Source organism: Cryptomeria japonica, chromosome 11 (genome assembly GCF_030272615.1).
Source record: "Cryptomeria japonica chromosome 11, Sugi_1.0, whole genome shotgun sequence".
In the NCBI taxonomy this organism is placed as follows: domain Eukaryota; kingdom Viridiplantae; phylum Streptophyta; class Pinopsida; order Cupressales; family Cupressaceae; genus Cryptomeria; species Cryptomeria japonica.
The window spans coordinates 200,438,503-200,510,591 of NC_081415.1; the positions used below are offsets into that span (position 1 = coordinate 200,438,503).

The following is a 72,089-nucleotide window of genomic DNA, read 5'->3' on the forward strand; positions in this document are numbered from 1 at the left end:
AGTGGAAATCGCCACACTATCTAGAGGAGGCATAACAATACCACACTCCAAAAGAGGGGAAGAAGCCAAAATAAGTGCATCAAGCACAATACATGGAGGAGGGGCCACCTCCCCACCAACAATAAAAGACTCAAGAGCCTTTGCATCAATAACTAATACATAAATTGCGAAGTGTTCATAAACATCATTCCTCCACCAAGAGGAAGATCTTGAGACTTTAAGGCGAGGATAGCAAGAAGTCAAATGAATTGTAGAAAAACAATGTCTATAATGAAAGGGAATGCCCTCATAATCCAAAGATTGTCTCTAGGTACAATCTAACACTTGGGTAGGTGTAATAAGTTAGTTCCCTTAAAAGTGCAAACACTGGAAGAGTTTTTCTTGATTTTCAAATTGCCACAACTCGTCTAAAAATTTGAAGCACTCAACCATTGAACTTAAAAAATGTATAGTAAAATAAAATGTAGTACATCGAGTCTAGTTTTGAAAATAACAATTTATTCTAATACCCAACTAATACAAATTGATTTCTTATAGATATGTATAAGAACCACTTTCTAATAGTCACTTTTTGAGGACCATCCCACACATTCTACAACGTGTGCACAACCATTTTGACCTAAATAAAGAGTATTTTTTTGTCAAGCACCCTAAAGACAACACACTTATAGCAAGGGAGAACCTAGAAAAATGACACAGTCGAACAATATACAACATACCAACAATAGAAGAAACAATCACTAACGACACCCCCCCCCTCCAAAAAAAATAAGATATCAACAAAGTAAGGAGAAAAAACACCAAAAGAACCATGCATCTCTACAACAAATAATGTTTGCTAGACATATTAAACGAAAACACAATTAAGTCAATGTTAATGCAATCATGTTAGTTATGAATTGTATTTTCAACATTTTTTGTGATCATTATAGGGATCATTATTTGTTAATAGTCTTTTACTATCCACTACAATTTTAACTATATTGTGATGACTATATTGCACTTGTCATCGTTGATATTTTCAGCAATTTTTTATTTTTTATTTTAAATCTATTTTACTTGGTTATTATCGACAAAGTTAAACATATAAATTTTTAATGACAAATGACTAAAATAATATTTATTTAGAAGACTAGTAGATCAAAATGTTAAATTCTTATTTCAACTTACACTTAGATATTAATAATGACTTTTTATAATACAATACAAAAATGACTTTTTTAATCGCTGTCATCATGATGTTGTTTCATCTTTCTTTATTATGATTACATCACTATTTAAATATTATATTGTAATATATTTTTTAAAAATTAATTATTAAAAAAATACTTTGTAATGTTATATAACCATTCTTCATTAATCATATATATGATAACAAAAATGTTATTAACTATATATGGTCTTACATATTCCATAATTTATTTTTAAAAATATTTAATTCATATATTATATAATTAAAAAAAATTGATTTAAATAATTCTCATAATAATTATCTTTTTCTAATATAAAATTAAAAAAAAAGATATTTTTCAGTACAATAAAATGTTTCAATGACACTTATTTAAATCGGAGGATAAAAATGCTAGATTTTTGCAAAGGTAACATCGGGAGTACAAAGTCCGACGCGGGAAGTCCATGTGACCAGCTTAGAAGCTGAACCTGGCCAATTTTCATTTGTGCACGTTTGGCGCCCCCCTCCAACTAAATTTCCGTATCACACCCCAGAAACTTCATTGTTTTCTCTTCTCTTCTTTCTCTGCTCTTCTGGGGTTTCGTTCATTTTTCTAGGGTGTTTCGCTCTGCCCTTTAAAGCTCCCACGATAATTTTGCAAGCTTGTATCCGTATTAAATCAGGTTAACGGAAGAATCGCGGCAGCTTCCTCTGCGGAGGGTGGCCGGAGCTTAATTTTAGCCTCATTTATTCCATATTTCCATGACTTTTACGGTATGTTTGTTCCTTACGCTTCACTATTTTTTTGGATTGGGAATGTCGTAGATCAACACCGTTAACCTGATCAAATTGCTTGAAATATAGTGAAAAATTTGTTTGTAAAACTGCGAATTAGTCGAAATTTGCGAAATTTTTTGGTCAAAATTGATTGTCGTCGAAAAGTTTTACGGTGATCGTTAAAGGAGGATTATGCCACGAGTTTCACGATGTTTTTTCGTCTTGTTCCGTTCTTTGTTGAGCTCACGAAAGAGAAAAGCCTTGTCTTGCCGAAAATAGTTGATATTCAGTGGAAGTTTTGTGCTCCGAACGTTATATTTGTCAAATCAGTGTAAAGGACAGTAGACAACTTGTTTTCTGATAATCGTGGAAATACTGTGGAAAATTCGATCGCCGTTCAAAGATATCATACGTTTGTTATAGGAGAAACCGTGGAAGCATTTTAAGGTATCTTCATTTTATTCTGTGTTTCATTGGAAATTGGAAAGCGGAAAAAAAACGAAATGCACTTTAAATACTCGAAATGATGTGGAAAACTAGTCAAAATGCTTGAAATATCGTGCAAATTGGTTACAATACTCTTAAAATTTGATCGCCATTCACCCTAACCGTTAAAGGAGAATTCGCGGATTGTTTTTAAGGTATTTTCTGTTCGTTCCCTATTTTGCCGGCAGTGTTAAAGGAAAAAATACTACACCTCTCAAAGGGTAAAAACTTAAGGAAATTGTTGAAGATTTTCAAGTTACCTTTCGTTCTGATCCCTAATTAATGGGCAATTCTGAAGAAAAAGCTTTAAAATGTTTTAGTGGAATGTGTGTCTTCCAAACTTAAAATTTTCAATTTAATGCCCAATTTTCGATAGCAGTTCCAAAAGCTTAAAACAATCATTACAATACAATTTGTCCAAGTTTTTTTGAGGTATATCTAATCTGTTGGGATGGCAGAACCAAAGATGAAACCTTACATCGACGAAATATTTGATATGAAGAGGAACTATTTTTATGCCAAACGTTGAAACAGTCAAAACTTTTTGAAATACAGTAAAAATACTATTTAATGAATTTCAGAATAGTCGAAATCTTTGAAATTGAGTAAAGGAAAGTTTGCGAAATATAAAATAGTAAACGCTTGACATACTGCGTAAACTTTGATTCGTTTCAAACACATTTACAGTCATCATTAGTAGAGATGACATCAAATATTATCACTGTATTTTCAATATGTTCTTTAGTTCATCAGGAATGCAGAAGAAAACGCTTTAAGATGCTCTGGATACTTAAAATAATGAGTAGAATTTGATTTCTGTTCTAATAGTAGAATTTGATTTCTGTTCTAATAGTAGAATTTGTGAGAGATTAAAAATTTAAAAGATATTTTTACTTTGTTCTCTACTTCATTTTGAACAAGAGAGAAGTACTAGAAGTGCCGTGGAGATATCGTTTTGAATGTTAAAATGGTCAAAATACTAGAAATACCATGTAAGAATTGATTGTAGTTTAAAAAAATTGCAACTATATTATTATAGAAGAGTTTCTGAATTTGTGAAAGATTTTTAAATATTGTTTACTTTTTTTTGCCTATATTTTACTGAAGATGCAAAACTAAAAAAGCTTTAGGGTGTTCTAGATACTTGATAAACTTCTAAATGGTCAAAATCTGTGTAAAATTTGGATGCCACTTTAAAACTTCTAAATCAAGGTGTTGAAGGTTTTTCAATCTTGATCCCAATTTCCTTATATCGCAAAGACAACAAAGCTAAAAAATGCTCTAAATACTTGAAATACAGCTGAGAATTTATCTACATAATTTCAAAATAGCAGAATGCATGAATAACATATCTAATTACTGTTTGAAGAGTTCACAATGACCATTAAAGGAGAGTTCACTATTTTTTTTGAAGGTTTTTTCACTTCATTCCCTAATTCATTAGCAAAAGGAAAAAAAGTTTTAAGGTACTCCATATAAGTTACAGCACCTTATATGACTAGTATGACCTTTTGATGATACAGCGCCTTATATGACTGATGTAACCTTCCAAAATGATGGAACAGCATCTTATATGACTGCTAGAACTTCTCATAACTGGAACAAGCGCATTATATGACTGATGTAACATTGAGGATTATTGTTGGTGGCTTTGAATGATGTAAACCAGCACTTGTGTAATTAAACCGAGTACTGGGATTTGCTGATTTCACTCCTCCAAAGATAGTGCTCAGCTAGGGTTGATTGGAAATGTAATAAACAATTCAGGTTTAGCACTTTCTGATACACCAACTCTTCAAAGTCTTGAAAGCCAATGTAGAAATCCTTGAATATAATGGATAACATTGTAGCAACACTATAGCAGCAACATATAAACCCTCCAAAGGATGAAATCTTCACCAAAGCATTGTAGTAACATTGTAGCACCAATTTGCAAACTCAAAAAATGTCTTCAAATCCTCATGAATCAGTACATTTGTGATCCTTGGATGGATTCACCCAATGTGGGAAACATGGGTTTTCATCCTTGATACCAAATGTGGAGTTCAAGAGGGTTTTTTGCCTTTTAAACTTGAAACAAACCAAGGGTTTTAATTTTTGGATGCCAAAACTCAAATGAGGCTCGGTGATCCCTTTTTATATTTTTCCAATTTGGGCCCTTGATTAAGTTTCCATCCAATTAGCTTAATTTTTTTTTTCTTTATTTTATTTTTGGTGTTTACTTATTTTATTTTAATGTGTTTGAAAACAATTTTATTTTTATTTTAATAATATTATTTAAGTTGTCCCTTAAATAAATAATTGTTGGGCCCAACTTAAAATAATATTAAAATTTATTTCCCTTGCTTTGCCCTTTAGACTTTGAGAAATGGAAATAGATTGGCACTATGTAGTATAAGTTGTCATGACACTCTAGCTCCTCTTTTGACTTTTGGGAATGCCAAAGAAGAGAATTGTGTGATTTTTAAATTTCTTGACATACAGTTTAAGTTTTGATCACCATTTCAAGCGTTACTAGTAATTTCAAGGAAAATTAGCCCCAGTTTATTCTTTAACAAGAGAGTTAAGTGCTGGATAATTTAAAGGATTTCAGGTTGTAAACGTATATTTTTGCATTATGAAAGGAAGAGTTCACATCTGAGTTTCCTTTGGAAAGATTTTGACATATTTTCCTGCATAAATTCTGGGAAATATATCACAAAGGCATAATGGAATTGTTGGGTTTTAGTTTGCACGAGTGTAAAGTTTAAACAGTTGGGTCTTTAGACATCAAAGTTCAAAAATTATGTATTTGAAGGAATTCCTAATTTTATTTGCACTAGTATTGAAAGTGTGTTTTCAAGTAACATTGATAGATCATTTTTGTTGGAATGAAGTCCTATTAATGGAGTTTGTTGCACTGTAAATCAGTAAATGCCAGATTAGCAGACCACAGATTTCTTGCAGTTACTCTCAATTTTTAAAATTTTTAATTCCTTACATTTTAAGCTTTTCTATGATTTTATCAGCTTTTGTTTGAATCTATAAACACTTGCATAACCATAGTTCGAGAGATTTTCAAATAATTCGAACAACAATGTCAAAATTGATATATGCCCAAAAAGTTTCATGGTGATTTATAAATGGGAATGTGTTAAGAATTTCAAGGTAAATATCACTTGGTTACCTCCTTTGTTGGGAATGATAAGGATGGTAATTGATAGCTGTATAAGTGTTGGTTGAAAATTTTGTACACCCTGGAGGATGTGCAAAATTGTGGTTCCAACCACAGCGTGTGAGTATAAAACTCTTCTAATTTAGGGAAGGCTCCCCCTCTACTACTACTAATACTAATCTAATTTGGGTGGGATAACATCTTATTCTCTTTCTTCAGAATAGACGATATTCTTTCTCTTATTTCAGAAAAGAAGTTATGGCAACAATGGTGAATACAAAAATGAAACTTTTTGTAGGATATTTAGAACATAAAGCAAAGTTTCCATGAAAGCACAAAGACTTCCGTCACTTCCTCGGGACAGGAATATAGAAATGAAAGCACAAAGTCTTTAGCACTTTTATTGTCTTATCAACCTTCTCAAAATGATAACACTGTACAACACACAACAGCTCAAAGTTTGTCCATATGATGCATTTCACCTTACATGCATAAGTCTTTAAAAAAATAAAAGCAGCACAAAGTCTACAAGTTATCTCCTTACTTAAGCTTTCCACACTAGCTTCAAACGTGATAAGCAGCTCAAAGTCTGCAAGATCAAGTCTGTAAACCAAACCTATAACTCTAAATACAATCAGCAGCTCAAAGTCTTCAAGATTGAATTTAAATCCCTCTTGAACAATAGAACAAAAGTCACAATCAATTCCATAAAATGTCGTCACATAACAACTTGAATTGGCACAAAGTCTCAACACAACTCGCCTCTTTTATTGAAAGCAATTTGATTTACATCTAAGCTCAAAGTCTTAGAGTGCACATACAAACTGACAGAATTTTGTTGCATTGCCAAAAGATGATCATTACAAAGAGCATCTTCGTCTATATATAGGAGAGGGGCCGAGAGCAAAGTGTGGGAGAAGTCTAACCAACTGAGACATATTCCACAACTCACTAACTATGACTTATTCGGCATTGCAAGTCCTATTGCATTTCGACTTGCAATGTGATTACATGTAATTACAAGTTACAACTTTGCAAGTGATATGATCTCTTGCAATTACAATTTCTGACATTACATGTAATTTGTCAAAATGAAATTACAAATGCATAATTGAAACTAAGTGTCTAGAGACACGACTCTATTTACATCATCCTCTATTTGATCTTCATGCTATTATAAGACACTTTGTGATTGAAGTACTTGGGTTTGGGAATGGCATCTTGAACTGGAACAAGAACTTGCACCCTTGATAGTCTTTGTGTCCTTGGCCAGCGAACTTCAACCTTATCACATGCTTGGGGTAGTACCATTTCTTCAGGAGGGAAATCCTTCTCTTCATTGTGTTCTTTTTCCATGCTTGATTCACTTTGTCACTGTATGTCTTCTATTTACAGATGACTTCATGAGGATTATTGACCCTTGGGCGGCCCCATGAATTACTGTTGTATCTATTCTTCCTTTGTTCATTGATGAAGAACCTATAACACCTTATTCAAGATGAAATTGTATTAAAACAATGCCCATGCCTTTATTTGTTGGTTTAATAGATTGTGTGTGCAAACAAGACTAACAAGGGAAGGGATAAATTGATGCAAAATGGGCTCACAAGTGAATTTTGGGTTTTGAGGACTGCATTACATATGGAATGGGTAGTACTTGCACACTTGCAGTCGGGTTTCAAGAACCCGATTGCAAGTAAAATATACATTGCCAATGGTGAAACATGAAGGGCTCACAAAATAGACATGAGCTTGCAAATGAATCAGGAATTTACCTTTGACAATCTGAGTTGGAAAGAAAACAAGTTTCATATACTCGGACACTACTTGCAATCGGGTTTATGAAACTTCTTTTGTAAACACCATGGGAAAGACTTTAGGGAACTTGGGAATATTACAATAAAATGGCATTTGAAACTTTGCAAAACAATTGCAATCGGATCTTAGGTACCCGACTGCAAGCAAACATCATAGTAAAGAACAAGTGTTTATAACCATATGCTTATAAATGACTTGTAATCATACTTAATAAATCCGATCATAACTTGAAGGCAAATTGGGGGGAAAGATAACTATAAGCACTTGTAATCGGGTCTCTAGGATCCGATTGCAAGTGCTGAATAAGATTGCTAAGGAAAGAACAAGGTTGCAATCGGGCCTTAGAAACCCGATTGCAAGTAAAGATAACTTGCATGAAAATGTATACCTTCACACTTGCAATGCTAGACATAAAACCCGACTTTGCAAGTAAAGATAACTTGTAATGTGAGCAAAAAGTTTCCTACTTGCAGCGAGTTTACTTGCAATGACATCCAAAAGTTCCTATTTGCAGTGACTGATCTGAAATCCGAAATTGCATAGAAAGCTAGGAAAATGAAGACAAAAATCAACCAAAACTTGGACAATGATAGCAAAATCACCCACACATGATTAGACACCAACCAATACAAGTTTTTACCTTGTAAAACGTGCCTTAGAGAAACAAGAGTATGGATTTCAAGGAAAAATTCATAGGGGTTGCATAATTTTTGAAAGTTAAAAAATGAGGACAACAATAAGTTAAGATACTTGAAATTAGTCAAAATTTTGATTTCTGTTCTAAAGATTAACAGAAAGTTGAAACTGCCAAGATAACGTGCCTTAGTTTAAGCTTAAAGCAGAGTTTCTATTTTTTTTGATTGGTTAAATAGGCATCAGGGAGCCATACCCTATAATATTAACTGGTAATAACAGAATACTCAGAGTTCAAAATGGCAGCTCCATAGGAGGGCCAAATTTTTTTTCCATTACATTTTGTTTTTATATAAACTGTCTTTTGAAATATTCTATATGCTAACCATATACATAACTTTTTGTTTTACGATTTACCACCATCTTTAACTGCTAGGTCTCCTTTATCATCCAAGTCTGCATCCTCTGTTTCTACTGCAAACGATCAGTCCACAGTCGTAGCATCCAACACCCCTGCTATCGCTTTCAAAAAAACCAACTCCCATTTCACTCTTTGCTTACATTCTTCCTCCTTTTCAACCATCACTCTGATTATGAATGGCACCCATGGCCCATTATAATGGGGGAAGATAGAGGGCCAAGTGCCTTGTTCAAGAAGGAACCCCAATCCCAACATTGCAATATCTTCAATCTTCTTCAAATCACCTTGCCACTTCAGTTTAATCAGCGTCTCTGCAACCTCTCAAATACAGTCTTTTGGCTCCCCTAAATCCAACATCGCTGTAACAAATATTGATGCTATGTCTGTCTTTACTCGGTGCCTATGGGCAATCACCATGAATGTGTTGCCTAAAACCATTCTTATTGCATGCAGAACCACAGTAGATTTTGTTTTCAACACCTTCTTTAGGTGGAGCTTTGAAATCTCTCCCCTGAAAGCTATTTATCTCATTTTTGTTGAGAGACATACCGTAGAGTCCATTTCTCTGATTCTTGTGACAAATACAACCATTCCAAATAAATTTCTTTTCACACCACATGGAATTTAGTCTCATCTTTATGCCAATTCAATTGTGTACTTCTGCAGGCTCCTCCCATGAGCAAAAGGATTGGGCTATAATCCTTATAACACTTCATTTAGATGCTTCATTATACCATGGGAGGTTGTATCACTTGGATATCTTTCCACACATTTTGCCTTTGCCAATTTGTACCTTAGCATTTGCGTCAACAGCCAAGCTGGCAAGTTTGTCTGCATCCTTATTTGTTTTCCTATACATGTGTTCGACTTGGAAAGCTTCAAAATTTTTCATTGTCTCTTAACAACATTGTAAAATATTGTTCAATTTCCAATTTGGGCACTTGCAACTATGTATAGCATTTATGTTACTAATGAATCACCCTCAATAATTAGTCTCTTCAACTTTGATTCCTAATTGTAGACCCAATAACACCACTTGAAATTTTGCTTCATTGTTAGTGCTTACAGGTAGCTTTTTTGTTGTGGCTTCAATCACCATACCAACATGATTTTTCAATATGCATCTGACACCCAACAATCTAGGATTTCCCCTCCATTCCAATTTCTGTAATATCTTTTTCAAACAATATTTGGCATACTTGCAACCAAGAAGAAGGTGATCCACCATTTCTTCTGCTTCTTTGTACAAAACACATTGTTGTGGCCCAAGGAAGCCAAGCTTTTTCAATCTGTCCCCTGTAAGAATTCTTTTTTGTAACGCTGCCCATGCAAATGTCCCTGCCTTTGGTAAGCACTGTTTATGCCAACATAAGTGAATTGGCCAATCTGGTTTTCTGATTGCATTTTTCCTTTGTTGAAATCCAATATTCACATTGTAGTGTCCAGATTTACAACCTCACCACTTGATCATATCTGCTTCTTCAAAGATGAAACTATTCCTTGTAGCGAGTATCTCTTCTAGCTTTAATCTTTGTTCTTCTCGGATACATATATCCTTCATACTTCCAAATCACAATACTATACTGTTTGTTTGAATATAATCGCTAATAAATGGACCCCAGCTGGTTTTTAAAATTTCCTTTACTGGGAACCCATTCCAAGAATCTTCTCAAAACAATGCTCTTTTTCAATTTTTTATTTTCCATGTGATGTGCTTCAGAATCAGATCCCTGCATTCTTAACATAAAGTTCCATATTGCAGAGCCACCTGGGGGGTTAGCAACTATTATACATGACTGTTTTTGATTGAGTTTTTCTAAAGCTTGGCGAGTTTTTGATTTCTAACAAATTTTGTATAGACCCGGCAAGTTCAAATGTATACTTGGTTAGGTTCTTTAAAACAAATTCCACTGATCTAATTCTGGCTAAATATTGGTCAATGCAGATCTCTATTTTAGTATTTTGTAGTTGGTTTTTATGGGTCTAACAGAAGACCAGCCTAATATTGCACCCAAATTTTTCTATAACCATTTTCTTTTCCAACGGTGTCTACACATTATTTGCCCTACAAATTATTCTGTCTCCCAGCTATCTTGGTGATGCTAAAAAACAATTCATCCTGATCATATCTGTATGATTTGATTACAGTGTTCTTTATTTATTTTATTAGGAAATTCAAGAAGCAAATACGTTAAATGAGAATCTTTCATTTGCCTTTGGTGCATTCTGTCTCTCAGTTAAGTTGTGAGATATATGAAATTTTGTCTTGATGATGCCTGATATGATTTCAATCTACAACTAGCTATATCAAGTGTTAACGATGTTTGATTGTACTTTATTATGTGGCAAAGCAGCAAATGAACTTAATGCTGTTGGTTCCTCATAAGACAGTACTTATCGTTTCTGTGTTTTACTTTTGTTAGCTCATTTTATGCAAATGTGAATAAAATGCTGGCATCCTTTATACCAATTTGTAGTTCAATTCTTTAGATACATCATCAATTCAGTTGCTAGGCATGCATAAGCTCCCGGTATTTTATGAGTATTTTGAACTGCAGATTTTGTTTTTTGGTGGAGTAATATAGTGTTTTTGGATGTGTCTTATCTATTTTTTCATTCCATGCTGCCTTAGGGCATTTCTACTTTCCTATTTTGTATTTTTATTATTTGGCTGATGAGTTTGATTAAAATGTGATGAACCTTTTTTTACTTCTGGTAGCATTATTTGGTGACATTTTTGGAAGCTTTGTTCTTATTATTATTGAAGTTTGTTCCCTATTGAACACACATTTTACAAGACTCTTTGTTTTCCCCATAAGCGCTCTGTCTTATGTTGGGCAAAATTAAGCCATTAGCTAACTCTACAAACTGTTATACCTAAAGTACAAAAAAATCACATTATTAATTGAACCTTTTTCTTTTTTGGTTTAGATAAACTGTAAGTATCAAATATCTTTGAACATGATGTTAATGCTATCAGGAACTGTCTTTTGCTGCATTGCAGGTCTCAGACTCCTAAGGGTTTTAACTGGTAGCATCACAAAATTTGTAAAGTTCAAAGAATTCTTCTGTTCGCTTTTATTGTCCTTTGGTTAAAGTTTTCTGCATTGGCAGTGTTGCCATTTTAAGAATATTTTGTCAATCACTTTTCCATCCAGAAGAGTTAAAGGTTCTTTGCAAGACACTTTCTTGCTCACTGTTGAATGTTTTGGTGCTTAGCTTGATGTAGAGTAAGTTCCGGAGATTTTTGTAAGGAAACTATCTACACTCAACCACTTGGTTTAACAGGCTGGGGAGGAAAGGAGTTAGATATCAAAATGAAGCGTGATTTTTGTGATATTTCTGATGATGAGTGGGGCGATACAACAGTAAAACTGTCCAGAGTAATGAAGAGACCTGCACGCGAGAACAATATCAGCAATGGTAATTCTCAGAAAAAGGATAACAAAGCCCTTCCTCCACTTGAATCTTTTGCATTTAAACAGAAAAACAATGAAGCAGCTGTTGGACATCAAGTATCTGATCATCAATTAGAGGATGACGATTTTCAGTTGGGAAAAAGTAGATCTAATGGCAGCAGAGGAAGGCGATTTGTCGTTGCTGATGAAAGTGATGAAGAATTTGATCAAGCAGCTGGAAATGATAATAATGTTATCTGCCTTCCTGTTAGTGAGGATGGATCTGATGGAGTTGAAGGTCAGTGTGTAGAAATTCTCGATGAGGAAGATGTTGCAGAGGAAAACATTGAAGTTGCAGAAGATGATGTTGTAGGGAACGCCCTGCAAAAGTGTGATCAGATTGCAGTCACATTGCGCGAGGAGCTTTCTGGCAGTGGATCAGCAAATATCAACATGTGCTATGATAGATATGCAGAGGTGGATGCCACTGTGACAAAAATTGTAACACAGGTTTGTATGCAAACTTATGCAATCTGGAAATCTTGAATTTTGTCAATATATTGAGGATCTGTAATTGTTAAGCTGAGTCAGTGGCTGATTAAAGGAAGGGCTTTACCTAATAGCATTAGTAGCAAAATTCTCACTTATAAATTGCAGACACGGTATAGCTTTTATTTCTAGTGAATGTGCGTAACAAATTGCTAGGATTTTCACTATTGATTATTGTGGAAAATAGTTTGATTTTCCTAGAGACATGGCATGCTTTTGTGTTTAATATTATTCGATTTAGTTATATGGAAGTTATCTTTTTGCAAGGTAGTTTAATTTTGTCATTTTTCTCTCTCTGTTGGTATGCACTGAGTTGTTTATTTGTTGTATAACTCAGGGGGACATTGATGCTGCCTGCAATAACAGGGACTCTTCATTTCAACCAAGTTTGAAGCCTTATCAGCTTGTTGGGGTTAATTTTCTACTCTTGCTGCATAGAAAGAAGATTGGAGGAGGTATTGATAGGACATAATCCATTAATAACATAGTGTACGATGCTGAAATTGGAAAATCTAACAATGAACCCTACAAAATGTCCAACCATAAACAAAAAAGATTCATAACTATTCCAACACCATATCAAGAGAACACTTCCTCAAGAATACATAAACCTGAAATAAACAAACAAAAGCACAAAATGTATTCAAGAGACGCTTGATTCTCTTGTTTTCCTATCTACTGAGATCTCTGCATGAGAATAGATTGCTCTCAGACTTGCACAATGCACACGAGGCTATGGAAGAACGGAATTAGTTGTTAGATGAAAGTGATTAGAAAAGTGAGGATTGCTATGGCTCTCAAAAGACTAAGTATGCAAAAGCTTTCAAAACAGCATTATGACGTTCAATTTTCCAGGATGTGAGAGAGGCTCAAAAGTGAGGAGGAGCATGGTTTTATAGGCGTCCTCACGGGTGGATTCAAGCTTTGGGAAAAATGTGGGATAAAAGAGTGGTATGGAGGTAAAGTATTGTTTATCCCACATTTGTGGAGTTGATGTGATTGGCAGAGGATGGAGGGGATAAATAGAGGATGAGTTTGTGATATGGTGGAGATTAGGGATTCATTTATGATGGATTTATGTAGAAGTATTTTAATGAATTAGGTAATTTACTGAATTAAAAGAGGAAATATTAATGAATTTATTAAAAAGATAATAATATCTATTTAATTAAATAGGAGAATTATGATAATATATGAGGATAATTTAATTATGATAATAGAAGAATTAGGATAATTATGAGGACATTTTTATGTGTCTACACATAGAACTGAATAAATTCAATGATCTGGAAAATAGATTATGAATTTGAAGATGTCTACTAGTAAATATATTTCATATTTTCTAGAATTAGGAGTCTTGAATGCTTTGCTAAATTAGATGTTAATTCCTTGCCTTCCAAATTTATCTGTCTTGGATTTGGCTGTTTTTGTTGCAGCACAGAATTTTTAATTATATTTTAATCCTAGTTTTTTACCTGGAGACATTTTTTTATAAAAAGTTGCTTGTTTTGATAAAGCCCATTCTTTTAAAATGTCATTTCTCGTCTAATTTTTTTACTCCAAAATACTGGCCTGAAGCATAATTTGGGTAGAGCATGCAGTATTTTTAACAGAAACACAAAACTATTATTAAAAGAACAGAAGCAAATTACAAAACATGTCTGCCAGTCTTAAGAAGACTCGTAGCACACTCAATTCCAATGACCAGGATAACCAAATGGGAAGAGCCACAATCACCTTCAAAATATTGTTGTCCAGATACCTTTGCCATAGGGGGAATATGTAATGTCCCCGGTTTTGGATTCTCTAGTAGTGCAGTTGTCACTGACATTTTGGGTTTGTGTCAGCATGATCCAAGGGGTGTTTTGGTATTTCCAATGAGCTCGGATGGTTTAGAGGAGTTAAATGGCGCTTTCAGATGTTATTTTTGGCTTCCAGTTTGGGCTCCAAGATCTTGGAGAGAGCATCTATTTTTAGTAAGTCACCCAGTCAGGCTTGTTTATCATCTTTTATCATCGGGATCACTCCTGTGCTATCAGATTTTGATTTTGATGCTTTTCGGCTATTTTTGCAAGTCGGGTGTACTCTTGGCTATAATTTAATTAATTTTACCAAGGTTGCTATTTTAATTAAAATTGTTTAATGAGTACCTTAGTGTTATAGCTTGTTGGAACCGGGATGAGAAGTTTTAAGTCTTGGGCGCATAAAACAGGGACCTTGTGTGTCAAATTATCATTATATTAATGAAAAGGTCATTGTTGGAGCAACATGGGAGTTTAAATTAATAAAGTGACTTTATTATAATGCAACTTTAAATTATAACATAAATTTGCTTTTGAAGGGAAGATATTCATAATTAATTATTTAGTGGGGGCCACTTTATTAAGAGGGACGATTATCCATTTGGGTGATTTATTTATCAAGCCTAAGTTAAAGTTATATTACTTGGGCGACTTATGTTATTTGGGCGGCTTGACATAAGCTAAAATATTATTAATTTAAAGTGCCAACGATGGAGGAAAATGAATATAAGAAAGAAAAAATTGTGGAGCTGGACCCATTCATAACTTTTCATTTCTTTTCCTTTGAGCATCGTTTCCTTATTTCCTCATCAACTGGGACGAAACCCCTGGTATGGTTGATGATTCAGACGGAACCCTGGATCATCCACAGTGCCACAGTGCCACAGCATGAATCAACCATCGAAAGAGCTAAAACCCTTGTGTTGCAGCGTCCCTTGGAGTGTTCAGTGCTGAGAGTATTCGCCTAGGGCCGAGTCAACTCCTTCAGGCAATTCACATGCACAATTCCATAACACAGATCAGGCACGAATTTCAGAAAGTGTTGGACCTAATTTCATATTGCAGCAACCCTACAGTCCGCCATACACTACAGAGACAGTGATTATAATAAGTGAGCTGCCTGCTTAATATACTAAAGTGATCAAGGGGTCTATTCTTGCTGGATAAAGAGGGCAGTTAGAGTTATATAGTACTCTTTGTACAGCGATACTCCTTCCAGGCATCATCCAGATTCTGTCTAGAGATGTTCTGTAGAAGCTGATTGTGGTATGCTACTTGGAAATCTTATGTAAATCTGTTTATCTACAACAATAAAATATTCAGTCCTTTCATCATAGATTAGTCAAATTTCTTGCTTGTTTGAAGAATTTTGTATTCATTTCTTAGAAATTAAAGATTAATCATTGCATGCATAAGTACCTCTATGTTCTGAAAACAACCGTAAGCATACATCAAAACAAAACCTTAAACTTCATCATAAATCAGAGAATAGGATATTACAGAATACATGACTAAGAGGATCACCTAAACCTGATGGCTTACTGAAACTCCATAGTTCAGCTGAGAGAGAGACGAGGAAGTCAACATAGTTGAATTCAAATGAACATTGGTAACTGGTAACCATAGGAAAAAAAGAGTAGCGAACCAGAGACAGCCTCAAGCACATCCAAAAAACACCACCAAACCCAAACAAACAGCAGAGATCAAGAGCAGGAGGCCATAGATTCAGCATCCACAAGGCCACCAAATTCATTATTCGAATCTCAGGCTGGACATATTTGTTTTTCTTCAGTAACCAACATAATGTCATTCCAATTAGAGGCAGAATTAGGCAAAGAAATCAGCAACTTATTTCCTCCCCTTCTTGTATGTCTCCAATTTACCACAATGAAGTCATTAATGAGGAGGTTGATGTCTTTGTCATTCCCCATCAAACTAAGGATAAAAGGACCTTATAACTTTTTATTAAAAATTGTATTTTTCTTGAAACAGCATTTGGGATCCCAATCTTGTATTTCCTTGCAGCAAACAATGCTTCAGCCTGTCAGAAATTGTTCACCAGTTATATATTTTATGAGAACCAATTTTATTTCTCCCTAAGGTAATGCAATTATAAACTTATGTCTTCAGCAGACAACCCAAAGAGGATGTCACAAATGTGTCAGGTTTGCTTCCCTAAAACTTGTATCAAACAAAACAATGCTACGTCAGATTTAGGAAGACTTAGAGGCTTCATTGACTAATATACCTTCATAGCATTAGTTAATGAGCAGACATTATATTAAAAAGAACAGCAAATGCATAAAAGACTAAGCCTTCCATATTAATGAAGGCATGCTAAAAATGGTAGCGATTATCAAATAAAAGGTTGTTAGTATATTTTCATGAGGTAGCAATTAATCATTAATAAGCAAATAGTTACCATTAAAGAACAACAATTTATATTAAAGCGGCGATTATAGTGTGATAGGCTGCAATACAAATGAAGAGTCACGATTGTTTGAAAAGGTATGGGTGGTTTCTCTTTCAAGAGACAACTAAATGAAAGGGTATGCCTATTCTTATCACTATGGAGAATATAAAGGGAGAACAATCAAAAAAAGAGATAAGCATTCGATAAAGCAAGTACTGGCAGTCTCACCATTATTAAATTAAACAGCAGTCTATATATTGGTCAAAGGATTTTGGTATGCTGTATAATGCATTAAATTCTGATTAGGCTCAACTGTTATTTGTCTTCCATTTAATATGAAATAGGAACACTATATAGATAACACATATTGGTATTGTTATATATATTTATCTACATTGTTATTCTTGTTACTATGTAGTATATGCATAATAGAATAGATATAACGATTCCTTTAAAACCTTCATCCAGTCTACTGGTCCGTTATGGAGTCAAGATAGGGCATATGAGGAATGCAAGTAGCATAAGGGTCCATTTGAGTTGGGTAACCCCAAGTGGGGTTGGGAGGCCGAATGGCGGGTGTCGTTCCATGCTCTTGGGCTTGATGGACAGGCTCAAGGAGCCTTATAAGATCTCCCATGGTGCTTCATAATGTGGATAGGTTATTGGGGAAAGCTTTAAGGGATCCCACATGTACATTATGGATATTGTTATGATGATTAGAATTCTATTTTTAACATTTTTGAATTATATGTTTATTTATCTTTTGGTAACTAACTTGGTTGTAGGCTCTAAATCAAGATATGAACTTGACAATTTACATCCCCATCCATAATCCAAACCCGATTTGGGAATTCTAGGGCAAACTGAGTAAAGTCCCAATAGGGGACTTTACAATTGGTAGTAGAGCTTTGATTCTGCCATCCTGTAGGGTAGTAAAAATGAATCATTCTAGTTCATGAGAAGGAATCTAACAATATGTGCATTTGTGTGTATGCTTGGTGTTTGGTTCAAACTTGATTACTCCATGAATATCTATGATTACTGTAAATATATTCCTATCATCATGAGATTTCTTTTTTTGCTGATTTAGAATATGAGAATCACGAGAGTGAACCAACATGATATGAATTTATTTAGGACGTTGCATTTAAGGGCATAGATGTTGAACACACATCGGATGCTGAGAGGGGGGGGGGTGAATTAGCATAAATTAAAATCCGGATCTCAATATCACAATTTACAACTTTATTTCACACAAGCACATCATGAAGTATTGAACAACAACATAAACTATCACACAAGAACACCAATTTTTTATACGTGGAAAACCCGAACTGGGAAAAACAATGGTGAGAACGTACCCATAAAAAGATCCACTATATAAAATGAATTACAAAATATAGAGCTCACTGCTCCGGACTTGCAGACCAAGGCTAACTGCTCTTGGGGCAAGATACAAAAAGGACTTGCAAACCTAAAGCTAACTGTACTCAGGGCAAGATATAAAATTACAACTTTTAGAAAAAGAACTGTATAGAATGAAGCATCTGAATATGCTGATTACAGTCACTATTAAAGCACAATTTCTGTTCTTACTGAAAATATCTGGACCACCAGACCTTCCGAATCACAACATCTACACTCACTGTCACCTTTGTACTGCAATATCATTTGACACGACAACTCATATCACATTGACATCCTTACATCAAGTTGCACACGCTTATTGCCAATTTCTTCACACTTTTCTTGCAGACTTATCACCATCCAGCTTACCCGCATCTCACTCATTGTTTTACATCAACACACACCCTCTTCAACAAATCATCATGTATATATATACCAAACCGGAACAAAGGCATACTCACCAAGTCGGCCAAAAGATAGATTGTACTCTGCACACACATTTCCTACCCAAGATATACGACCAGACCAAAATATAAAACAAGGAACATAAATTGGACCTAAAACAACATCCAACGTGCAACATTGGACCAAAAGAATACTTCCCACGAAATCACCGGACCAAATACATATTACATCCAAATTCGATGTTATGATCTGATGCTTGCACCAATCATATTATTGCACAAATGAAAGAGTTCGGACCAAAATAAGCAACACCTGTACCATCCAGAAAAGACTTCCAACAGACTTCATTATCACAAACAAGCTGATATCAACAAAAACAATTTCCAACGCAACCTATCTATATCCAAACCTCGAAACCAATCATACCGACCTCCAGTCCAAAAACATAATTGCACATACTCCAACAACTATTCCAACACTGTATCCAATACAACAGATGTCTGGATCAGAACGTATCCAGACCACACTGTTTGACATCAATGACAATAAAACACATATTTGTAACAATAGATGTGTGTCATGCTTCTAATCCTCATCTTAATATGTGAAAAGCACATCCTTGCCTTGATTGGAAAAGATACCCATGACATCAGGCTAACCAAATCACTATTTGCAATTTCCCTCTCAGAAGATGAGAGAAAACTTAGCCTAGAATTACACATCTTGTAAAATTTCTCATTCTTGGTTAGATAACACACTTGGAATTAAAGGCAAAATATACCTTTGGGTAAAAAATTGAAACTCAAGATAATATCAAGTAGCACAGTAGAAGTTGAATTCTGAAATAGATCCTTATAAAAAGTTAGGAGTTTTATACACCAAGCTATTTTCTATTTTGAGTCATTTTGAACACTCTATCCATGATCATTGCTTTAGGACAAGCAATCTTGGGAAGGGTGGACTGTCATGCTCCGTCAAACTAAGGATAAAAGGGCCTTATAGCTTGTTCTTAAAAAATGTATTTTTCTTGAAACAACATTTGGGACCCACCATCTTGTATTTCCTCGCAGTAGACAATGCTTTAACCTGTCAGAAATTGTTCACCTATTATATATTTTATGAGAACCAATTTCATTTCTCCCTAAGGTAATGCGATTATAAACTCATGTCTTCAACAGACAACCCCCAAAGGATGTTAGAAATGTTTCAGGTTTGGTTCCCTTAAACTTGCATCAAACAAAATAATGCTATGCCAGATTTAGGAAGACTTAGGGGCTGCATTGACTAATATACCTTAATAGCATTAGTTAGTGAATAGACATTATATTAAAATGAACAACGAATGCAAAAAGGACCACGATTCCATATTCATGAAGGCATATTAAAAAAGGTAGCGATTATCAGATAATAGTTTGTGAGTATATTTTCAAGAGGCAGCGATTAATCATTAATAAGTGAATAGTTATCGCTAAAGAAAAACAATTTATATTAAAGCAATGATTACATTGTGAAAGGCTGCAATACAAATGAAGAGTCATGATTGTTTGAAAAGGTATGGGTGGTGTCTCTTTCAAGAGACAACTAAATGAAAGGGTATATCTATTCTTTCCACCGTGAAGAATATATAGGGAGGACAATCAAAGAAAAGAGAGAAGCATTCGATAAAGTAAGAACTGGCAGTCTCACCTTTGTTAAATTGAACAATAGTCTATATACTGGTCAAAGGATTTTGGTATGTTGTATAATGCATGACATTCTGATTAGGCTGAATTGTTATTTGTCTTCCATTTAATATGAAATAGGAATGTTATATAGATAACACTTATTGCTACTATTATATGTCTATTTATCTACATCGTTATTCTTGTTACCATGTAGTCTATGCATGATAGAATAGATATAATGATTCCTTTAAAACTTTCGTCCAATCTATTGTCCCATTATGGAGGCGAGATAGGGCATACGAGGAATGCAAGTAGCATTAGGGTCCATTCGAGTTGGGTAACCTTGAGTGGGGTTGGGAGGTTAAATGGCGAGTGTCATTTCGTTCCCTTGGGCTTAATGGACAGGCTCGAGGCACTTTATATAATCTCCCATGGTGCTTCATAATGTAAATAGGTTATTGGTTTTTTAACTACCAAGTTTCTAGTCATGAAAGTCTTATATCCAACTTTCATTGAGTATATTTTGTAACCTTTCAAACCCTAACAGGATATCGGGATGCCCATTCAAGGAGGCCCCTTGAGAAGCTAGAATTTGAGCCAGTTGGTCAAGTAGAGAGGGGAATTGCTCTTTTGGTTTCCACATCCAAATCCTTTGATCATCCTTGATAAAATTGCACCGAAAGTCAGAAACATGAGTATAGTTGACCTCAATGCATTTAAGCTTTATATCGTATTGATCAGGAAATCCCACACTTAAAGGACTCTTTTGGTTGTAGGCATCATATTAGAACAAAGCTTTATCGGCTCTCCCAACCAAAGTTTGAAAAGTCAAACTTGGGCTCAATAGCCCAAAATTTTGACTTGGACTCGGGACTAGACAAAAAACTTGGCATAGACTCGACAAAAGAAGAACCTCAGTTTGCCATGTTCAAGTACTAGAAGAGTTTGAGCTCAAGACTTGAGAGTCTGAGCCTAAGATTCGAGAGCCTAGTCCACTCGATGTGAGAGGCTAGAGATTCGGGAGTTTGGCGAGTCTTATAGAGTACTTGCGAAGTCTCCGAACTATGCTCTCAACAATCCAAAAGAGGCTTGTATTATATTTGTGCATTTAGTTCAGGTTTTTACATGTTTCTTAATTTTCTTGGTGTATGTGTTCATTTTTTTGGTATCAAATTTTGTGCACATCAAGTGTTGATATTGCAGTGAGGGGATTTTATCTATCATGCCTACATCCTTTCCACAGATCATGCTACAATAGTGTAAAACATATAGAGTCAATAGGGACACGATATAAAAATCCTTCTTAGTATACCAAGCCAAATATGTATTCTCTAGTATATGTATGTGGAATAGTTGTATTGAACTCCATTTCTGCCAATCTTGTACCTTGCATATGCCACTCCAATGGGTATTTGATCACCCTATGCTGTTTACAATATCTTCAAACGTGTGCAAGCACAAGCCGACTGAATCTCTTGATGTTGACCTTTCATCGATGATTATTCCACATGTACCCCATTGACTCCTAATTAAAAAAATTGTTTGGTTGTTGATGGTTGAGCATTTGACAAATTGAAGTAGGATTTCTGCTTGCCATTGCACATTTAATTACTCAACAATATATTCAACTCATAGATGGCCTTCAAATTGCTAATTATCTATTGATTCTTGTACAAATAGATGATCCCGTTATGGAATTTGTTGACTAGGTAGTGGATTGAAATCTTTGTACTACTGAATTAGGGAATCTTCTCAAAGTGAGGACCCTTGTCATCACTAACTCTGCTTCAAGTTCATTCCATTATTGGGTAGTTGTGCCCATCTTCATGACAAATGGATCTGACAATCCACTTGTCATTTTGTTATTAGTGAGCTCATTGAGTTGATTATCCTTGCTAATTTGGAAGGTGGATAGGTGACCATTCCCTCTTAGCTACGTTTTTTGTTAGGAATCATAAATACAAATTTCTTATGCAAATTGCCTGCAATTAGTCTTATAATTTTAGGTTGAGTGGCTTCCATAGTTTTCTTGCTTAATGTACCAACCGACACTTTTATAGCCATCTCACTTGCTAGTTGTCTTACCACTTCATCTTGTCAATCCCATTAGGCATCATTACTTCCTTTGTCTTCCATTTTGTTATTTCTGTTCAAATTTTTTGTTGGATTGTCATGGAGTGTTCTAATGCGTCCAACTAGTTGACATGGATCCCCATGTACTCACGTATATCCTTCATGCAACCTTTGCACATTCACTCTTACTTTGGTGTGCTCTTATCCTTGTGCATCTCTTTATCTCCCAGGTTTGAATATTATGCATAGTCCCTTGTGCATTCTTTGGAATGCCTATATAGATTGTTCGACTACATGAGCAACTTTTGTGTCTAACATGTTGATAGATGAATAAACTTGAGCGTTGGAATTTGCCATAGACAAACAAGTCCAATCCTCTTGATTGAATCAATGACAATAAAACATGCACTTTTGCTTATCCAAGCTCAATTCATTGCACAATATTTGAAACTCCTTGAATCAATCTAGTGGTTATGAAAATGCTACGCATCCTATCCATTATACTGCAGAACGAATGTTTACTCCCATGTAGGATCATTCTTGCTATTGAATTTGGAGGGCCTTTCTATGGATATTATCAATCACATCATTGAGATCCTAATTTGATATGTACATTATGGTAGTGCGTGAGGTTTCATTAGTGAAAATGAAAGAGTTTTTTTTACAAAAATGATGCATAAAAAGAAATACTAAAAATAAAATCTTTAAACCACATTTGGTTGTAGAGACCTTATTAATTGAAAAGAAAAGAGAAATTGGCGACAAGATTGTCACATATAATACTTATTAAGTGACTATTGTTAACTGCTTCTCATAAAACTTGTCCATCAAGAGACTCCAACTTCACTATACCTTCTACATTATGTGTTTGATGATGAATGATTGCAACCAATGGACCTTCAATTTTCTTGGGTGTTTCTAAAATTGTTTGTCATATGAAAATACCATCTTCGTATTTTGACACTTCTTTTTACTTGATATTACAGTCATGCCATACCTTTTGATAGTTTTACACAACTTACACCAATGCATAAATAGGCATTTCTCTTATATGTGATCAAGAACTTCAAGATAGGCACGCAATGACACTTGGTCATCCAAATGCACAACCTTTGCAATCATGAGACTTGGTACCGAAAAGTTAATCAATACCCCTGCTTCTTTTTTATACATATCTTGTCAACCACTCACTTGTGGTTTGAGATGCCCATATCACAAAGGCAATGCTTTTCTTAGTCTTTACATTTGACATTACAAATCTTAATTAAAATATTCCTTAGAATTTTGGTGAAGGCTTCAACTATTCCGTTGGCCTGAGGATGATATGGTGTATTTCTCTTATGTTGTACCATGAATTTGTGCAATAAAATTTGAACAGTTTGTGCAATTGAGTGAATGACTTGATCACTCATTAAGCTCAATTGGCATATAAACCAAGTGATGATATTTTAAAAAATGAATTGTATAGCTATCTCTATTGTACAATCCCTTGTTACTTCTTTTGGTCACTTTGTTTGATAATATAGCAGGCAGCACTATGTTGTGCAATTGGATGCACTATGCTGTACAACTTGTAGAGGTTTCCTAATGGACACATGGAAATAAACTAACAACAATTTAATCATTAGAACTTAGATATTTTAACCTGACTTTTGTAAAACTATTACCAGGCTAAAATGCTGGCAAACCTCAATTACATCACTTGTAGTTCCATTGAAATGGTGTTGCGTTTCTGGTATATAATTGGCAATGAAAAAAGTTCTAGAGTAAGGAGAAAGAAGCATGTTGTATGAGTTCAAGAGCCTGTCTGAGATCAAATAAAATCTTTTAAATGCTGATTACTAGCTGTTGAAAATCATTATTGCAGGTCTTTTCCTCCTTGCTACAAATCAGAAACCCATTGAAGGCAACACATATGTAGTGAATATCAATGATGAATTCAATTAGTGGATTCACAGCTTCTATTCTATGTTCTAGGGTGTTTTAGGGAGTGGAATGGTAGCCATAGTGGCTATTTTTTGGGATGGTCTGCAATGGTACATACATACATATGCACATACATATGTATATGTATGTACCATGAAAGTTTAAGTTTAGTCATTCATAATTCAATCATTTATATATATGTATTAATGATTCAAAAGAAATTGAATATCAGCAAATATGCTTATTGCTTCAAGTATGCAAGCAACAAATGTACCAATTATAGAAGCAATAATTTGAAAGTCTGTGATTGCAATTTTTTATTGCTCAATATCAAAATGAAGATTCACAATTACAACTATGACTCATGTAGACTATCAATATCAAAAGAGGCCTTTGACTCTGAATCACTCTATATCAAGTTGTGGCTCATCTAATGGAATCTCCAATCAATTGTTGCTGCACCTCATCCTGATCAATCTGTCTAGCATGCTTGGTATCAGAGTTTGTTGATTTTGAAGTTGCAAGGTACTATAAAACGAAACTAGCTTCTTTACATGCCTAGAGATAAGCCAATTCCTCTTGACTGATTAGTTGAAGTCTTAAGTGGAACAAGTCCTCTTTGCAGAAGAGGAACTGGCAGCTTTTGATGGTGGCTGAATGGTAAGCTGCCTTAGATTTGCTACTTTCTTCCCATGCTATTTTCACCATCTAATAGAGTCATTTTCAGCAAGAGTGACTGATACAGACAAGCATGAAGTGCCTGGTGAAAGGCAGCCAACATGCTAGCAGCTTCACACAAAAATAAATTCACAAAAGCGGCAAGAATAATATTTGGAAGATCAGACTTCAGAATTCACATTACAATTAGGCATGTGGCCCAGCAGTTGGGCATTACAATTAATTCAGACTCTCCTTAACATCACTGCCTGGACAGTCTTACAGAGTACAGCATAAAGAAATAACCCAGCTCCATGACCCTATTCTTGTATGTCATCCTAAACATACCTTTGCTTAATTTTATGGAAAACATTGACCAGAAACATCTGTCAGCTAATAATTCTCACAATCAGAACCAGTTATAAAATGGAAGCTGACAGCCATGATTCCCATGTTTAGGAATAGGCATATGCAGGGAAAGGTGCTTCACAGAAACTGTGAAATAATAATTGTTGGGTCAGAAGTTGGCAGGTGATAAATAGGATAACATCTGCGCAGAATGTGCTGTAGGCTCTAACTCCTACAATCTCCTTTATAACACGTTCGGCAATAAGGCTCTTAGGATACCTCACTGAAAGGCCCTACATGAAGGTCTTAGCACCACACCATGCAGTCCACAATGAACAGGCTAGAGATGTTTGAAAGAACATAAGTTACATCATCCAGGGATGGAGTAGATGGCCAATTCCGACAAGATAGTTATGGTGATGCCCCTGGCAAAAAGATGAAAAATCTCTGAAAAATCACGCAAAAATCAGAGTAAAAATTAAAATTTGGATGACCATGTTTTTGTGTGAGCAGTATTGAGGGTGATCTTAGAGATTGACAAATTCAATCAATTGCTCTTGAAGTCTACTCACATCCTTAGTATTTTACATGTATTGAAGGGCCTTCATAAACCCTAAACCCTTCCTTTTCCTCGCCATCAATCGTAGGAGCTTTGCAAGGTCTAGGTGCATAGCACTTGGGCTTAAGACCATAGATAGCCATATGAAGTGATATTTTCATAATAGGTTGGACATGGTAGTCATAGAAATGTCATCTAGGCTCCTTGCTATGAATTTGTTTTGGAGGGGTGGCTTGCCTCATCCAAAATAATCTCAAACCTAGTGTTCTTGGTTGCTTTTGATGTCTACTGTCTACTCTAGATACATGTGGCTTCAAATTCATGTGGTATCACTTCGCATTTGTGATGTCCTCATTGTAGTTTTTACTTACCTCTCAACTTGTCTTCTTTAGTCATTCACATTCATGGGGATACCTATCTGAACTTCTATCTAAAGATCTCCAAATACTCCATAGTTGGTGATATTATTCATTTTGGTGACTGTAATGCCTACATTGGGATCCTCTAGACACTCATTCCTGATCTCATATAGGAAGAGCTATGTTTTCATGAGATGGATCTTGAGGAGTTTGGTTTACAGGGTTTTTATTGATGGGAATATTGCTATAGTGACCTACGAGAGTCATCTTCTTTGATTAGGAGAATCTTAGAGTTTCCACATTCTCAATAGGCTTCCTTGGTTCCTTGATTTTGATAAATTCACTTGTTTTCCTCATGGTATTGATGCGAGTGTCATGGGCTATGTTCTCATTTACAAGTTTCTCATGCTAATTATGTGGTTTCTTTATTTCTCCTTGGTTACCACTTGTTGATTATGTAGTGATGTCCATCATTCTTGCTAATTCTCACTCCCTACACCCACTCCCTCCCACCTTGCTCCCTATAACTAGACATCCCACTATCGATTTTGTTGATGAATGTGCCCTTGATTATTCAGTGTGTCTTTCCCTTTTCTTGATGGATCTCTACTCCCTACCTTTTCCCACCATTGACTCCATTTATGACTTCTTCATCACGCCCTTTGGTATGCTTCCCTTCAATCTTGTCCCCACACTCTATATCAAAAGGCTTTAGTTTTTGCTATTTCATGACCCTCCCTCCTTTGTCTCCATCAATAGGGATTATTGTGGACTTCTTTGTTGCAAGAAGCACAAGTTTCTTTCCTCTTAATGACTTGCCCTTGTTGTTGAGCGTCACCACTCCCTGTGATGATGTGCTCAATTAATCTATGGTCGTGGTCCCCACTTCACTACCTACTTCTACTATTATTACCATAGGTAATGTTATGAGGGCTATTATGAAGTTATGTACTAGCAGAGTAGCTGATTACGAAGGCCTCCATGCTTCATTTATTAAATATGGTACGGATTTTGTGACCGCACATTTGGCAAAGCTTTTCAATGAGGTTGTTTGTTTAGGCTTTTCTCAATGTTGGTCTCGACTCTCAATGTATGTAATTTATCTTATTCATAAGTGTGGAAATCTCTTTAACCTTGGCAAGTATAGGAATCTCATGATTGGGCATGCAATTTTTTGAATACTTAGAGAAGTGTAATCTTCATGCTTGTGATAAGTCAGTTTTAAGGAAGAGTATCAGACCATTGATGACATCTTCACACTTTAGGCTATTTTAAGGAGTCTCACCAGCAATCTTCCATAATCTTTTACTGTTTCATAGACTTCAACAAAGATTTTGTCTCAATTTTGAGACACTTGCTTTTCCAATGGATTTGTAATATTGACATTTATGATTCTCTTGTTATTCCTGCTTGGAGGATTTATGAGACAATTATTGGGCAGTTTTGTACATCTGATGGTCCCTTCGACTTTGTGAGGAGTACTGTTGGGGTCAAAAAAGGGCGTCCTCTCCCCTTGACCCTCTTTAACACCTACATTGATAGGTTGGAGGTATTTATTTGACAACACTTAGTTGGATGATGGTTGCACTTTACATGAGGTAGTTATTGCCATTCTATTTTTGTTGATGATGTTGCTTTCTCCTCTCCCCTAGTTTAGCTTTTAGCATGATGCTTAACTAGAGCTAAGTTGTCCAACCATATCAATCTAGGCCACATCTTGGCCCAATTTGTCTTTGAGGATGTGATGTTCCAATTCCTTTTCTTCTACTAGTGCTTGAACTCTTTTAAGGAAGATCAAATTTTGTTTAAAGCTCATTCCCTCAAGGCTTCCTTGTCCTAACAAATCCTTTGATTCCTCCTAAGCCAAATTTTCTAGACAATTAGAGTAGGAACACAATTCCAAGCCAATCTTAATCCTTCACTCTTCACACCTAGGGTTCAACTCTTGAGTAGGACTAAGATCCTAGTTGGTTGGATCCAAATGAGTTTTCATTTTCTCAACTACCAAGATTACATTTGAGTGGAATTCTCATAATGTATGAAGAGGTGGTCGATAATTGTCACTTCCATTCCGCACAACACACACTTGGATGGACCTAGCTTTACAAGTCTCCATAACCTATTCAAAGTAAGCAACCTTTTCTTGGTTGCAACCCAAAGAAAGGCATTGGCTTTTGGAAACCCTTGACTTGGCCAAATCCTCCGCTCTTGGAAATCCCTAGTCCTTGGCCATTCAAATGGGTGATGTGATAGTGAGCATCTCTTGTAGTCATCTGTGTATGGGTGATATGATGACTTTAGCTATTCGATTCAGCATCTTGAAAATAGACATAGTATAAACAAGAGGAGCTGCTAATAAAGCTTTTATCATAGTGATCCTCCTTGCCACATAGAACCATTTCCCTTTCAAGGTCAATAACTTATTTTGTACTCTCACCACTTGGCATGCCAAGGTAAGAGCTAGCTAGATTGTCAATCACAAAGTCAAACATAGCCTAAAGGCTTTTGGTCTTTGAGAAAGAATATCATTGACTTTTGAGAATTGGCCATTTGTGCAAGTGTCTTCTCTTAACAATTCAAAGTCCATTTGAGAATTCTAGCCTCCTTAATGGATGCTTTACCAAAGAGCAAGGCATCATCCACAAAATGGAGGTGGGTAACATTATCAACCCTTGTCAACACTTGGAGAGTCCTTAAGTTGCCACTTCTCAACTCAACCTTGATGTTTCTCTCTAAGACCTGTTGCCAAAAGGAATAAAAGAGGCGAAATAGGGTCCCCTTGCATGAGACCTCTTTTGAAAGGAAAAAGCCTTTAGGAAAACCTATTAATAAGAATGGAGAAAGTAGGTTGAGGAGATGTAGTTGCACGCCCAAACACACTAGTCCTCACAAATTCCAAAATTTATGATCCCAAGATACCTTATCATGTGCTTTATTCATATCAGGTTTCAGCAACATACCCCTCCTTTTCTTGATTGAATTGATTGTTTTGTGGGTGATAACAATCCCATCCAAGAGTTGCTTCCCTTTGAGGAAATTGCTTTGGTCTTCCAAGATGATATCATGTAATCACTTCTTCAACTTGAACACCATGTCTTTGGTAATAATCTTGTGACTTGATTTGCATAATGCAATGGGTTGAAGCTCATCAACGTATTTGGGGTTCTTGACCTTAGGGATCAAGGCAAGAAAGGAAGTGTTTAAATTTTTCATCATGGTCTTTCTTGCCCTGCACTCTTCAGTCACTTTCCAACATCCAATCCAACAATGTCCTAGAAAGTTTGGAAGAGCTCAACATAGAAACCATCTGGTTTAGGGGCTTTCCCGGCACTGAGAGAGGTCACTTTTCAAATCTCTTCCAGCATGAAGGTGTTCATGAAATCCTTGTTTTGTTTCTCTCTGATAATTTTTGGGATGTTAAAAAAGCATTACCTCTAAGGGCCCCTTGATCCTTATCAAAATCATTTGCCAAGAGATCATAAAAAAATTTGATTGCTTTTTTGATTGCCTAAATGTCAGTAACATCATTGCCAGAAGGGGGAGAGATGGAATTTTTGTATTTTGATTACCCTCTTTAACCATTTAACTTTGAACTTTGGTTGCCAAAAATTCTCTTCCATGTGTAAAATATTGTTCAATTCTTCTTGCAGGCTATAGCTTGAAATCCCGTTTTCCACAGAGAGCTCATTCCTGGCAATCTTTGCCTCAATGTTACAAAGATCAGATTACGTAGCACACCTCTTGTGAAAGATACTTCTAATTACCATTTTGTTCCATTCCCATGCTCTATACTTGAGAAAAGGGTATATGTTTCTTTGCTAAATATATCAACTAAACACCTTGACCTCTTGTGCCTACTAGTTCTTGAGTTGTTCTTCAAAAGTTGGGTGTTCAAACCAAAAACACTCTATTTTGAAAGTGCAAACCGGATGTGTTTGATCCTTGTTCATCTCCATCCTGATGGGCCAGTTGCCAGAACCTCGCAAAGGAACTACGCTTGATGCAAGGCCCAATTTGAGTTAATAAAAAAAATTGTCCAATCTACACATAGTACAAGCTTCTCCTGTGTGGTGATGCTCTAGGTTTACCCACCAGCCTATTTCGGGCTTTATATTTGGCAAGTAGAGATCGTTGCATTTCTGAGTTTTGGTGTTGTATTCTACTGAATCTTGTATGGTTGTTGTTGCCAAGTTTGAGCCAGACTTTGAGTTGTTTAAATATGGTACAATAACTGTCATTGATTTTCTCCATTTTGATCAGAAATAATCCCATGATATTGAAATCTATGTAAGATAAGCGATTGAGAATCTGCTAGAGGAGAGGGCAGTGCCGGGATTTGAAATCTTTGCAAATGTGTGCTCTGTTGTTGGCATAGAGGAAGTCTGTAACTTAAGCAATTAACCTGTAAGCCACTTTATCTGGGAAGAGAGATTGGTAGAGCATTTTGGATTGTCTGTCTTGTCATTTGTTTGTCTTATATCAAGCTTATAACTGAGTTTCATTGGAAGGAATTAATCCACATGTATTATAATGGTAAATCTCAGAGGATAGTAATGAGTGGAATATGACTTGTTGAAATGGTTTTTGCATCTCTACCATTGATACCATTTCCACATTAGAAAGGCATTTGTTTTGTGGTTTCCCAAAATCTGTGTGAGTTGATGCCTGCACCTATTAAATGCTGTTAATTATTTAACTGATTATCGTTTAATATTTATTAACAACCATAGCTGAAAAACTGTGTTTGTGGCATGAAGAATACTATTTCTCCATTCAGCATAGTAAGCAGTTATAAGATTTGGGCAGTTAGACACAAAAGTATGCCGATTAACGTAAATCTATAGAACAATCACCTTAGGATCTGAATGAGTATTCATTATGTAGGTGGATTATTCAATTTTCTTTTTATTTTTATTCTGAAGCTTTCTTAAGATTTCTTTTTTCATCTGATTATTTATTTGTCCCCCAAATTTAGTTGGAAAGTTATTAAAAACATTATTTTTTGATTTTTATATTGCAGCTATATTGGCTGATGAGATGGGCCTTGGCAAGACTGTACAGGTATAACATTGTCTGGTATTCATTGTTGCAAGGATGGTATTAAAATAATCATTCTCTTGAGTTAACGATCCTAAAGTCTAATCGTTCACTTCTCCAGGCTATAACATTCTTGACAATGCTCAAATATTTGGACAACGATCCAGGTCCCCATTTAATTGTTTCTCCAGCTTCTGTTTTAGAGAATTGGGAAAGAGAACTTAAAAAATGGTGCCCTTCATTTTCTGTCCTTCAGTTTCATGGAACTGGACGGGCAGCCTTATCAAAAAGACTAAATCATCTTTCAAAGTCTGGTGGACCACCACCTTTCAATGTGTTACTGGTGTGCTATACACTTTTTGAAAGGCACAGGTTAGTTGGTACATTGTAACTCATTGCTGCACATTTTTACAATCCTAGTTTATTAAGTAGCTATTCTGCCATGCAATTTGGTCAGCTAAAAAATCGTATTTGCTTATGATTTTTGGTCTTTGTCAAACAGTGAGCAACAGAAAGATGATCGCAAAGTATTGAAGAAGTGGAGATGGAGCTGTGTGGTAATGGATGAAGCACATGTTCTCAAAGACAGAAGCAGCTATAGGAGGAAAAACTTAATGGCTGTTGCTCAGAATGCAAAACAGAGACTAATGCTTACAGGAACACCGCTTCAAAATGATCTTGAGGTAAACTCATCTATTGGTTCATCTTATCTTCTCATTTTCGCTTATTAGTTTTTTCTCTCTTTTGCTTGAAGCCTTGATGTGTATGTCTTGATTTGAGTACCTTCAAGCACAAATTTCTTTGTATTATTTCATTTGCATTTTCATTTGATACAATGTAGAAAAGGGGATCCGATGAAGTATGAGTTTAATCCTAGTAGCCTAAACAAGTTTCCCACACTTATTATGCTGAGAGGCATTCTATGGTGGCATCAAGGAGTTTCATGTCATGACCATTTAAAATAAAAATTCCTTAAGTTAAATTTGACAGCCATTCACTCATCAAATAATTAATTTTAATGTAAACATAATACTAATATCAATAAACATGATAGATATTTTAAATACTTCTATTGAGAAATCACTGGGGAATATTGGTTTCGAGCTCTATTGTTTAAGAGTTATTTTATTATACTTAAGAAACTTTTAGTATTTTATTTACAACATACATAAATAGAAACACAAATTTTAATTTTTACAAACCAAAAGAAATTATTTACTTTTGCTTTTATTTTAAGAATAATTTTATTTTCTATATAAAAATCATTTTTAATATCTATCTAAAGTACTTAATATATTCATGAACATTAAGTAGGTAGATTAGAAAAGAAACAGACAATATTTATTTTAACATTTACTCAAGAACTAAAACAAATAAATACTAAATAAAATAAAATAACTCTTCTATTAAAAAAAAACTCTTAAGTAAATAAATGTAGATTTTCAAATAAAACTAAAGCAATTAATGTAGATAAAATAATATATGTAGTAAATAACCCCTTGTTAATGGGGATGGAGGGATTAATCCCTTGACAAATCCAAGAAAGGGAATAGTTTGGTCTGTCCCCCACCAAAGGCTGGTTCAAACATAATGTGAAGTGTCAAGGGGACACCCTGTAATCTCAGAAACTAGTTGCAGTTTTAGGGATCATAGTGGAAATATGGTCGGGGGACCTTAGTAGAACTATGGTTGGAGCTGCCTCAAAGAGATTAGCACCAGTAACTAACAATGAAGTAGAAGCACAGACACTATTTCTCGACCTACAGACTTGTGAACACTTGAGAATCAAATGAGTGCAGAATCTGCAGATAGAAGGTGATTGAATGATTCATGTGAATTCTTTTAGGAAGAAAGTATTGTCTACTTAGAAAAATAAAAAATATATTGAGGTAGTTGTAGCCCCTCCTAGAATCTCTATCTGCCTTCACAATGAAGCACATATATAGAGAGATCAATGTTCATGCATTCTAGACATCTCATTGCAAACTTTGCAATAGCCATGAAGCGAGATTGCACTGTAGACATGTCATTGCAAACTTTTGACTATCAAGTTTTGCAAAGATTTGTCAATCGTCATGCATCTTTTCTCACAATTGTAAAATGAGTGGATTCAGTTTTCTATATGAGCTGGATCTGTATCTTGAATCTAGTGAGACAGATTTCAGGAAGGAAAAGTGTAACAGAAACATTTTGTCTCTGTCAATTATCATGCATCCTTTCAGGAAATTGTAAACATAGTCAATTATCATGCATCCTTTCAGGAAATTGTAAATATAGTCAATTATCATGCATCCTTTCAGGAAATTGTATGCATAATAGAAATATGTTGGAAATCTAGAACTTTTGCTCTTTATTCATATCACAAATGGTGATATCAGTGTAGTATACTGAGTTTTGTACCAATAATGATAGATGTGCCCCAACAGAATGGTTCATTCATGGGCCATACGTGGAGCTGTATATCAATGACTCTTTGCAGACAGGCACATAAAGAAGTTGGAAATTTGTAAACCAAAACCAATATTTGCTAACTAAAATAATAGACAATTTTTTGAAAGTTTTGTATTGTTTATTTAAGAGGACCTACTCATTGTATTTAAAGAGGAACTCCTTTACTTATAAGTTACTGGTTTGTTGGAAAATCTGGTTGGATCTGGGTCTGATTCAAACCTCAGTACTGAACTGGAACTGATCTGCCTATAGAGCTACCTAGGGTCTTCTCAAACAGGCCTGGATTCAACCAGGATGAACTTAGGTGAACACAAACAGAACTCGAGTGAACCCACATTAAAAAATTGCCTTCTTTGAATGTTGAATTATGTGCAAATTGCAGGTTGCCATTGTCCTTGTGATGGGACTTTAACAAATTTCTGTGTCTGGTGTTGGATTTCTTCCTCTTTCAATTCTGCAAACTTGGGAAGACCTTGTGGTGTTGGTTTCCATCAGTGTGATGTTGTGTAATGCCTCAAAGTGATCTCCCCGAGTCAGATGGGTCAGAGGCCTTGCAGGGTCACCAAGAGTGAGTTGGAGAGATATAGAGTGGCTATGGCTCAAAGGTTTCAGCAGAGGATTGCCAGTCGCAAGTTTGAATATGTAAGGCTGTCATGACAATTAACAAAAATCCTACGGTTAAACTTATTACAATATTTCTTTAGGTTTCTGATGTTTTTTTAAACAGTTAAACGCCTTTGACTTGTAGCTATGAACCGGTGAGGTCACAAATGGGCAACCTCATCCCCAATATAAACATTTAACAATAACACTCCAGCAGGGTTTGAACCTTGATGGAAAGAACAATAACACAACAACTTAACCATCACACCATGGCAATATTGGCCAATTTAGGCCAGGGATGTACCTCCTAAGCAGAATGCATATGCTCCACTCCAAATGCCGCGGACAAATCAAGATATAAGATCTTGGTAGCCCTTCAATTGTCAACGCGATAAAGAGTAACCCCGTGAGATTTGAACCTTGGTTGTTGGCACTACAAGATGGGGATAGCTCCCAATACATCAGAAATTGACAATTAATTTGTCGTCATAGACTCAGACCAGAACCTACATAGCACCTAAACAATACAGAGACTCAATCATCTAAGGAGTTGTAAATCATAGCTAACGCCCTTTCCAATTCCACACATTTGGCCAAACCAGCCTGGGAGAGCCAATTGTCATCCGCGTCCAGTAGTTTACAAAAGGGATCCAAATTGTTGTTGATTATCCCGATTCGGAAGACCACCCATGCATTTTCAATGAAATTTTTCCTATTCTCCTTCCATTCTCTGTGAGCAGGGGATATTGGAGACTCGGCCTCTTCATCATCTGATACATAGTTGGCGCTGTCAAAATAGACTCCCAAGATGCGGACAAAGGTTTGCAGAGGAAATCTTCAACATATACGCTGCCCAGTGTATGATACCAATCCTCCTTGCATGCCAGAGTGCATCTGACCTGGCCTAGAGTAGGCCCTTTTATTTTATCTGTTGGTTTAGCCAATGCCAGTCCTATCTGACACATTCAAACTAGTTTCAATCTTCAAAATATTTAATAGGTCCATCCCTACGTTGGAGTTGTCGACTAACTCCTCTCTGGCTTTTTTTGAGATCCCCACATTCGCCAAATGATCAGCAGCCTTATTTGATTCTCTGAAGACATGAGATATTCTGTACTGAGGAATCTGCTTAAGGTATTCTAATACTTTCCCCACTATCCTCTTTATCTTCCAATTTGAAATTTCTCCATTTTTAACTGTGTTAATAATTACTTGTGAATCTCCTTCAATGTTAACCGAGTCTATCCGCTGTTCTGCACAAAGTTTAACACCTCTCTCCAATGCGGTTACTTCAGCAACGTTGTTGGTAGCATTGCCTAAGTAGGCATGCAAACCAACGATCAACTTGCCGCTGTGGTCTCTCAGGATACATCCATACCCAGCCTCCCCTGGGTTGCCTTTGGCAGCTCCGTGAAAGTTGAGTTTTAGTCTACCTTCTACCGGAGCAACCCACGAGGCATTCTTGCGACATGATGCCTTGGAACTGATATTAATGCTTGGAGGAATTAGTCCCTCCCACCTTGTCTGTATCCTTTTGTCCCAATCATTGATGTACTCTATTTTCCTGCTATATGCCTTCTTATTGGCAATTTCCATGATACCGAGTTTTATCTTTTCCGTTACCCTTTCCACACTTAGTTCCTTTCCTTCAAAAATCTGTCTATTTCTTTCAATCCAGATTTGCCACATTAACATTGATGGGGAGACAATCCACAGTGACCCCCACAATGAATTCTGGTTTAAGATTGGCCAACCATAAAGAAAATTTACTAAATTGTCATTCCTTGCCGAAGACCATTCTAATTCCTGACATAACCAGTTCCAGCACTGATTTGCGAATGGGCATTCGTAGAGAAGGTGATTGGAGGTTTCCTCCGCTTGATTGCAGAGCACACAGATACTTGGCCCATGAAATCCATAAGTTTTCAGCCTTTCGCCAGTTAGAATCCTGCCATGTACAACAGTCCAAAGGAAAGCACCTGCTCTAGGGGCCACTAGCTTATCCCAACATAATCTTTAGACCAATCGACTGCCTCCCTCTCAATGGTTTGTAATTGGTATCCTAATCTAGCATTATACACACCAGACCGGGAGGCACACCAAATAATTTCATCCTTATGTATATTGATTGATATCTTTCTGTGATATAGGATATCTTTGAGCTTCTCCTGATCCTCGCTTGCCATGCTCTGACATTGTATGGGAATCCATTTAAAAATCCCGCTGCCTGGCTGTGACTCTTTTAGATAATCTGCCACTACCTCACCAAAAGTCATCTCAGCCTCTGAAATCCAATCCTGCTGTTCAAACAGATCACACAGGCTTCAATTCCCGTCCCAGGAGTCTCTTTAGAATTTTGCTCTTTTCCCGTCACCCACCTTCCATGTCAAATGCTCCATGATCACATGTCGACAATCCTTCATGAATCTCCATACCACCGAACCACCCTGCGAAGTTGCAAAGGTTAGAATCCTAGCTGGATCATCATCATCCAAATACTTTTTTTGCGTAATTCTGTACCATAACTTCCCAGGATCTCTGTACATCTTCCAAATTAGTTTAGCCCCCATCGGGATATTTTGTTCTTCCATCTTCCTGAGGCCCGCACCACCCATGTTTTTGGTTCTGCAAGCAACCTCCCAGTTGATCAATGGGATTCTTCTAGCTTCCTTAGCCCCATCCCAAAGGAATTGCTTGAAGAAGCTTTCCAACGCTTGGATCACTTTGGAGGAAAGTTTGAAGCAGGACATAGCATAGTTGGGGGTGGCAGTTAATACAGACTTGATCAGAAGGATTCTTCCTGGCAGAGACAACATTTATGTTTCCAAGCTTCAGTCTTCTGTCTGCACCTTGAAATTAATTCTTCCCATAGAGCCATTCTAGATGTCCCGGAGAACAATGGGACTCCCAGATATTTGGACGGAAGCACACCAACCGACCAACCCAGAATGCCAGCTATTCTTGTTTGCACTGCCTTCTTTGTGTTGAAGAAGAAGATCTCCGTCTTTTTATCGTTGATCTGCTGTCCAGCAGCCTTAGCATACATAACCAATGTACCATTGATTATATTTGCTTCCCTGACTGTGGCTTCCCTGAACAAAGTAGTGTCATCTGCAAACTGTGAATGAGTAACCGGAGTTAAAACCTTGTGAATCAAAATGCCCTTCCATAACCCAGTGCTTCTTTGTTTATAGATGTATCTACTTAATGATTCAGCCATTATGACAAACAGAAAAGGTGATATTGGGTCGCCTTGTCTGATCCCGTTGCTACTCATGAAAAATCCAAAAATAGCTCCATTGACCACAACAGAAAAGTGGGGTGTTCCAATGCAAAATTCAATGATTCCAATCCAATTTTTATCAAATCCAAATTCCTCCAGCACTCTGATTAGAAACTCCCATTGAACCTTGTCGTAGTATCCAATTTAATCATCATTCCATTCTTCCTATCCGTTACTAAAGTAAGTATAGTTTCAGCAGTGAGAATAATGCTATCAGTGATCTCACGTCCGGGTGTGAATCCATTCTGTTCCACAGAAATGAGCTTGTGCATCACTTGCTTCAATCTGTTTGCCAATGCTTTCGTCAAGATTTTGTAAATTGTGTTACATAGAGCAATTGGCCTAAAATCATCCAATGATCTGACGTCGGTTCTCTTTGGGATGATCACCAAGATTGTATTGTTTAACTCCTTGACAAATTTCCCTTTGCATCTTACTTCCTCAATCAGTTTGCAGATATCCGTCTTTAGAAAGCTCCAGCACTTCTGATAGAAGCTTGCTGGAAATCCGTCCGGGCTGGGTGCCTTATCTGGATGCAAGCCAAACACAGCCTTCCTAATTTCTTCCTCACTACAAGGATCCATCAGCATCTAATTGTCATCTTCGCTAATAATCTTAGGGATTGCCTCCAGGATTTCCCCCCTGCAGTGTGCATCTCCTGCATTTCCTGAGTTCAGTAAATTCTTGTAGAATTCCACTGCCGCCTTCCCAATGCTGTCCCTTTCCCTACAGCTATTGCCATTAGCAACTGAAATTTCAGATATTTGGTTCTGTGATCTCCTAGCCTTAACAGACGCATGAAAAAACTTGGTATTATTATCTCCCTCCTTGATCCACAACTCTGTGGCCTTGTCTCTCCAATAAATTTCTTCTCTCGCAAGAATTTCTGATAATTTTGCTTTCAACTCCTCCTCTTTGAAGTTTTAAGTAATCTGCCTGATCCATTCTGTCTCTTATAACTTTACTATTAAGCAATTCCAATTCCGATTCGATATCTGCCTTTTCCTCAGATATTTTTGAAGACCTCCTTGTTCCAGACTTTGAGCTTTTCCTTAATGTAAGCCAATTTCTTAGTAAAACAGTAGCTAATTTTACCTTTGAATCTACCTTCGTTCCACCATTCTTCCAGGGACTTCAGAAGTGTGCTCTCTCTCCACCACATATTTTGGAAATTGAAGTAACTGCTGCCCCAACAGCATTCCGACCCAACCTCCAAAAGCACTGGAAAGTGGTCAGAAACACCATAAGGAAGAGTAGAAGCCATCATGGGAATACTGTCCAACACCCCCTGAGACCCGCAGAGAAATCTGTCCAATCTCTCTGAAATATTTGTGTAACCAATTCTTCTATTAGTCCAAGTGAACCATCCAGAACTTGGCTTGCAATCAATTGCACCGACCTGGTGAATGAAATTTCTGAAATCCATCATATCTCTAGTGATCCTGCTATTTCCACCGCTCTTTTCAGACAGATCCAGGATAGTGTTGAATTCTCCCCCAACAATGAACTTCCTGTTATTGGTAGAAATGGTATTTTGGCTGAGATCCTCCCATACCTTGGCCTTATCTGCAGTCTGTGTGGAGCCATAAACATTCCACAACACAAATTCCACAGATGTGAGTCTGCTTCGTACACTACATGACATCCAATTTTTCTTCTTGCTAATGGGAGTAACATCAACCGAGTTGGGTTTCCATAGAATACCAATCCGCCTGCATAACCTTTAGCTTCTTGGAAGACACCCATCCATCCCTTACAGTATTTAACAAATTTGTCCCCTACTTCATTGTCGCATTTGGTTTCTTGCAGCAGAATAATGTCACTTGATATCTTTCCAAGATGGTGTATCACCATTCTTCGCTTGTCAGGGGCCACCAGACCCCTGACATTCCAACTGGTAATCTTCATTACTTCCCAAGGGAGCCGGTTGCTCCCTTGGTACCTTTCATTTTGAACAATTCAGCTACGCTTTTGAAACCTTTGCCTGTTGGACTTCCTACCTCTGCCATTTTTGCCTTTTCCCATCAGGCCTAAAGCAGATTGACTTATGTAGCTGGGATCAGATTGACTTATATATATATTTTAAAAAAATTGAATGCAAGGCCAATTTTGGATAAATCATGTCACTTGTTAAGATGTGTGTATTTACAATTTTTATATGGTTTTTTGCATGGACGAATCCAAAACGAACCAACCCCCATTTTTTGTTTTAATATATCTGTATGCCTATGTTCCACTGCGTTTTGGGGACAGGCAATGACATGGATGCATTTTGGGGACGTCCCCTTGGGGGCCCTTTTTTATCGATTTGTTAGCAAATTGTGTTTTCTCTCCAATGCTAAAGGCTATCTTATGAACCTACCACCATGTTTTTGTTGCACCATACAATTTTCATTATGAGGTAAATAATATAAAACCTCTAATTGAACAATACAATAAAATTCTCAAGTTCCAATAGATTGTACAACTCTACTGTAGGCAGAAATCCTCATTAATTTGTGCAAATCAAATTGTATGCAAGCAGAAATGAAGTTGCAGCAGTCATAAATCATGTAAAACCTCATTCAAAACAGTAGTATGGTGGCTGGAATAATTGTTTTTAGCAGTTCTAATAGCCAAACCCCTTACAAACAACATGAGACAAGGAAAATCTCTTAAAATCTACTAACATGTGGCTGTATATGATTTCAAATCAGAAACTCTACAAATCAATAATATAAAAATGGCACAATAACTACAATACTCCCTAGCCGCATGGGACACCTAGCTGTCCTTGGGATGGCTAGGCGGCCCTGAATGATATGGGGACATTTTCTCCGTTTCCTGCAAATTCTTAGACAGGGGGGATGGTAGGGGGATGTCCCCTTGATGTCCTGCCATCCCCAAAACGCCTAAGGGATGGGGACGGGGATGACTGCTTCCAAGACAGGGGACGTGTCCCCATGCATCCTTGCTGCATACTGAAACTTCTTACATAAACTCGAATCAGTAACATAGCTTTTATTTTTTAGCGTGTTGAGTGCAATTTGAAATTTTGAACATTTAAAGTATGATTTGTACCATATTACAAAAAGTGAATTGTGATAATCTTGTGTAAATTGAACGGTCAGTGGAATATCTAAATCTTACTAATTCATTTTTTCTTATTCAGTTGGCAGTTACAAGATTGTGCAAATAAGTATAAAAAATTTCTTTTATTGATTGGATCTTATTATATGCATACTTATGCATGTAAGGTTATCTTTTTACCAGGAGCTTTGGTCCCTCTTGGAGTTTATGATGCCAAATATTTTTGAGACTGGTGATGTGGACTTGAAGAAGATTTTGGGTGCTTCAGCAGAAGACAGAGACTTGATTGCTCGTATCAAATCAATATTGGGGCCATTTATTTTGAGGCGCTTGAAATCAGATGTTATGCAGCAGTTGGTACCAAAGAATCATAAGGTTGCAAATTTACTCTATCTAAAAGTTGTTATTTTTTAAAGATATAATATAGGGGTTCTACTAAGGGGTCCCTTCCCTGCATGTAAGTACATACATACTACAAAGCAAAATATTAGAGACATTGTTATTAGGAATGATTGTCCATCTTTGTGATTTCTTGCAGTTACTTTCTGAATATACATTGATTTTAACACAAAAAGTTCATATATTTGTCATTTTTTTCATATATTTGTTATTTTTTTCATACAGGTAGAGTTTTTGACTATGGTTCCAGAACAAGCCGATGCATATAGAGAGGCTATTGAAGAATATCGTTCAGCTTCTTTAGCGCGTCTGGCAAAAAGTACAGGGTCAGACATATCAAATGTTGTTGGTTTCCTTCCTCGGCGTCAGATTTCTAATTATTTTATGCAGTTTCGTAAGGTACTTTGTAAGTGTTTGCATTATGGCTCATTTGTTTTGAGTGTTTCCATTATGGCTCATTTATTTTGTCTACTGAATGATATACTAGCAGTGCTTGAAAGAATGTAAATTTGTTTCAACTTTCAACTTTTTACAGATTGCAAATCATCCTTTGCTAGTGAGGCGTCTCTACACAGATTCTGATGTAGACAGTTTGGCTAGAAAGTTGCATCCAAGGGGTGCTTTTGGATTTGAATGCACTCTGGACAGAGTTAGAGATGAACTTCTCGGTTATAATGATTTTTCATTGCATCAGGTATACTATCTGATGTTTTGGAACATGGCTGTGTGTTGGTACAATATTAATACTTTGCATGGGCATTGAGGCATCCCTAAATTAATCAGTCTATGTTAGGAATACAGAAGATAGATACTTTTTTGATTTTTGAATATTTTTTTCGAGATGGTCATGCAAATAAGCAATCACATAATGTGCTTTTGTAGAATTCTAAAGTGTGCAAATTTTACACTTGGGATGGGGAGGCTTGTAGATTCTTTATTATATAGATGCTTTGATGAAAGAATACCAGTCAAGTACACAGAGTGGATAATTTGCATCCAAAGCTTTCTTCATTCAAATACAGTATCTCCTAATAATGACAGACACATCTCCTTTGAAATGACTCTTTACCTTATAGTTTGTACATAAATATGAATGGCGAAATACAGCTATATACATATGATTCTTGACCTTCTTCATAGCTTTTACACATGTATAAGCTAATAAATGCCTAGGGTCCATACAGACATAGTACCCACAATTATATTAGGAAAATACTGAAGAAGGATACTTTTTTGATTTTTGAATATTAAGAAATCACATAATGTGCTTTTGTAGAATTCTAATGTGTGCAAATTTTACACTTGGAATGGAGAGGCTTGTAGATTCTTTATTATATAGATGCTTTGATGAAAGAATATCAGTCAAGTACACAAAGAGTAGAAAGTTTGCATCCAAAGCTTTCTTTGTTCACACATCTCCTTTGAAATGGCTCTTTACCTTATAGTTTGTACGTAAATATGAAAGGTGAAATACAGCTTTGTACATATGATTCTTGACCTTCTTCATAGCTCTTACTGATGTATTAACTATCAGAGTGTTAACATGTTCATGTCTTGTGGAGCAGTTATTTCTATGAAAAGGGTTGAGAAACATTGTTTATTGAAGTGTCATCTTGGATTTCAATGTGTAGAAATATTTGTTCAATAAGTTTAATTGCTTTGGAAGTTTTTGGGGTTTTATGTTTCCTTTTGCTGAAAGTTGATCATGTTTGGAGTGTTACTATATATCTTCTAGGCCACCATTGCCAAAAGTATCAGGCATGATCTGTGCAGTAACATGTTTGTGGTTTGGATATGCAAAGTGTTTGTGCCCGATGCGAGCTTTGCTTGCCATTTGAAGGCCACAAGAAATGTTTTGTTGGAAATATTGTATGATGTGAAGTGTCTGAGTGCTTTAAGGGAAAGTTTAACAGCACAGTCATATACACCCATTGTTTTTGTTATTGTTGTAATTGGCTGTGTATGTCCCGAGCTTCAAATCCACAATATTAGGGTGCTATAATAAATGGCAATATTAGGGCGTGCTTGAGATTGATGATTGAACAACTGTGTATGAAGAAGCAAACAATACAATAAGAAATGATAAAGAGATGTATTTCATTCTGCTGAACTGCTTGCTTCAATGAAGGAATAAAATGCCTTAGAAATCATATAGGATATTGTCTCCTCAAATCTGTGTTTGTTTTTGCATGTAAGGAAATGGTGTGCCAAGCTATTTCTCTCTTGTGCCATTTACAGCTATGAATGTGGGAGGATTTTACTGCATTCAAAAGTTTGAATGGATGAGTTCTAAAAAATTTGTTTTCTTGTGGACACCATGGGTGTGTTGTTGGGCCTGCAAGTAGCTGGTAGTCTGTGGCTATTCTCAATGCAGCCATGGTTTATGTTTTGACATAAGTGGTTTGGTTTATTTAAACCATGTTTGTGTGTGTTGGCCGTGTTGAAGTGTGATTAATAGTAGAATATTAGCATGTTTGTTGACAATGACGTGTGGTAATTGAAAAGTAAAGCTCTAATTAATATTAGCATGTTTGAAAGGCCATATTTTCAAAATTTGTCTTTGAAACTACTTGTAAAGTCATTGTAAGGGTGTGCTATTGGTAGTTTGTGCTCTTGGGGCATTTTCTAAATTGTATTGTACTAATTAGTTTGTTAGGGATTCTAATGCTACATTAGGCAGATAAGCTCTAAGGTTGGTAAAAGAGGAGGTGAAAGGCATAGGAGGCTGGAGGTTTATCCCATCTTGGGTTAGCATCTTGCTCACAAATGGTACACTGCTTGGGAGGCATTGGATCTTCATTTAATGTCCCCTTTTGGATCAAGTAGGAGTTTGGTAGTTCTTTGCAGTTTTTGGACAAGGAGAGATTTGCCCTCTCAGAGGAGGGATGTTCTCTGATTGTTGGATTTGTTTCTACTTCACACTTGAGGAGGGATTTTTTCTCGTTAGGCACCATAGGAAGGATTTGTACTCTTCAAGGAGGGTGTACTCTCTTAGAGGAGAGATGTTTTCTCAGTGTGCATTTTAGGAGTTCGTTTTCTTAGAGGATGGATTTGTTCTTTTGAGTTGGGATATGTTCTCATGTTGTACATGTGATTTGGGATGGATGGTCAGGGCATCCACTAATTGATGAGCACAAGCTTATACTGAGAGGGGTTGGCAGGTGAATTAGTATAAGACAATCTTTTTAACTTTTTCAAAATAGCAACCACAATAATATCAATTGCACAATATCAACAATTAAGAACACAAGATTTACGTGAAACCTTTGAAGAGAAAACCATGGGAAAATATTGCTTATATGAAATTTCTCTTACAAATACTGTAGGCACCAACCTATTGGAGACACCAATCCCCACTACTGAGCATCAACTCAGCAAGAAACACTAGTCTTTTCAATTTTTAGGCACTAACCTACTGGAGACACCAATGCCCGCAACTGAGCACCAATTCAGCAAGAGACACCGATCTCTTTGATGTGAGGCACCAACTTCCAAGCAAAGTTCTACCTTATGAATGCTGCTTTTACAATGGATGATGGACAATTCAATTCCCATTATAAGAATCTTAATCTCATGGGCATGTTTTCAATGAATGACATTCATATAAATGGTAAACCTCCTTCGCAAAATTATGCCTTCTAAAAAATAATTATTCTTCTCTTCCTTAAGTCAATGCTTCTCGTGTTTGAATGATATGTCCTTTCTATTTTCTTCTCAAAATCTTGTGATGTACATATGATACATCTATTTATTTTCCACACTTTCTTCTTTCCACATGCCTTTCTCCTTTTATATTCCCATATCCAAGTGAAGTGATAAACCTCTTTTAATAGAGATCTCCCTTCAAAGAGACACGACTTTTTCTTCACAAACTATCACTGAAATTCTCTTTTCCTTGAATGCTTCCTTAAGATTAATCTGTGCCTTTTCTAAACTAACTCCAAACCTTTTCTTCTCTACTTGATTTCTGCCTTATGAAGTGTAATCACTGCCCATACTTAATTGCTGCATCTTCATGCATTGCTGTCCATTAGTAAAGGTAATCACTGCCTTTCTGAAAGTTAATCACTCCCCATTATCCTTTATTGTGAGACAACGCCTCCTTATCATTATTCACTACTTTTAATCTTTTCAGATCAACTTGGTTAAATTTATATATGGAAAACCTTTGTCTAGGTCTGCCCATAATAAACATTGATTCAAATTTTATTTCTATCTTAGTCCTCTCAAAGGTCGGCTTTGTTAAGGAAGGTGGGGACTCCTTAAGGGGTTGGCCTCAGCGAATCTTTATTTCAACCAGCCATAATTGGTTATGAAGTCGGCCACGATAAGTTCTTTCTTGAATAAAATGATTAGTGGCCTTTGGCCCTTAATCTGCTTCAGCACTTCATCTTGTGACAGTGATCAGATCTTCTTGGACATGTAGTGTCGTGGTTAAAACACTTAGTTGGTGAAGCGGCCACCATGGTTCAAAAACTGAAGTGTGGGGATGAGGTCCCCAGTTTGTGGCCTCACTGGTTCATAGCTCCAGGCGGCAGTGGTTTGTATGGAACTAAAAATGGCGGTTCTTAACTGTGTCATTGTTTCTAGAAGGTCCTTTACCCTTATAGGTACTTCCATCTGCTGTACTTGCCCAATGATGTTATTTTTAGCTTCCGTGCGGGATGATGTACTCACCACCTTGTTGTTCCATCGTTCGGTCGTCATCTCACGTTCAATATTGGCCTTTGCCTCCCGTGATCTCTCCTTCTCCATACAGGGGTCGGGATAAGTGGCCTTTTTCGTCTGAGCACGGGTGATCGCCAGTACTTCTTTCTCACCAGTCTTCTCAGCCTTCTCAATGTTGAGGAGATTAACCCCTGCCTTTGGGCAATTTGCGTCATCATGGTCGCCTAGCCCACACCATCGACAAAGGTGCTGAGGGGTGGCTTCCTTCTTGCAATCACAGGCGAAGTGCCCCCACTGATTACAGGCCCTACATTGGATCATTGGCCGGCCTTGGCGTCATACTGGATACGACTTTTGTTATTGTTTTTGTTTTTATTCCTTACGCTGCCGCATTTGTTGTCCTGGTAACCTTCAGATGATGCCGTTGTGTTGGTTTGCTGGGCCGTACCCACTGGTGCGGATGTTGTGGCCTGCTCAGTGAACAACACTTGGCTCATTTGCGTACTTTGGGTTTTCATGTTGTATGGGCATTCCTTGATGGAGTGTCCCATCACTTGGCAAATCTCACAAAAGGCCTTCTTCGGGCAGGTGCCTTTTGTGTGGCCTTCTTCCTTACAATCAGTGCACCACACGTCTTCGTTTTTGTTCGTGCTTCCTTTCATGTTCTTAAATTCCTTCAACATATGGTGCATATCCTTTTGAAGCGCTTTCATCTTCTTACTTGATGATTCGTCACTATTGCTTTCTCTCGAGGACTCCTCTTCTCCAGAGGACTTGTCCTTTTTCTTCCGCGATGTTTTGTCTTCACTTTACAAGTCCATCGCACGGTTGTATGCGTCATCGAATGAGGTGGGCGGTACAATTTTCATCTTCCTCTGCAGGATGACCGCAACCCTTCCACAAACCATCTCTTCTTTAGTCCGTCAGCAGGCTGGTTTTCCATCTTCCCCAGTAATTCCTTTAACCGTCGGCTGTATGTTCGCACTGTTTCGTGCTTTCCCTGCTTTGTGCTTAATATCTCCGCCACGATCTCATTATCATCCCGAAGGAGTCGAAACTCCTTCTCAAAAGCTTTCTGTAAGTCATCCCATGTTCCCACCTTTGTTTTATCCACATTAGAGTACCAATCAATGGCTACTCCTCTCAGGGTGGCAGGGAACTGCACCACCCAATCCGCTTTGTCAACTACCCCGTTGGCTGACCATATTGTCTCACACGTACGACAGTGCCGTACGGGGTCATCGTTGCCATCTCCGTTGAATTTAGGCAACTTTTGTTTGCCCGCCATCGATGGGGGTCGTCTTGCTGGAGGTGGCTGTGGCTGCGTCTGTGCGCCACTCCCTCCTGCGCCGGTGGTGTGTCCTGCGTGGGTGGCTGGAGGTACGGTGTTTTGTCTGTTGTGTGTGGCACCTACAACCGTACGGTTGTCCTCCCCTCCGTTCTCACCCGCACCCACTCCTGGCTCCCTCTGGTGATCCTCACTTCGTGGCGTAAGGGATAAGTTTCTAAACTGATCCCGAGTCTCTTCGACTAGATTCCTCCGTAACCTTGTTTCCTCCAGAAACTCTTCGTGGCTTCTCACCCTGCGGTGTTCTAGCGACGCGTAGGAATTTCCCTCGACTTCTGCACCCTCCGTGACACCTCCTTGGTTCCCTTCGGGCCACCCTTCAGCAGGTCGTCCCTTGGCAAGTTGCCTCAGCCTCCATCTACGTTCTACTTGTTGTTCCAGAATCAAGGTCCTCTGCGCGGCCTCCTACTCGTCCGTTTCTGCTTTCTTATTTCTATCTTTATTTAATAGGTTGGGCATTAATTCCCATACATTTCCATAATTCACAACACAAACCAGAACACGCTTTTATTAATTCATTTCGTCAATACAACTCGTGTCAATATTATGACACCTTTATTTGAATATAAAATGTTCCGTTATCCCTATGGGATTCAGGGTTCAATTCCTTCCTGGCCTCGTGCCATCCCGCTCCGCTTCCTGACGGCTGCTTTCTTCGTACTGTTGAAGATTTTGTTGGCGTCGCTCTTCTTGGGCAATCTCCTCCAGGCGAGCTTGTTGTGCCCGCGATGCCTGTGCAAGCAGCCGGGGAAGATGGTTCATCAACTAATTTACTGCCGGGCTAACCTCCAGCGTAGTCCACACGGCACTTGGTGGGATTTCCGCCTTCGTGGCCTCTTGTCAGACGTAGGTCTTGATGGCTACCTGGAGTAGAATTGAAAATTCCCTCGTCGCAGTGTCTTCTCCGTTGTAGAGCTTCGTTTGCACGTCGTCAGCCTTTGGGTTTATCTCACCAACGAGTAGGCCCATCGTGTCCGTGGGCCATCCGCGTCTTCCGTTCCCGAGTATGTCTAGGCAACGACGCCAAATGTTTGCCCTCTCGGGTGAATAACTTAAAGTACACAGATAAAGCACGTAATGCAGAATGATAATGCCATAGATATCATGTCAAATATATAAGATGTTATTTCATTCATAATTGTCCTCCAAGTTACATTCGGAAGTATGTAAAGATATCGAGGGGGTGCGAGCGCCAACCGTCGCACTGTAACTGCCACCCCTCGGTTGCCAACTAACCAATACAATTACAACTTAATTAACTAGTTTTATTTCCGTGTACAATATTGCCGCCAACAAAGTCGGCCACGATAAGTTTTTTCTTGAATAAAATGATTAGTGGCCTTTGGCCCTCAATCTGCTTCAGCACTTCATCTTGTGACAGTGATCAGATCTTCTTGGACATTTGCTTTGACATCAATGACAATAACTCTGACACTAATATGTTTGGTTAGGTTTGTCCTGGTTAGTTGGGAGTATTGGGACACTTTGATGAGCTGTGTATTTCTTTGTTTATTGGGTGTTGATTTTGGCCGCTATTTCTAGTCCAATGCTGGTATTCCTACCTTTGGCTGGAGTGATCGAATAATGGGGTATGTTGGAAATATTATGTTTTTGCCTTCGGTTAGTATAGTAAGTAGCTAATAAATAAATGTTAATATTGCATCAAATTGTTAGAATAATAAGTGATGTTAGAATAGTTAGTAAGTTAGATAGTGATGTTATAATAGTTAGTAAGTTAGATAGTGATGTTAGAATAGTTAGTAAGTTAGATTGAATTCTCGGTCAATAAAGTGTGGGAAGTTACTTTCCTGTAAGGAGCTTGTAGGTGGTTATGTGATGGGAAGAATGGCTCTAAAAAGCCATATCGAAAATGTAATAATCAACATGAGCACTCCTGAAAGAATAAGATACTATATTTTTTGTGCAATGATGGCATAGTGAAATGTCCCTTGCTAATTCTGCCCTCAAATCACTGATTTCTACCCTTAAGAATTTTGTCAAACACTTGCCTTGCGAAATCTGAACTTGCCGATTGGTGATTCTTTTTGGTATTTCAATGAAGATAATGATAAAATGCATTCAATGGACTCAAATGAACGTATGCAAATGACTGAAATGAATTTAGTATGTAATACAAGGTTTATATAATGCAATAAGATCGCTGATGTGCACCTACAGCCAAGGGACATTAATGCGAACACTTGGCAAGCAACCTACCTATGCAAATAGACACCTACAGAAATGAAGTATTTTAACAAACAAATCATATGTAGCTCCAAACTCTTTTATTGCAGCATTTTAAATTGATTACAATGATTGAAAATGCATAGGCATTATTCCAAATAGTTGGCATGCAATACTTTCATACCCGGATTTCAATGTCAATGAGCGCAGGTCTGAAAATTGTTATGACAGCAAATTCTGGAAGTGCAAACCAGTAATCAAAGTCCCCAATAAATATTCTCCAATAAGTATGCCATCTGCACTTGACAAACTTTAATCATTACTTGATATAAACCCCACGTGCCAAGAGGAAGGTACTGTAGCAATTACTGTTCACAGGTACTGTAGTGTCACTGAACACGGGCACTGTAGTGTCATTGTTCATGGATACTGTTGCAGCACATCAAACCCTTGTAAAACCTTTGAAATCTTTCACCAATATGCACAATGTTGATTCCTGAATGGAACCAATCAATTACAGGCAATCTTCAGCTGGTATCTCACAACCTCTGAATTCACAACTTCGAAGCAGCTACGCTCTCCAAAGTGTTAATGGCAAAAAAACCCTGGTTTTCCCTCCAAATTCCACAAGCAACAAAAGCAAATAACATAGAATGAAATACAATGCTTTTTGAGTGCTATTTATACCCTCCTTCACATGGCTCGATTTCCAACAATTGGCCTATTTTATAATTTTAAATTATATAAAAAATTAAATGTTTAATATATCTCTCACAAGTGGGCGCCCAATCATTAATAAATAATCATATTGACTTTGAAGAATATTTAATAACTCCTTCAAAACATAGTCAATATAATTATTAATGATATGCCATTATTAACTTACCACTAATAATAATAATAATTAAAGTATTACCTTAATAATAATCATAATATTTTAACTCCAAAAATAAATGGCATTTATCAATTCTACTGACATTGCTAGCTTACCCATTGAATAACCTGTCCATCTGAATGCCTTACTAAAATTAGTAAGGTCCACCTCTATCAACCCACTGTCTTACTATAAATAGCAAGTTCATGCAAATGAAGCCGTAAGCTCCTGAATATCGCCACCATCAAATCAACCAATGAATTGGAGAGAATAATCACTGCCAACTGCCTCCTGAAGAGCTCATGAGTGCCCAAAATGGACCCTCTAATCCACCATGCTAGCCTATGAGGGTCAAAGGATAGGCTAGTCCTTTGAACTCAGGTGCTCACTGAGAAGGGGACATTACAATCCACCCTCCCTGAAATTGCTTGTCCCCAAGCAATTTGTTTTTGTATACCATACCAACTGCTATCGGCACATGTATGCCACTCTAAATACCAGGATCCCAAGTCTGAGAATCATAATACATTCTGAGAGTGGTCGGATAAGTATTCCCACGTAAATCCACCAAAGGGAGTATCCTCATGCTACTAAAGACCACCCATGGGTGTGCTCCACCTGGATCCCACAAACAAAATGGCTATCCACCTTCCCTGATATCTGAAAATTTTTGCTGCTCTATACCGGCTATAGGTGGAATGCCAAACTGCCACAACACTGCCTGTCTAACCTGTAATCCAAATAGAGTTCATCCCAAAGAAGTAAACTGGAAGGCTTGCAAGATTTAGCTTCTTTGTCCATATGAGGAAACACCTCATTCCACTCTTCGACCCGACACTTATGTGTCATCTAGAACATCAAGTCATTTGTGGATGAGCTGAATGAAAAAGAATATGTATACTTCACAGTGTAATCACAATGGAATGCATTAATTGACACCGATGGAAATTCTAAATCAATACTAGGGTTCCATCTCTCACTGCCAACGTCAGGAGTCTCACAATGCTGATCATGGAACGAAAAGTTCACACCGTCAAGCAAAATCTGTGTATCAGTCCCAACTGAATCACGCTCATTATGTTCCATCCTTGTGCTATCTCCATGTGTAACCTCAGTGACAGTGGAGCCACTGCTACCTCTGGATATGCCATCACTCCTAGCATCATCAAGTTTGTTCAATCTTAATAGCCCTTGAAGTAGCTTCATGCTCCTCATCCCATGCAAATGCTCTACAAAATTGCCTTGCAAACATGGTGGCATGGTTTCTACTCCATAGCAATTGGAGGTAATTTGATTTAATAACTTCAAGTACCTTCCTAAGTGTTTCCAAACTTGATGCTGAGACTCCTTCCGTAGACCCATTTTGTCCCTCATCAAAGCAAACTATCCAAATGAGGTATTCAATGGATTTATTTGCCATATCAAAACGAGCTAAAGTTTATGCAACCTCTTCATCTGCTGAGTACTCGGCCTCAAGAGCTGCTTCAAGCTGAAAATCAAATGTAATTCTTGTCGGAGTCTTTACCACTCGGCTGCAAATTGCACTTTTTTGTAAATCTTCCTCCTCCACAACTGATTTACGACCAGTATCATGCTCACTTTCCATATTTTTTAAGGCAACATTCTCATGGCTGCAATCAAAATTTTCATGTATTAAGTCTCCCACATGAAGTTCATCAACTACTCCTGTCACCTGTTGATATTACACAATTGTTGTATTTGAATGTTGCATCTGAGTTGATGATGCCATAGAAGATGGAATTTCTGATTGAGCTGAAGTAGAATGTACTAGACTCAGCTCCACACGATGCTCTTCCTTCTGATGTTTAACTTCTTGAAGAGCTGCTTGAGTAGCTTCCAAGGAATCCCTGGTGTCCATAAGCTCGAAGATTAACCTATCCACTTCCTCTTCCTTTCTTTTTAACGCTTCAGAATAGATCGCAGCAAGGTGAAGGAGATGATCACGATCTGATAGTAAATTTAAATAATCTGATTTCATTATTTCCATTGCTGTTTTGATCACCTAAAAATATGGATAAGAAGATTCTTCATCACCTTTTTGTCTCATCTCAAGTCGACTCTTCCATAGATGGTTTTCTATCAACTTGTGAGTGCTATCAAAATGAGAAAGTGCTGCCACAATTTTATCTTTGCTCACTTTAAATTGTTTCTCCAAATTTGGCTTCTGAACCACATTGGATTTAACATATGATGTGGGTGAAAGACCCTGAAGAATTTGACTCTCTCCAAATTCTTCCTCCTCTGTGTCCTCTTGCTGATTTGGAACTAAGGCAACATTTGTTCCATAAGTAGACTCATCCTCATCATCCCAATCACCCAACACGTGTGATGATAGCATACCGTTCTCAAATGAAAGAAGAGGGGCAGCGTTAGAAGCAACCATAGAACTATCAGGAGAGTTCATCTCCTCACATGGCACATCAATGATGACTTCTAAATCACCCACGAAGAGACTCTTGCTCACATTGCCTTTATCTGCAATGGGTTCTTCAACTTCTTGGACATTATGTTGCTCATCTTCATTTCTAGATTGATGATCAACATCATGCAACTCTAAGTCTGATTTATTTCTGAGGCTAGTATCAACACCATCATTGATACGAACGCCAACCTCCATATTTAATTGTTTAGAAGAAGTTAGGACATAATTTTGTTCAGAGAGAATTCCATCCCAAACATCATTAGGTGCTGATCCATGAGGAGCCTCATATTGATTTTTATCTTCAACTATCTTTTTGTCCTCAACATTACTTGGCTGCAATAAATTTTTTCCCTTATTGATTCCACACATGTGATCCAATGTTCATGCCTCTTGGCATGTGAAGCAAATCTGCTCTCTTCTCATTTGGTTCTTGCTCTTTTTGGGAGATCATGTAACCTGTAATTCCAAGGAATTTAGTTCCTCTTCAATCAATTGTTCCTTGAACTTTTCAATTTTCTGCTCAACCAAACATCGTGAGAACTAATAAGCAATTGGCGAAACATTTTGCTCCTTCCTCCACATGGCCAACAAGTCTAATCGCAACTGCCTGCAGATATCATCATCCTCATCCAAGATTAAGGACAAAATGGGTAGCATGCTTGCTCTAACACTGTTTGGATGATGTTTTCTGATTTCGGTAAAGAAGCATTGGAACATTTGAAGAATTAATTTATCACACTTAAGATCAATCATGATGACAAATGACTTGGCAATTGCCATCAATTCTAAATTCATAGCCCTCTTACTGAAAAAAGGACTATTGATTTCACCTTGTTGATTTTGTAACTAGGTTAAGAAAATAAATAGGATTTGGAAGGCATCATCCGAATCCTTATAGGGCAGGGCCCTATCTATTGTATTTATATGTAATGTGTAAAACAAATAGGGCTGGGCCCTATTCCAATGTTGTCCGAATCCCAAAAGGGGGTTGGGCCCTGCTTCATTAAGGAGGCGTGTAAATAGGGCTGGGCCCTATCTCTATGTGCACAAACTCGAATAGGGTTGGGCCCTTTATCTCCTACACGCCAAGCAACATGAAAGGCGTTCATCATAATATAGGGCCGACCCTATATCACTTCATGTAAGGTGTGGCCCTAAATAGGTGCGCTCCCCTTGCAATATAACTTAATCATTTTTAAGATGCCAAAGTAGGGCAAGACTTAAGGCAACGGGTAAGCCTTATAATTGCAATTAAAATCTTGGCACAAAACTTAAGGTAAAGCCGACTTGAATTGGTCTCCACGCCACACACAAATAGAGATTCATTTGTATGTATTCATCATTTCAGTTTTATTATCATCAAAGTGAAGTTAGCTCTGCAAGATCTGGAGGTTAGCGAATATTCATTGAAGGCAAGTGAACCACCTCTGAAGATCAGGGAATTACTTCTGCCATCAGCATTTGCCATACATGCGATCTTGGACAGTGAATACATTGAAGAGGATAGCGAGTTCCTCTTGAAGGTCCACAAACATCATTAGGTCTGCAATCTTCAGTGAAGAACTACGAAGAGCTGGAAGTTGTATGCTGATAAGTCTGTTATCTTCTGCTGTTACATTGTGCCCTAGCTGGGTTACGACTGTAACTCTAATTCTGCCCTAGTTTGACAGTTATATCAGATAAGTAATCTGATCTTTATTGCCATTGTATTCCACAATTAATAAAGGGATCTAGATCTGATTTGTTGCTGGGTTTTTCCTCCAAGAGGGAGGTTTTCCTAGGGTAGTCTTGTGTTGTGTGATCCTCTATTTGTATGCTTTACTGTGCAACTTTAGTTTTCTGTTTATTGTGGATAATCTGATCACAAAAACTAACACACCTATCCCACCAAAACCTTCAATGATTACTTGGAAGACTACCTTCATTTTATCATCTTCATAAGGAGTTTCAGGAGTTGTAATTCTTATAATTTCACTTAAACAATGAGATACATCAAGCCTTACCTCCTTATCCTTGTGTCTCAATAGCCTGTGCTCACCCAAATAATTCCTTGTTGGAGTTATTGCTATTTGAATCAATTGGGAAGGCGACTGTTCCACCTTTTGCAAATACTTTGCCACTTCCTCCAATGAGGTGAGTAGAGTATCTTTTGAAAGGAACAAGTGTACAACATTTTGCCCAACTCTTTGTCACCCATTGAGCTGGTTAGACTATCTATCGTAATGTTTTATCTTCTTTCTTTTGCACAAATAGGTTCTAGTACTTCTGGATGATGGATCAGCTTTGTCAAAGTTCTGTCATAATTGTCATAAGTCTGCTTTAGATCCATCAAAAGCTCTTGCATAGACCTCATCTTTCAACAATCTAAAGGGACTGATGTTAGTGTTGATTTTAGGCAATCAGATGTTAATCTAGTTACTTAAATTATAAACAGACTGAGAATAAACAGAAATAAAAATAAAAGCACACGACACAAGACACAAGTACCCTGCGTAAACCTCTCTCTTGGAGGAAAAACCCAGCATCAAAGATTCAGATCAGTTCCTTTATTCATAAGCAGATTACATGAATCAGATTATTTATCTGATTGAGTGCCAATCTAGGGCAGACTGAACCTAGTATATGCAGCTGTAGTATGTCTTCAGAGAGAGCAGAATATCGACACCACTTGAAGAAGGAGATCACTGAAGTTTAGAGCACCACCTTGCCCAGCAAGTTGTCCAATGGATTCGCTCAAGGATCAGATAGACTTGTAGCAACATGAAGATATGGATCGCTCTCTACCTCCAAGTTCGCTGACTGAATTTGCATAAGGCTAACGGCACTTGATAAAAGATGTTTGTTGTGTAGAATGAATCTTGTTTATATACAAGATTCATGTTCAAGTTTTCCAAGTTGGCTTTAACCAAATTTTCTTTATTTTACTTATTTTAATTTGCACTTTTGGCGCCCAATTTGGGGCCTACATAACTTGTAAGTTGTGACACGTTTCCTTTTGGGCCCAGCCCTATTAGACATGAATTGCTTAACTACACGTTACATTTGGGCCCAACCCTATTAGACATAAATCGCTTAACCTTATTACAATAAGATAATATTTTAATTGCCACAAGGCAACTTTAAATTATGATCTAAACTAGCTTAACCATTTCAACACTCCCTCTTAGCTAGAGAGAATTCTATGAATAATTAAGTCTCAAAGTGGCTACCACCATGGCTACTCCCATGGATGAAACACATAATATGTTCACCATAGCCACTCCCAGAGGGTGAATGAACTCATTATGGAATTTCTTCCATGATACCCACCATACCTACTTGCAGAGGGTGGGATCACCATGTGTACTCGCAGAGGGTGGAATTTCTTCCATGATACCCACCATACCTACTCGCAGAGGGTGGGACCACCATGCCTACTCGTAGAGGGTGGAATTTCTTCAATGATGCCCACCATACCTACTTGCAGAGGGTGGGTCCACCATGCCTACTCACAGAGGGTGGAACGAGGGCTTTCAACTCAAACTTCTCGCAGAGAAGAACGCATCACCACCATGCCTACTCGTAGAGGGTGGAACGAGGGCTTTCACCTCAAATTTCTCCCAGAGAAGAATGCATCACCACCATGCCTACTCGCAGAGGGTGGATCCATCATACCTACTCGCAGAGGGTGGAACGAAAACTATTACACAAAAGATGAGGCTTCCTCTGAAGCTGAAAGAAATTGGCTCCCTTTGAGTTTGACAAGCTCCCTCTGAAGCTAAAGATGTCAAGCTCCCTCTAACATTTCCTCCTTTTAGAAAAGGAAGTCTTTATTGACCTTTGCTCCTCTTGAGATGTCCCTATGCCAACTTCTACAGAGGAAGCAAGAGGAGTGGACCATACTTGTCACACTTAAAGCACTGGATGTGAGATAAGTCCTTCCTTTTTGATTTAGGGGTAGGATCTGAATCTCTGTCTCTATCCCACTTCCTTCCTTTCCCTTTAACCATATGCGAAGCAAGGACTTGATTGTCTACATCATAATGATCACGCTCAATTCCTCTTGCTATCAATTGTGACTCTTCTTGTATTCAATCTGCTCTCAAACGATCGAACTTGGGAAGATCTGGTCTTGCACTAATTCCTTGAATGTAAGATTCCCAAGATGCCGAAAGACCATTGAGGGCAAGCATGGTCAAGTCACTGTCATCAACAACCTTCCCAATGGATGAGAGCTGATCTCTCAAATCAGAAATCCTCATGAAGTATGCTATGACGGATTCACCTTTCATCATCTTGATGTGATGAAGCTGCTGCTTCAAAGCTAGGCACGGCTAGTGTTGTTGATTTTGTACATCTCTTCCAATGTCTTGAACATTTCGCTTGGAGATGATAGGTACAATATGATCAAACACTTGCCTTGCAAAATCTGAACTTGCCTTAGGATTTTGTCAAACACTTGCCTTGCGAAATCTGAACTTGCTGTTTGGTGATTCTTTTTGGTATTTCAATGAAGATAATGATAATATGCATTCAATGGACTCAAATGAACGTATGCAAATGAGTGAAATGAATTTAGTATGTAATACAAGGTATATATAATGCAATAAGATCGCCGATCTGCACCTACAGCCAAGGGACATTAATGCAAACACTTGGCAAGCAATCTATCTATGCAAATAAACACCTACAACAAGGAAGTATTTTAACAAACAAATCATATGTAGCTCCAAACTCTTTTATTGCAGCATTTTAAACTGATTACAATGACTGAAAATGCATAGGCATTATAACAAATTGTTGGCATTCGATACTTTAATACCCGGATTTCGATGTCAATGAGTGCAGGTCTGAAAACTGTTATGACAGCAAATTCTGGAATTGCAAACCAGTAATCAAAGTCCCCAATAAGTATTCTCCAATAAGTATGCCATCTGCACTTGACAAACTTTAATCATTACTTGATATAAACCCCACGTGCCAAGAGGAAGGTACTGTAGCAATTACTGTTCACAGGTACTTTAGTGTCACTGAACACGGGCACTGTAGCGTCATTGTTCATGGATACTGTAGCAGCACATCAAACCCTTGTAAAACCTTTGAAATCTTTGAAATCTTTCACCAATATGCACAATGTTAATTCCTGAATGGAACCAATCAATTACAGGCAATCTTCAGCTGGTATCTCACAACCTCTGAATGCACAACTTCGAAGCAGCTATGCTCTCCAAAGTGTTAATGGCAAAAAAACCCTGGTTTTCCCTCCAAATTCCACAAGCAACAAAAGCAAATAACATAGAATGAAATACAATCCTTTTTGAGTGCTATTTATACCCTCCTTCACATGGATCGATTTCCAACAATTGGCCTATTTTATAATTTTAAATTATATAAAAAATTAAATGTTTAATATATCTCTCACAAGTGGGTGCCCAATCATTAATAAATAATCATATTGACTTAGAAGAATATTTAATATCTCCTTCAAAACATAGTCAATATAATTATTAATGATATGCCATTATTAACTCACCACTAATAATAATAATTATTAAAGTATTACCTTAATAATTATCATAATATTATAACTTAAAAAATAAATGGCATTTATCAATTCTACTGACATTCAGCTTACCCACTGAATAACCTGTCCATCTGAATGCCTTACTAAAATTAGTAAGGTCCACCTCTATCAACCCACTGTCTTACTATAAATAGTAAGTTCATGCAAATGAAGCCGTAAACTCCTGAATATCGCCACCATCAAATCAACCAATGAATTGGAGAGAATAATCACTGCCAACTGCCTCCTGAAGAGCTCATGAGTGCCCAAAATGGACCCTCTTATCCACCATACTAGCTTACGAGGGTCAAATGATAGGCTAGTCCTCTGAACTCAGGTGCTTACTGAGAAGGGGACATTACACATAGTTCAATTTGTTATCTGTGTACTGACCATTTTAATATCCAAAAATTGCAGGTACCTTTGTCCAGGTGCCTTCAACTCTGTTTTTTCTTTCCTTTAAAATTGGTTCTCAATTTTTATTTTTTTGCAATTTGGGACCATTTGGTATAGAATATCTTTTGGCATATAGCAGGCATGCTGTAGCATTCTAGTTTTGTACATTCTTCTATATTTGTTTTTGCATTCTTCTATAGTTATGAACTTGCTGTTGCATCAATTGATATGTGAGGTGACTGGTCTGATGAATCACTGCAAAAACAGGCTCCATTCTTTTCCCATAGCAGTCATGCTGTAACATTCTAGGTTTTTGTGTTCTATAGTTATGAACTTGGTGTTGTATCAATTTATGTGAGAGGTAGGAATGGTCTGATGAATTACTGCACAAACATAGTCCATTCTTTTTGCATAGCAGCCATGCTGTAACATTCTAGTTTCATACATTCTTCTATAGTAATGAACTTGCTGTTGTATCAATTGATATGTGAGGTGACCATGGTCTGATGAATTACTGCACAAAGTCCATTTTCTTTCTTGGGTAATATATTATCTGTGTCCATGTGGGTTTTCTATTTTACATCATCTTATTTTATTTTATAATTTCCAGTTATTTTTTTTCATCCTGTTTGAAATTGAATTTCAGTTGTCTCTTTCCTATGGTGGTGTTGGAGCTCGAGGAACACTTGATGACAGACATGCTTTATGTTCTGCAAAATGTCAGGTATTACTATCTTCTAATTCCATGATCAGTGACTAGGATAAAAAGAATTAGATGCAGTTAACTGAGTAGCCAGCAAACTTGAATTTGCCAATTGGTCTGCTTAAGAGTATCTTGCTTTGTACCAGGCACTTGCAAAACTTCTTCCTGTATTACACCGTGAGGGTCATCGTGCGCTGATTTTCAGTCAGTGGACTTCAATGCTTGATATTCTAGAGTGGGCATTGGACACAATTAGCATGACCTACAGTCGATTAGATGGGAGGTATACCTGGAACAAAACCCTATACTAAGAAGGCTGTAGTACATGTATTACTTCATTAAATAAATCATTTGGTGTAGAAATCTAAAATTTTTAAAACCTTGTTCTTATATTATACATCTCTGAAATGCATCTGAAAAATGACTGTTTGCCAGCACCCAAGTCTCAGAGCGGCAGACCATTGTTGACACTTTCAACAATGATCCTACAATTTTTGCATGTTTACTTTCCACCAGAGCAGGAGGCCAAGGTCTGAACCTAATTGGGGCAGACACGGTGATAATTCATGACATGGATTTCAATCCCCAGATGGATCGTCAGGCTGAAGATCGTTGCCATCGTATAGGACAAACGAAGTCTGTGACTGTCTACAGGTGAAGCCGATTTGACACAATTCAGTTTTATGCATTTCAAAGGAAAGATTAGGTTTAGGATTGGATAATCTATGGAGAACCATCTTGCTAAAATGCATCAAAGGTCTCCACTAGATTTCTTAGATGCTAAATAACATTATTCTGATGTGTTTTCTATGCTATGCACAATTAGCTTATAATGCAATGTATTTTGCAGAAAATAGCAAGAAGTTTATCAACTAATTGATACTAATGATTTGTATCTACAGGCTTGTGACTAAGGGAACGGTTGATGAGAACATCTATGAAATTGCTAAGCGTAAGCTGGTTTTGGATGCGGCAGTTCTTGAATCAGGAGAGGAAATTGCAAATGAGACTGATAGTGATGCACGGACCATGGGAGAGATATTGGCTGCTATCCTTGCATCTACTTCGAGTTAAACAGTTGATAGGAATGTTATCTTTCAGTAGAAATGGCATGTCTTAACATGATTTAACAGAGTGAGGAGGTCAGTTAAATATGGATTTTTGTAAATGAATATGAAACTTAACATACGAGGGCCCAGATCTTATCGGTAAGTAATTCAACTGAGGTTCGGAGCTTGCACAAATAGGAATTTTTTAAACGGACATGATAATGGCTGTGATTCTTAATATCTGCCATGTCAGGCAATGGATTTCAGAAACTGGAACCCATTTTCATGTTCAATTAAAATGCTTATAAAAGCGTTTGTTGAATGCAAGCTCTGGGTACATGGTGTCATATATATGTGGCATGTATTTCTATTGAAATTAAATAATTTACTGGCAAATATCATTACAAAGAAGTGGAAATTATCTGCAAATAAACTTCACTTTAATGACATTAGAAATTATTTATTTATAGATGAGAAGAATTTTAGTAGACCTTCTTTAAGCCCCTGGGGGTTATAGGTTTACAGTTGTGCAAATTTGGGAGCCTGGAAGCTCTGTTTATTATTATGGTGAAGATTGTGCAGTAGAAATTTTATTCTTAGATTTTTCATTCTTAGACAATGTCTAGATTACCGATGTTTTTCATGGCATGCAGATTATTGTAACTTTTGAAAGTGAGCTTCTGTGCTTATCTATGTCTTTTGTATTAAACCATATTAGTGCAAGTTCAGAGCTGTGTTGCATTTGGAGTTTGTTACCATCAAAGTCAAATGAGTCCAATGGCCATTGTAAAGAAACTGGCTATAGGGTCATAATAGAAAAGATGGACTTATGCTAAGCAAAGAAAATAAGAGTGATCACAGGATCAAGATGCAATACAATTTCCTTTTGTAGGAGCTCAGAAATATGCCATGCTTACTTTTTGCACGAAAATACCATTACAAGTAGAGCAGGTGCTGATGTGGAGGGGAAGATTCTGATACATTAAACAAAAAATTAGTGTACACAGTGAGTGCTATTTCTTGCTAGAAGATTCTGACAAAAACCAGAAAGCAGGAACACATGGCAAGCTGATGAGCATGTAACATGTGGAAGAAGAGTGCCAAATAACAGCTCAAGCTGAGGAGGATGAAAGCTTAAGGAACGTCTCACTTGCCAAACATGAATGTGAAACCTAGAAAATGGGTTCGTAAGGGAGATGTGAGGACTCATGAAGGGCCATCTATTGGAATCATCATGAGGTCAGAGAGAATCAAGTGGCAAAGAGGAAGAGAAGCTTATCTTTGCACATTACATTTCTGAGCTGAAATTGAGAGTAAATCATAGAAATATAGGGTTTCAAGGAGTTGACTGCGAAGAATTTCCATGACAATGTTGTGTGGTAGAGAAAGAATGTCCGTGGCAATATTTCCTATGTTGCCTATTAAGGAGTTTTTGCTTTTGGTTTATAGCCAGTGAATAATTTTTTCTTGCATCAATGATCAATTTGGAATACGATGCAATTTTGTGAACATATATTTTCTGAACTCTTGGTTCTACAGGGGACGTTATTATGAAGTCTTACCATGCAGAACTGTGTGTTGGTTAACCATATAATAATGAATGGGCTACAATGAAAAGTGTTTAAACGTCAAAAATATAAAACCACAAGGGCTTGTTTTGATTCCAAATTTGACAATTTCTAATCAAAGTTACTTTGATAGGAGCAATTTACACTGCATGCTGCAGCTTGTGAAGGAAAGGCTTCAATGAAGGGTTTTCTTAAGCAGTAACAAAATATAGAAAGAAGAAATCATAACAACAAAAATTTCTATTTCTCAATTTCAGTTTCAGTGGATTTACAAATATTTGTAGGTACAAACGTTCGAGTGTCCTATTTTCTGTCCAGTGCAGATGAAGGGTTGACAACCTCCTAATATTATTTACATTAGCACAGATTTAGTTTGGTACACAAAAAATTACACATAGCATGTTATGCTATTAACTCTAAAGGGAATCTGCATCACATCATTAAGGAGATTTTGAATGGAAGACTCTAACATATATGAGAACTGATATCCCTATTGGCTTTCTTGTAAATTTTGACAAACCCCATTTATTATTATATGGATACAAGGGGGTTCATATTATTCACGTGTTGCAAAGAGCAGCGGACACCTAATAGGGGTTGCTGAAGACAAAAAGCTTGAGAAGAGGTTTTCTTCATATTTGGAAGGTATTGTATACATGTTTTAGATTTTATAAATTACTGGCTATTGTACGCTAGAACAGATTTTTAATTACCCATAGATTAATCAAGTCTTCATCGAGAGAAAACTATGTAAGTTAGATAAAAGTTGAATAGCAGAATGTATAATGTCAGTGAAATGAAATATAGGCACATCGAGTGTGCCTTTCAAATTTTGTTTGTTTATGTACACAAATTAGGAGTGACCGTCATGGCAAATAATTAGGTTTCAGGGCTAAATTCTGTAGGTCGGAAAGGCTCTAGATAATGCATATTACAGGAATAATAAAGGATAAGTTTTTGAAATCATTGCAAGATTGAGGGTTTGATTGGTTTGCAAGTAGGCTAATTTTGAAATTTACTTGAAATTATTTGAATGCCATTTTTGTGTATGAAAAGCTGTTTGTCTATTGAAAAATTGGCATACATCTGGATTCCAACTTAACCGTAGCTGTTAGTGGCCTACCTATGAGCCATGTCTAATTATCAATGAGGTCGATTTCATCATCTTGAAGGCATTAACAAGAATTAGCTACTGTTTCAAGAGGACAATCTGTATCATGAAGAACCATGTTATGACAAACATGGAGGTTGATTGAAGGCGAATTAGTAGGACAACAAACATACTTTTTCTTATTTAATTTTAAGATCCTCCTTTCATTTATTGTACTAAAAGATAAATTAGATTTGTATCACTTTTGAGGTGATGAAATTTGTGCTCTTTACAACTACATCGGCTTGCATGCATAAGGATCTTGCCCTAGAACTGTTTGCTGTTCAAGGTCCTATTTTTTTGTGTTTTGGGAGCTTATTGATGTCAAAGAGAATGAAATCACTTGATAGCAACCTTGCGTATTATAACATTCTTGTTATAAGTTTTCTACCAAAACAAAAAAGGGGTTTGCAACAGGATGGTTGTAAATTTTGAAGGTTTGGATACCATGGAAGTTGGGACAAATTTATGGCCTTGAATGCTGGTTTTAGATTCTAAATCTTGGAACATATGGTGATAGAGCATGATTGTTATGAACTTAGCTTGCATATGTATATGCATGAGTTCTGTGACAAGTTATGATTGACAACCCTTTGTGTGGTATACGAATTAGATGCTTTACATTATGTTTGATACAATCTCTTGAACCTATGTAACCTCTTAATCTAAGTTTTGTGGTTTGATGTGAAAAATTACTCAAGTTAAAAACAAAATGACATCATTTTGACCCTATATGTAAATGAATTTTTAGATACACATTCTCTTAAACCTATGCAAGCTCTTAATCTAAGGTTTAGGGTTTGATATGAAAAATAAATCTGGTTTTTGTACTTTTTGGCATCAAAACCTTAATATGTTTGCATATTTGGATTCTTCTTTGAAAATTACTCGAAGTTAAAAAAAATAGACATATCATTTTTAGCATATATGTAGAAGTTATGGCTTTTGAAAGATAGAGGGCAAGAAGAGTATCTAAGAGAAGTGAGTAACTAAGAGAAGTGAGTAACCCTTTTGCCCTTTAGTCTCTCTCCAAGAGGATAGGAGCATCTAATTTCTAATTTTGTTTTTTTCCATGAGGTGAAAATCCACAAAAAGGAGATAAAAGGTTAAGCACTATCTCTTCCATTTCTAAAGGGGAGATGAAGGGTAAAATGTCTTTTGATTTGGAGTCGAGGGTGGCAAATGAGTGAATGGGTCCACACTACTTTGAAACTCTATACATATGCAATGTAAGTTTTAAGCATAGATAGAGGTTGTATGTAATGTCCCTTTTATCCTCAAGTATAATAATTTGTACAATTAATATAAACTTAAAATACTTATGATTTAATTTTGTAAATTAAATTCATTACTCATAGAATAGCTTTAGAATTACCAAATTGTCTCTTTTCAATAGTTGGTAAAACAATCTTTTTCTATAGGGATTTGTCTTCAACAAAATATCTTAGAAATGTCTCTAATCTACTTGAAGGAAGGGTTTCATTTACTAATTCAACAATGAAAATTATGGATTTTTGTGGTCCTATAATTTTAAACCTAAAGGGGTTTCATCCTCATATTATTGAATCATAGTTGATGCTCCCCAAGGAGTAATAACTAGTTATAAAATATATCCATTTTGGATTTCCTTATATACCTTTTTTCCCCTAATATAACCTTTCGTATACCATGTGAGTTACCAAGATTAAATTTGAAAATTTCAATCTATTATCATTTAATTCCTTTTTAAGACCTTGTTGGCATTCTCCATGTTATAAATACTAACTATCGAATTTGTGAATCATTGCTCATCCCTCTCTCAAGAACCATGGGAATAGATGGGCATGTGTTTTAATTTTGGTTTTTAAGTTTTAGGTGGGGCAACATAGTCTGCCCTTCCCAAAATTGCTTATCCTCAAGCAATTGTAAATTAGGATATTGAATAATTTCTATACCCTCTCATGTAGCATCCTCTTTAGGAAGATCTTTCCACTGAATAAGATATTGTTTCATTGTTTTGTTCCTTAGCTTTTTTCTCTTTTGAAATTTATTATGGCTTTGGAAATCAGAATAAATTTCTCTTCGTCATCCAATGGGGGTAGCAGCTCTAATGCAAGAATATTTTGACTTTCTAATGATCCCTTTGAACAAGAGACATGAAATACATTGTGAATCTTATTGTTCTTGACTAATTCTAGTTCATATGCCATCTCCCAAATTCTTCACTTGATTTTGTAAGGGCCATAGAACCTTGGTTTTAACTTCTTTTCTTTATATTTTTTTCAAAGAGGACTATTTGTAATGTTGTAGCACAATATCTCGTACTCAAATGTTCTTTTAGTGTGATGTTGATCAACATATACCTTATTCTAATTGTTTACTCTCTGGGTGAATAGCTTAGAACATACAGATAAGACATTCAATGTAGAATAATAATGCCATAGATATAAGATAAAACATAAGAATTGCTATTCCATTCATAATTCCTCTCTTTTACAAGATACATCCCGAGGTATATAAAGGTACCGAGGGGGTGCGAGTGCCAATTGTCGCACCGTAACTACGATCCCTTGGTTACATTACTAATGGAAGCAAAGTACTATTTAATTAACTATTTTATTTCGTACATTATTACTGCTAACATTGTCCCCCCCAAAAAACAAGGTTGTCTCCTGACGACTGGAAAACAACACGGAAGGATTACAACATAAAACTCAGGACTGAGAAGGGGGTGGAGGAAGCGTCCCTGGTGGAGAGGGGGCGACGCTTAGGTGAGCGGGTAACTCGTAGACCTGTTTAGTCCGCAACTTGAGGTCTCACTCCGCAACCATCTGGCGTTCCATCGCTGTTTTCACCATCAATGCTGCCTCCAAGACTTCCTTATCTTTCTGGTCCACCTGTTCCAAAGCGCTACCCAGTCGGTTCTCCAACATAGTCCCGTCCTCGTGCACTTCCTCCAACCGTGCCTCCAAGGCACCCTTAGCCGTCCTCTCTTCGGCTAACACTGTCTCCAAGGCAGCTCGTTCTTCATCCCATGCAACTGTCGCTCGAACCAATTGCTCTCTGTGGAGCTCCTCCGTCTACTGGAGCCTAGTAGCCAACTCGTCCCGTGCCAACACGACCTCCCTGCGTTGGGTCTTTGTATTGTCGGCAATATATTGCGTCCTTCGCAACTCATAGTAAGTTTCCCGAAAGAACTGTTCTATTCGCCTCAACAATGACTGTCTGCTGGTTTCGCCAACTTGCTCTCGGAGGCCCCAATTCTCCAACATCTGTAAGGTCTCTGTGGTAGGCGATCCACCAGACTCAAAGCACTGAGTAAAGTGGGTCCTGCACGTGTCCCTCATAGACTCCAGTAGCTGCTCCAACTCATCGTCTGTTCCTGAGACCTCACGGAGGCTACCACCCGTCTGGCTTCCACAACCATATCGGCTAGGAACTACTCTAATTCCCTGTCGCCATCCCCTCTAGGAGATGCTACGATACCATGCTCCTCCATAGCCCCGTGGGAAGTCTGTGGGAAGCTCGGGGTCAACTCCTCCTCCTGCGTAGGGCTCAACATCAGCTCACGGATGGGTGAGTGGTCCCTCGGTATACTCCTCGTCGTCTCTAGCAAACCATCTCCGACGAGGTCCACAACCTCGTGAGGACTCTGCTCACGCCTTGGAGAAAGGACTACTGTTCTAGTCGGGGCTATTGGTGCTAGCTTGAACCGGCTTAGCCATGCATTCATATCCTGCTAAGAAGGGGTACCACTCTCTCCAGGACGCTCTGCTGGTACCCCCATCTCCCAATCCTCTGTCCATCCGACCTCTACTACTGTCGTGGGATGACTTTTGTCGACCACTAGAGGCTCTAACAATGTCGCGGCTGCAGGTGGGGGAACCATAATCACGGGTGTCCGACCTTGCCCAAAACCAGGAATGAGCACAACCAGTACTGTCGCGCCTGGAGGAGGCAACGTGGTTCCTGCTGGAGTCGTCTGCCCATCCAGAGACGGGGCATTTGCTGCTGATGTTGCCCCCATTTCCTCCATAGGCTACGTGGGTGCTGCTGATGTTGTCCCCATGTCCTCCTCTACATGTTCCCCACCCTGACCTACTATTCTGAAACTACTCTCCGTGGCTGTATCACTGGAGTCCTCTGCCTCCTCACTCGGGTCACTATTGGTAGACTTTGAGGTTGCCGACGCTGAAACCACTACTCTTCTCTTCCGTTTCGTGCCAGAGTGTATATCTCCGCTTGGTGCCATGGTGTCCAGGTGAATCCAATAAGATATGGGGGGCTGGCCAGGGTGTACATGACCTTGTGGTGCCAAGTGCTGGTCCGGTGAGCCTCGAAGGCGTACTGCATCTAGAAAGAGCCCGATAGCGTGGTAGGGCATGTAGAAAGTCCTGTGCTGGAGAGTCATGAATTCCTCCATCCTATCTGTTAATACAGATTCCCAGTCATATACTACACCATTACGGATGCCATTCACGAGTACCACCTATGCCATGGCAATATCTGAAGCCCGACTTGCTCCCATCAACCGGCTCTTCAATACATCCACCATGCAACGCCATATTCCTTCTCTTAGAAACGACTTCTTCAATCCTCGACTTTACAACTTGAACAAACTGGACAAGCGTCAAATAGTGGCGCCTTGGGCCACGGAGGCCGCACAAGCCAGAAGGAAAGTGTGGCACAACAAGCATTTAAAACGGGTAAAATTCATCTTGGGACAACTGGTTTTGAAATACAATGGGAAAAACGAGATCAAACAAGGGAAGTTTAAGGTGAGATGGCTAGAACCCTTCCGAATTCGCGAAGTCGGGGCCATCTGGATGGCAACGTTGGACGGGAGGTAGGTGCCCGAGGCTGTGAACGACTCCAAATTGAAACCATACCACGAACGACAAAATAATTGAAAAAAAGGGAAAAAGAAATACCGTACGGTGGCACATGCCGTGCGATGGGGGCCACACAAGTGGCACCGCGAGGCCACCGTGCGGTGGTGTCCCACGGTGGGCCTTATAACCGCACAAGCACAAGAAGACACTCTCGTATGACAACAAAGGAAAATATTAAACCGTACGACAGAGAAGGAAAACGACATTACCGTATGACTACAATAGTCCGGTATAGGTATGAGGAAAGAGAAAGAGGCAAGTGTTTGATTATTCTAACCCTATTCTCTTTTAAAAAAGAGGGCACAAACGACAAAGGGAGCATTATTTAATGGATGCCAGTGGGAAAAGTTGGCAAAAGCAGTTACGACAGTTACCTGGTGTAGTGCTGTCAACCTCAGGGAACAAGAACGTGGTCCAAATCCTGCCTTTGGGTGTAAAGGTAAGAGGCGGAATGGCTGACAACAGCAAAAAGAAAGGGAAGAAGGTACAATCCAAAGTGCAGCAGACTGCAACAAAGAGTGAGGTGACGATGGACACAATCGCTTTCGAGGGTTTGACTGGCATAGATTGCAGAAAATGGTGGAACAAGACCCCGAACGATGACCCTATGAAGATACAACTGTGACTTGCATAGGTACAATGGGCCATCCAGATGCCAATTTTTTGCATCAAGGACTTCAAGGTGGTGCTGCGGGCCATGATTGGTACCTACGACTCGCACAAGCGGCAGTTAGTATTTGATTACAACCATCAACAGATTACAATATCCTTTGTTTCAACCAAATTTACCAGAGTTTTCGGTATTCCGGGGGTGCACAGAAAGAAAGTGGTTAAGGCACATAAAATATACCTAGATTTCAAAGACAAACTTCTGAAGCTGATGTGTCGCGACGACCTCACACAAACGGAACTTGCTAGTCCTCAACATGCAAGCAAAAGTCGAGGACTGAAGAAGTCGTTTCTAAGAGAAGGAATATGGCGGTGCATGGTGGATGTATTGAAGAGCCGGTTGATGGGAGCAAGTCGAGCTTCAGATATTGCCATGGCACAGGTGGTGCTCGTGAATGGCATCCGTAATGGTGTAGTATATGATTGGGCATCTATATTAGCAGATAGGATGGAGGAATTTATGACTCTCCAGCACAGGACTTTCTACATGCCCTACCATGCTATCGGGCTCTTTCTAGATGTAGTACGCCTTCGAGGCTCACCAGACCAGCACTTGGCACCACAAGGTCGTGTACACCCTGGCCAACCCATATGGTTTTGTAGGTTCTGCAGTGCCTGACGAGATCCTCCTTCCCATCACTGGTGAATTTTGGCAGCTTCTGCCTATTGGCCATTGATGGGGGTCGTGTCCTCGGAGGTGGCTGTGTTTGTTGTGCACCCGCACCAGTCCCTTCCGCGCTGGTGGTGTTTCCTGCTTGAGTGGCTGGGGGTACGGTGTTTTGTCTGCCGTGAGTTTGGGGCTCCTCCGCACCTACGGTTGTACGGTTGCCCTTACTTCTATTCTCACACGCGTACACTGCTGGCTCCCTTCGGTGGTCCTCGCTGCGCGACGTAAGGGATAAGTTCCGGAATTCCTTCGTAGCCTTGTTTCCTCCAAAAACTCTTCGTGGCTTCTCACCCTACAATGTTCTGGCGACGTGTAGAAATTTCCCTTGGCTTCTGCACCCTCCGTGACACCTCCTTGGTTCCCCTCGGGCCACCCTTCAACAGGTCGTCCTTCGACAAGTTGCCTCATCCTCTGTCTACGTTCTACTTGTTGTTCCGGAATTAAGGCCCTTTGTGCGGCCTCCCACTCCTCCATTTGTGCTTTCTTATTTCTATCTTTGTTTAATAGGTTGGGTATTAATTCCCGTACATCCCCATAATTAGCAACAACACATGAAAATAATAGAACACTTCTTTTATTAATTCATCCCGTCGGATACAATTTGTGTCAATAGTACGACACCATTATTATAGTCTACAATGTTCTTTATTCATCCTGGAGGTTCAGTGTTCAATTTCCCCTTGGCCTCGTGCCATCACGCTCCACTTCCCAGCGACGACTGTTTTCTTCGTACTATTGGAGGACTTGTTGGCGTCGCTCCTCACGGGCAATCTCCTCCAGGCGAGTTCGTTGTGCCAGTGATGCCTGTGCAAGCAACAAGGGGAGGTGGTTCATCAATCGATTTGCTGCGGGGCTAACTTCCAGTGTGGTCCACACTGCACTTGTAGGGATGTCAGCCTCTGTGGCCTCCCTTCGGATGTAGGTCTCGATTGCCACCTGAAGCAAGATCGAGAATTCCCTCGTTGCAGTGTCTTCTCCGTTGTAGAGCTCTGTTTGCGCCTGCATGTTGTTGGCCTCTGGGTTAATCTCATCAACGGGTAGGCCCATCTTGTTCGTGCGCCATCCACTCCGTCCTTTCCCGAGTATGTCTAGGCAACAACGCCAAATGTTTACCCTCTGGGTGAATAGCTTAGAACATACAGATAAGACATTCAATGTAGAATAATAATGTCATAGATATCAGATAAAACATAAGAAATGCTATTCCATTCATAATTCCTCTCTTTTACAAGATACATTCTGAGGTATATAAAGGTACCAGGGGGTGCGAGTGCCAACCGTCGCACTGTAACTACCATCCCTCGGTTACATTACTAATGGAAGCAAAGTATTATTTAATTAACTATTTTATTCCGTACAATATTACCGCTCACTAATTCTGTCCTCCTTGTAGATTCTCCTTGTGTGATTCTAAAATTTCTTAGCTTTGCTTGATTAGATCTTTGTCTATAGTACTAAACTATATGAGATGTCCAAATTTGAAAAAGCTAAAGCAACATAACCATACAAGGCCTTGAAGGTGTAATCTTGATAAACATATGATAGTAGTATTGTAACATTGCCCCCTAATTAAAGCCATTTTATCGAAATTATTTGATGCTTGGCTACACAATTTTACAAATAACCCTCAATCCATTTATTGACTGTTTCTGTTTGTTTGTGAATTTGTGGATGATAATCGGTACTTGGGAATAATTTAGTTCTAGTTAAATGAAAGAGTTTTTGCCAAAAACATGCTGAGAAATTGACTATCTTTATTCCTTACTATGTTTTATGGCAACTCAAGTAGTATTAAAACATCTTTGAAAATAATTCTACTCGAGGCACCTTAAACTATGTAAATATGACAAATTATTGACCATACTTAGTTTGTGAACCACATGTATACAATCTTTACCTTATGACTTAGAGAGTCTTGTAATAAAATCCATTGATATACTTTTCATATTTGGTTTGAAATTGGTAATATTCTCAAAACTTTATCTAAATGTTATAGATGTTCCTCCCATGATTTAATGTAGATCAAGATATTATCAAAGTGTGATTTATGAACACAAGGTTTGGACTTCATTGAAAGGTAGTGGTGACACATATGGTTTATACATGATTGGAAGATAACAAGGGCATTAGTCAAATCAAAGCGCATAACTATACACACGAAATTCCCAAAATGACATTGAGAAGTGGTTTTATGCACATTTGATGATACCATGATCTCAAGTCAATATCCGAGGAGTATATAATCCCATGCAATTCATTGATTAACTCATCAATTCTAGGAATTAGATATCTATTTTTAATAATTTTCTTGTTTAATGTTGTGAAATCTATGTACAATTGCATAACTCCACATCTTTTTTTTTCACTTATGAAACTTTAGACACAAAAGTCTAGAACTTGGCCTAAGATGACCTATGTCTAGAAGTTCTTTATTTTTCAATTTTCTCCTTAAATCTTCTTGGGTGCTTATAAGGAGTAGTAATTATTGGTTTTGTTCCAATTTCTAGTTTTATAATTTTTTGAAACTCTCTACCAAGAGGCAATCATGACATAATGTCTTTGTAAACTATGCTATGCATGTCCAAGAGAATTTGTATATCCACATGATAAGATTTCTCACTTGTGGGGGATATAGAGGTTACTAAACATTGTGCTACCCATGCTACTTGTCCACTTATAAAATATCTCTCCATTCTTTTTGTTGATATAACTCTAGGAGTTCCACCATTAATGTCTTGTAACACTACATCTTTACCTTTTAATTTGAACCTTAACTCTATAGTTTTATAATTTTGTTTGAATTCTCCCAAAGAGTGTTACCATTGTACCTGTAAAATCACATTAGTTTCTCCTATGCCTACCATATATAAATAATCTTGCATCTTGTGCCTTCCAAAAGCAATTTCTAACTATGTAATATTCTAAGTATATGGAAGGGTAAAACTGTTAGCCACTATATCATTAAATCCATTGAATTATTCTATTCATAACCATCCTTTGTTAATGAAGTTATGTGTTGCTCTGCTTTCAATTAGAACTGTAACTTTGTGCCCTTTCAAAAATCCTTACTCAAAAATATGATATTTAGGAGCACC

At 37.6% G+C, this 72,089-nt stretch overlaps 1 protein-coding gene across 2 annotated transcripts; it reads left to right on the plus strand.

Moving 5' to 3' along the window:
- Positions 1–1,589: 1,589 nt before the first annotated feature.
- On the plus strand, positions 1,590–60,406 carry LOC131041288 (protein CHROMATIN REMODELING 19). 2 transcript variants are annotated; one of them, XM_057974338.2, is made up of 13 exons: positions 1,590–2,395; positions 11,465–12,368; positions 12,745–12,862; positions 31,041–31,081; positions 31,179–31,429; positions 31,560–31,740; positions 40,647–40,838; positions 41,088–41,261; positions 41,398–41,556; positions 58,964–59,041; positions 59,167–59,303; positions 59,456–59,674; positions 59,923–60,406. In XM_057974338.2, exons 2-13 carry the CDS (start codon positions 11,778–11,780, stop codon positions 60,092–60,094), a joined length of 2,313 nt encoding a protein of 770 aa, XP_057830321.1. In that variant the 5' UTR covers positions 1,590–2,395; positions 11,465–11,777; the 3' UTR covers positions 60,095–60,406. The 2 variants fall into 2 exon arrangements, with proteins under 2 accessions (XP_057830321.1, XP_057830313.1); XM_057974330.2 differs by having other exon boundaries at positions 1,590–1,945.
- The last annotated feature ends 11,683 nt before the right edge of the window (positions 60,407–72,089 follow it).

Excerpts from the sequence above, each read along its gene's own strand:
- LOC131041288 (XM_057974338.2), top strand. The coding sequence starts at position 11,778 with ATGAAGCGTGATTTTTGTGATATTTCTGATGATGAGTGGGGCGATACA. Across the intron at positions 12,863-31,040 it reads TAGAAAGAAGATTGGAGGAG|CTATATTGGCTGATGAGATG; the intron begins GTATTGATAGGA and ends TTTATATTGCAG. Across the intron at positions 40,839-41,087 it reads TGGTACCAAAGAATCATAAG|GTAGAGTTTTTGACTATGGT; the intron begins GTTGCAAATTTA and ends TTTTTCATACAG.